Source organism: Lagopus leucura, unplaced genomic scaffold (genome assembly GCF_019238085.1).
Source record: "Lagopus leucura isolate 7727_CA_CO unplaced genomic scaffold, USGS_WTPT01 Super-Scaffold_73, whole genome shotgun sequence".
Classification (NCBI taxonomy): Eukaryota; Metazoa; Chordata; class Aves; order Galliformes; family Phasianidae; genus Lagopus; species Lagopus leucura.
The window spans coordinates 95,500,575-95,554,188 of record NW_024962252.1 but is presented as its reverse complement, the minus strand read 5'-3'; the positions used below and the strand labels follow the sequence as shown (position 1 = coordinate 95,554,188).

Below are 53,614 nucleotides of genomic sequence, written 5' to 3'. Positions count from 1 at the left end.
TCGTGATCTGGGAACCAGAGAAATGCAACCTATCTTAACCCTTTCAGTTACCAGGTTACAGTGCCTGAAAACCCTTTGCCAACTCTCTTCACCTTAACTTGTTGAGGAAGAGGGTTGTTCTTGTGGGTTTTGTTTCTTTTTTTCTTTTCCCAAAGGGATGATTTTTTCGTGCTATGCTCAACAAACCGTCCTCAAGCTGATGTAACAAGGCCCCAGACTGTCTGCATGGCCCGGCCACTTCTGTTTACATGTACAAAACCTGCAACAAATTTGGATTCCAGATTAGCCTGTCCCAATTCCCCCCGTGCCTCCCAGCTGCAGAAAGGTGGCTGCAAACTGCAGCCGTTTGCTCCTAGCAGCACTGGCATTGTCAATGCACACACCTTCCCCATCGAAACAAAACCACAACCGTTTGAACTGGTCCCATTTTTATGTTATTTTTTTATTTCTTTTGAAGCAGGTAGTATCTGTCTTACCATTTGTATTAGCTGACCCTGGTATAAGTCCCCCAGTGCCTCTGCCTTGCGGAGGTGAGTCCCTTAGCCTCAGCTGCAATGCAATCCAGCACAGCTGGGCCTGCTGGGCAGCACTTGGGGTCAGGGCAGCCACAGCTGCACTGAGTTTGGTGCTCTCTGGGGCAGCTGTGGGGTGCTTGTGCTGCTAGCACATGAAATACATTGGGAGAACAGGTCCCTTTGGCACCATTTCCTTGCTGGTTGAAGTGGTGAGTGACAAACTGGAGCCTTGATATTCTATTTACTGTGTTCTGGTTATCTATATCTTCCTTTATTTTTGTTTTTTATGGGGAAGAAGGGAAGTAAAATCCCCAGGAAAGTGAAATCCAAGAGTAATCAAGCCTTAAACACTTCACGCTTTGTATGTTTAAAATGACTGCTACGTTGCTTTAGAACAAACTTATGTGCATAGAAATAAACTGCTGATGTTTTAGAGTGGGGTTGATAGGCTTTTTAAGGTTTAATATTAGCTGGAACTCAAATAGATCCCTTCAGCATTTCCTTTTGTATTTCTCATTTCTATTTTTCACCCAGTCTTGCCCATCTCTGCTTTCCTGAGGCTCTTTTTTGTTTATCCTACACGATTTCCTTCCTTCCTTCAAGTCCAGACCCCTTTGCTCCCCTGGGGCTTCCTATGATAGCTAGGCACTAATCATGTACTTCTGCCCCAGAAGCGCAGATAGAGGCTTCCTCCCCCTGCTTCCAGTCAAAGGAGGATGTAAGGCATAATGGTAATCTTAAACAACACTGCTATTCATTGTTTGGGAGATCTGGGAAATATCCTTGAATTCAGCTTGCTAAATTAGCTGCTTCTTGAGTAACCCACAGCTGCTGCGTATCTGTCCCATTACATTTTACAAAAATGCAGCAGTTCTCATTACATACAATATTCTCTCGACATATGGACCTTCCATTAGTTTATGTCTCTGTGTCGCTCCGTTGCCATGAATGTATACACAGAAACATTTTCTTTTGTACTTAAGGAAAAAAAAAAAAAAAAAATCAAACCCAACAATTCTTGAGAACAGATTAAAGACAGGCACTCGCAATTATTCAGATGGAGGAAAGATGTTGCAGTGCCTTAGAATACAGCCTCTGTCGGGAGCCAATACTTAGATTAAAATGTTGCTTCTGGCAGTAAAAGTGCAACTACTCGCAGTTTCCAGGCTTCGTCCTGCACATGGATATATCTCCCTTGAAGTTGGCAGGCGTCTTCTTGTGCATGCAGATCCTGGAAGGCAGATGGACCAGCAGCGTAAGGTGATGCACAACCATCTATCTGAGGTGCCTGAGGAGGCAGCAGTGTGATTTTTGGATTTGGTCTGGTGCCTTTTCTCTTTCCTAGTGGTTCACAGAGGAACCTTGGTTTGGAGAAAAATGGATTTCTGGCATTAGTGGATTTACACTCCTTACCCTTTAACAACTTCTCCAGCATAAGAACTTGAACAAACCTTGGGGATAAAGGCTTTCCTCTCTGCTCCCTCTTGTGCCCTTTCCTCAGCTTTGTTTCTCCAAGTGAAGCTATGTCCTTGAGGAAAACCCAGACCTCCATCTGTGCTCTGCTCCCCTTCAAACTGCTGCTTCCAGGGCGGTGTAAGCCACGATGCATCCATTACTTTTAACAAAATTGCAATGCTGGGACAAGCAAAATAAAGTTTTCCTTAGCTCCCTGGAGCACTGTTGGACACCTTCCCCTGCCTAGGGCTTATTTCATTTCCTTCCAGCATCTGGCCAGGGGCGAGCAATGGCTGTGCTCTACCAATGGTAAAAAAGTGGCTGCGGGCTGATTGCTGCCACATCTCACGGACCAGAGGAGGGCAGCCCACAGCCTCTGAAGAGCACCTGAGCACCTGCTCTGCAGCGAGGCCGGCAGATATGCTTGTAGTGCTCTTGACTCTGTGATCGTGATCGGTAGGCCAGAACCATGTGGCTCAACACTGTTCTTCCACCTACCACAAGCTCTCTGTTTTCCATCGCTCCTTCTGTCTGACTTATTTTTCTTTTCCTGAATTGCATTGATCATACTCTGTTGTCTCTTGCCGTGAGCTGCAGACTTGCTGCTTTAAGTTTGAGGCTCTAGATTTGTCTCATTCTCCAGGATGTTGCTGGGTTTGATCTTGCCTGCTTCAGGAATGTGATTTCACGGCTCCCAAGTAACATTCCAAATGAAAAATGAATAATGAACTCTGCTCTGATGCTGGCTCCTCTTTTGTCCCTTTAGAACTGAACTACAAACATGCTTTCTCAAACCTTGGAAAAGGTATCCACCTGTCTGCAGATTTGGCCTGCGTTACTCCTGCATCTGAGCCTCCTGCAAGGTAAGCTCATGGCCAACATGTGCTCAGGGCCCTGTGCTGCTGGAGGGGAGGGTGACCCCACAGGAGCTGCAGAGCAGCTGGGAGCCTGTATCTGTGTAGTGATATGCACTGGGGAACTGCTTGTGCTGGGGGGCTGCTTTCTACTGATTCATGTGGGACAGGGTGCAGGATGTCCCCAAGAACTGCCCAGCTGTGTGCAAACCAGTCAGATGGGAGAGGCTGAGGGTGCTGCTGTGACCTCTGGTAGTCCCAGAGGTGCTTAATCCTTGTGATAAGGGGGTATCTCCTTCCCTTAAGATGAGAGATCCTTCTCACAGAGCAGAGGGTTTGGGTTTCCGTTCAGTGGCCTCTAAATTCTTTGTCCAGAGCCCAGCAGCGTCTCTTCTTGGAGTCACTTAGGCCCATTCCTTTAGAAGTCATCCATGATTGTGTTAGTATTTGTGCATAAATGAATATTAATGGTGAATGTGGTCTGACTACTGGGCCCATTTCCTCCTGCAGCTGTTTTTGTGCGAGACCCGATCCCCAAACATCTTGCGCACACATCTTGCAGCCTGGCTCTGCAGGCGAGCTCAATGGGGAGCGCGTTGCCTTGCTGGTGAGGCCTGTTGTGGTTTCGGCACGGACGGAGCACATAGCTGCCGAGTGCTGTCAGGGTCTCAGCAACCCCACATTTGCCTTACAGCAGACATTTAGGTACCCAGAGAACTTGTGGTTCAACTGGAAAATAGCTCATCTGCCCAAGGCCTCTCAACATGAGTGAGGCTGCAGCTAAACTGGAGTTTGGGGGGGGGCTGGATGTTGGGTTTTGCCGCTTCAGCTGGCAGTGAAGGCCCACCTGCAGCTCAGGGGGAAGTTACAGCTTCAGCTCTCAAACTGAGCACCAAATCAACTATTGAAACCACCTGTGTGATGGCACTTCTATTTGGGCTCTGTGCATGTCTGCATTTCTCCTTTTGTGGATTTGTCCCAGAGAGATTCTTGAGACTGACCGTGGGACTGCTGTAGGAAGATGGTCTTTGGGACAGCAGGTTCTGAGACACAAACCCACATTCCCAACAAACTGTTCTTAATCATTAAGTGAGCATCACCTTACAGATTGTGGATAATAGATTTATTTAAGTAGGGAAATCACAGTGCGACTCACGTGTCCAAACAAACTACCACTCCTCTTTTTTGATGTGCGATCCTCACGACCTGCAAGCAGCCTGCAGCGGATGTGTGCTCTCAGAAACCCTGAAGCAAAAAGCTCTGGCCTTCAGAATGCTGTTTGCATGGGGGAAGCCTAACGCAGGATGCGCTGCAGGCAGCAGAAAGGTTCCCACTGTCTGAAATTAATCCCAAATCATTTGCCTGGATCTTGGTTTAAATCACACAATCCAATTACAACTTAATCCCATCAATATGAAATAAATGTTCCCACCTTTGGTAATTTTCTCCGTGCGGAAAGCTGCTCTGCAGCACACAGCCTCACGCCTGTCAGTGTGTATGTTGTGTTCCTGCTGCACAACGGGAAGGGGGGCAGAGGAGGATGGCTGGTGAAACACACAGCTTGAAAATCCTTCTTTTGGCCCAACGTGGGAACGCTCTACAGAGATACTGTCATGGATCCAAGCAGGCTGGGGTTAAACGGTTTCCTCAGCTTTTCTCCCTAAATCAATTTGAATATTCTTGGCAAGCTCTGTTACTATGCATGGTGGGCAGCTGTGATTCAAGCTGGGATTTTTTTTTCCCCTTTCTACTGTCCCAGTCTTCCTGTCTTGTGCAGATGTGATCCTTTCTCTCTGTCTGCCTAACAGCTAATTATTTTACCAGACCAGCCAATAGTCTGAAGAAAACAGACCACGCATATTCTTGAAAGCAACAACTGTGTTACAATGTTGGGGGGATGGGGAAGAAAAAAAAAAAAGTCACTTCCTTCTGACCCACTCCTTAAGCAAACCTCCATAAATAGCATGCACGCTGACTAATAAGGGACCCATCCATCTCCTAAGTTAGTTACCCACCTTTCACAACAGAAATGTACCCTGTGTATTTGGGGAAAGTTGGAGAAAGCCAGCTTGAGTGTACAAGTCATCTTGCTAAGAGCTCTGATCACCAGCGACCCAGAAATGTACGTGCCCATGTTGGTGTGAGAATGTGGATGGCACGTCAACTGCTCCCCAGAAACTGCCAGGGGTCACTGTGCTCACTGAAATTTCATTCCCAGTCTCTTACAGGCAATTATGCCCTTCTTTAAAATATTAGAATAAATAATTACTAAAATTAAAATAATTAGCCACTGAGTTTGGACAGTACTTCTGCAAAGCTGACTGCTCTGTAATAGTCTGTCCCATCCCAGGTGTGAGCTGTTGAGCTATCAGGTGCACCACAATCACAGCGTTGTGTTTTATGGCCCACAGCCTGCTTTGAGAATGCCTACTGGTTTTGCTGGCACAAGAGGAGGAATAGTTCATTCCCAGACCCCACAACAGCCATCACTTGCTGCTGCAACACAGAGGAGAGGTGTGCTGCCTTGCTGACCTTAGCCCCAGGATGAAACCTGTCTGCACCCTGCAACAGCAAAGAACAGCAGGTTAGTGGGGCTCACTCTGCTCTCAAGAGGCTGGTCTGTTCCTTGTGCCTGGGGATGTTGGTTTAAGCTGTGAGTGGTTGTCGATTTCACAAGTAAAGCAATAGTGTACGCATCCTGAGAGGAAGGAATGAAGGCTCTGAAAGAAAGCATGCACTTCAGCGTGAGGTGGAAGCTGGTCACTACTGTTTGGAAAGTGAAATTAGAGTCTAAGGTGCTAAATGCTGCTGCATTCAGGTTGAGGTCTTTACAGAGATCCTTTGTACCTCGGGTACAAAAGCTGCAGGACCTGAAACAATGCAGAAAATTCCACTGCTTTTTTGACAGGCAGCTTTTTTCCTTGGTAACAACTGCAAGCCCCAGTGCAGGGTAAAAACCGAAGCCTTCTCCCACCACATTCCATCCACTCCAAAGGATCCAGTACTCTAGACATACTCTGTTTAAAATTCTGCACGAGCAAATCCTTAGTTGTAAATGATCATCCTTATTGCACTGAAGGTAAGCAATGTTCAGCATCAGCTGCTTTCATGGATAAGCTGGGACAGTGAATCAGTGAATCCTCCTTACTGCAGAGTTGCAACTCCAAAGCTAAGTTGTTTTTGAGTATGCAGTCCACTCCTAGAAGAAAGTTCCTTGCCTCTACAACCTCCTGCAGCATTAACAGAATCAGTACACAGAGCACTACATCCCCACCACACTGCCTCATTCACTTCTCAAGAAACATGAGCAGCGGAGCAGGAACCAAAAAAACACAAATATTCCTCACTTCTTTGCTATCTTTTAAAAAGTGGTAACAATTTAATTAGTTTTTCATCCTCCAGGGCTGTAAGTTCTTGTATAATTAGATAATGGGTAATGATCATACAACATTTTGTTCTCATATGGTACACGGGTTCCATCACTGAGAATGTTTCATAGGTTATTCCAGTTACAGCTCCAGGCTATCACCCAGCAATGCTATAGGAAGCCCTAGCCCCTCCCTGCCCTTTTACAAGACTTTCTTACAGAGAACTATTTACCAGCATTACAGGTGCTTGCATAAATCCCCTCAGCTTTTACAAGATTTGCCACAGGGTAGTTTGAAGTAGCACTGACATACACTGCAATGGGAAAAGACAAAAATGGAATATTCCAAGGAAGCTGAGTGGCTGGGCATTTCCCAAAATATTGCTTCTCATGTCTTTAATGCCACCCTTGTACTTCATGCTTTGGCAGGAAAGCAATATCAAGTTTACACTGGGTGATTCAGAATGGGAATTTATTGGACAACAGTAAAGTTTAGATTTGGAACAGCCCCCAAAAGGGCTGCTCTGCTCAGAAAAATGCCTGATGCAAGTCAGGACTTACAGGATGTACTTGTGTTGAGGTCAGCAACTGTCAATTAATTAATTCATTAAAATACTTGGAGAGATTTAAAATGGGCACACAGTGAAAACATGCATGCAAGAGGATCCTGAAACCACTTAAGCTTTAGGGCAAACAAAAAGCAGATGGGAGATGGGTGTGGTGATGAAAAGGTGTAGGCAAGAGGCCCGTATCTGTCATTATTCCTGCAGCTACAATTTAATTACTGTTCCTCAGCTTCGTGGAAAGATTTTTTTAAGTTACAGGAAGGAGCACAAGTTGTGCAGTTGGAAGATGCCCCTCAGCATCATCCTAAATCTGTTAGAGATGCGTAATATGCTTTATTTGTCACCTAGAATAGAAAATGTTTCCCTCAACTTCAAAATGAAGGAACTGCTTTCAAAACAACCTTAAAATGCAGAAGCGAAGTCCTACACTTCCTCTCCTCCCTGAGCTTCTCCTTGCACCAGCAACACCAAAGCAGAACCCTGCACGTGGCACAAGGAAGGCAAGGAGCCCTGCTCCAGCTGTTGGGGATATGCAGATGTGCACTGCAACCTTGGTTTGTACACTTAGCTGGGACAACTGGATGCAACAACAGGTTACAGAAAGGTAAGCTGCCTGCTTGAGGGATGTTATTTAAAGCTTATTTAATACTGTGATGCAGCAGATGTAAGAGGCTACAGTAGCACCTACTCAAAAAAGTAGCTTTTCTTTTCCCTTGAGTTCTATGATGGCAAAGTGACAGTGACTTATCTCAACAGGACAGCATACAAATTTATTGAAAAACAAACCAAAACAACTATTTCTGCCTGTGGCAGAAATAAAGCAAGTTTTCAGTTCAGATTTGAATACTTGCTGAAAAGTTTAACTATTTTTTTCTTAACAATTCTCCTGGTTGCTAAGAACAAAGGAAGAGAGATATTTGGATTAAAATAAAAAGAAAACCAACCTGCGTTTTTCACCATAATGAAACAGCAAACGAGGCTCGTTTGTGGCAAATGCATGAAGTATCTGTAGGAAGGAAGTCAACACTGAAAAAGTTGACAAGCAAACACTGGCTGAACAAAAGCCAGGTCAGGCAAACCAAGCCAGGGCAGGGAGAGTGGGGAACATGTATTATCGTTGCTGCACAGAGGCAAAGCCTGCCTTCCCTCCACCTACAAATATAGTGATGAAATTAAGACTATAGGGGGATCTTTTTACCCCATCTATTGAAATCCAATCTACAACCCGTATCTAAGATGGCACATAGTTGGCCTAGTCCTTCAGACAGATTCATCCAGAGCCAAACTACACTTTGGGTTACTGTAAGAAAACCAAAGTCGTCGTCTGCTGGAGACATAATGCCTGGGAATATCCATACAGATCAGCACGTGTAATGTGCTAGGATGAAGAAGCTGAATGAGCTTGCTACAAAGCCAGATAAATGAGTTTTTTCCACAACAGAATGCTATTATGTGGCTACCACGCATAGCCAGGTCACTGAAATCAATCAAGCACAGAGCTTGAACTAGGTAAGATTCCTCTCCAATGCTACATATTAAGTTAATATAAATATATATATATATACATACACACACACACACATATATATATACATATTAATTTAAACAAACTAGGGTGGAAGGAAGGAAATCTTGGCTAGAGAATGGAGATGAGGTGCCTTTTTCACTCTGTGACAGCAATCAATAGGGAACGTGCTATTCTGCCACATCAGATTTCCTCAGCATAAGCAGCTTGTGATAGTTTCATGATGAAAGTTATATTAGAAAAAAAACCTGACAAAACTGTGATTTCCCAAAGGAAACAAAGCAAACGTCATCTACTTTGAAAAAAATCTGATTTTATTTTTATATTGAAAAGACCTGTCCATTTAAATAGATGTTTATTTCCATTCATGGTCTCAACCAGTGCTGCGTGTTAACATGCTGTTCAGAGCTGTATAAAAAAGCCATTTGTGTTACATAGGTTAACATCCTAGAACACTGGGGGAGGGGTTTGAAGCAGCTTAACGTTAAAAGTGGGGTAGTTCCAAAAAACTTACAGCTGATGCAGCATCTTCTAGTCTAATTTTATAGGAGCTGAAGCATGTTGCAAATAGAACCAAAGTTATTTGGTCTTTAAAAATAAAAAAACCAACAACATGAAAACCAGATTACTTTCATATAGTGCTTCAGTAGTGAAGCTGTCAGCTGAGAGAACAAGAGAACAAACACACACTCGTGTGTGCTAACACATTGAGAACCACACTGAGCACAACTGGAACCCCATTCAGTCTGTGGATGTCGTATTCATTCTTCTGGATTCAGGATAGCTGTAATGCAATATGCTTTGTCTTTCTTTCTTTTCTTCCCCCCCCCAATAAATACATTGTTTCCATGAAATCCTAAGATACTGCATAATCAACTGACATTTATTTCTAATGGTGCTGTGAAGTTCTCTTGTGAAAGGGCCAAATTCCAAAACCTTTATTGAAGATAGGCACATACCTAACCGAAGCCAATGAAGAGGGGAGAATGTGGCTTAGAAAAGGGGTTCAGGTCAAGGTCTGGATTTGTACAATTGATCACGTGGCAGATTGTCATTCAAAAAAAGGTTGTTAAGTCATTCTTTGGTTTATTTACACGATTCTCAAAGCTGTCCAGAAAGCCCAGAGACAGTCACGTGAGAAACCATAGCTGTAAAGCAAGTGCACAGCATTTTTAAATCTTTGTGTATTAAATGTTCAGAAGACTAGAGGAATTCAGAATACCCCTTACATTCACGTCCCCAAAAATCTAGTAACTGCATAAGTGCATGCACTGAGGCATGACCGGCATGCCTGTAAATTCATATTGTTCAAGTTAAGAGTAAATATAGCTGCAAAAAACCCCACCCACCTATAATTAAATGGTCATTACTAGCAATACTATAGCATCTGTCCTGTTGCTTAAGAAATGCAGACATGGTCTCTGCCTGTTTGGCTCTCTTGGCCAAAAGGAAGCTGTCTGCTTGATTTAGAAAGAAAGCAACTTTTAAGAATCCAAGGGAGTTTAATATTTCCCCGTTCCCGGGGTCGATCATTAATGTAAAGATGTAGACAAATGGCAAGTATATGAAAGCACATCTCGTACATTCCAAGGTTTGGAAGTCAAAAGCAGATCTTAACCTCCTCACGTTTACATGTTGTGGTAGGCTTGGAAAACTAAGTAAGAAGTGAGATAACATTTCCATGACAAGCAAAGTAGAACTACATCTAACTGGCATCCGTATGCGAGCAGTTTTTGCTATGCTTTGTGTAAGGCAGATTTGATTGTGCTGATAGTTACCAGTCTGCTACGGGAAAGAAAATACAGGCAACTCTACTGGGAGAAGATGGCTGATAATTACTAGTGACAACTTCTAGTTTTCAGTACAACTCAGCTTTAATGTACTTTCTGCAAACAGCATTTTTGTCATTGTTTTTCACTTCCTTCCCCATCCCACCTAAAGTATCCAAAAAATCAAAATGAGTTGCAGATATTTACCAACCAACATCTCCTCTTCCAGTGCTATTTTCAACTAGAACAAACACAGGTCATTCTTTGTAACCTACTGCCAGTGGTTGTTTATAAACATCTGCTTGCTGCGATGAACACTGGGCATTGAAATATTCATTTGCAATAACTACTTGGCACTAGGTTAATATACTTGTAAAGTTTAATACAAGTGCTTCTGATGTACATACAAGCACTTAAAACATTTTAAACTTAGTTTGGGGAGTTTTAATATCTTTAATTACAGTTTTCACAAGCATTTCTGAAAGTATTTAATCTCTTTAGAAGTTCAGAGGCTCCTCTCTCAGCACATCTAAGTAAGTTTCTCAACAGTTACAGAACAGCTAACGTAACATTCTTGCTCCCTATGCTGAGATAACACGGTACCAAAACGTAGCTACAAAAAGAGGCATTTTTGGTCAGACTGACCTCCAGCTGTCCCTTAACAGAAAAGCAACACAGCTCAAACCTGTCTCCTCCCTCCTAAATAAAAGAAAAAAAAAGACATCTAAGGCCACAGATTTACTTTTGCCAGAATATCCGGTGTTCCCTGGTTTGTGGCAACTGTGTACATGCCCACTTAGAGAAATACAGCATGGAAGCCCCACCTCCTCTAAGGATTCTGATAAACGGCCTCAGAAACCAGTTTGAGGCAGCAGGGCATACAGAACCACATTACATCGACACAGTGTGTAAAGCCATTCCAGCTAGTTAAACTAGTTTCTAACTATGCTTAATCAAAATTCCTTATTGCAGGAAAGAAAAAGAAGTCTTAATGTAGAGAGAGGCAAAAAGATGCAAAGATAACCACCACAATGATCCAATAGCAAAAGCTCCCGTTTAAAGGTTTTCTTATGCTAAAAAAGGCACACAACCCCTTGTGAACTAGAGACAAAAGCTAGCAGTACTACAGCAATAAACCCAGAAGAAAAAGCCTACCAGAATTACCCAATTGCCTACTGGGAAGGAACAATGAAGTAGACAGGCTGCTCTTGCTCTGTTTTGTTTGCGGGGAAGTGGTCAAATTTAATAGTCAAATTTAGCCACATTAAGAAACATTTAACAAAAGCTACCCCAAGAAACCAGAACAAAACCTGACCTTTGGGTCAAAGGCCACAGACAGGCCTTTCCATAGCATGTAGCTGAGTGAGTTCAGAGATTGGCAATGAAAGAAAAAAAGCTTTAGACGTGATGGGAACAAGCTTTGGGATTTATCGAACAGTCACACCAAGCTTCTCCAGCACACGCACCCCCTTTTCTTGGTATTCTTGTCGGGTCATCCAGAAGTTGTCTTTGTCTTTCATGATGTCTGCTAGAACTGCGCCGCCCAAAAACACCATGTGCTTTCGGCGAGGTGGGTCTTCAATTCGGATCTTAAATTTCTAAGGAAAAAAAAAACCAACAAAACTGCTGTTAGGATTCTCAAAACAAAGCCTACTCAAACAGAACTGTGCTTTCTACGAGAACAGTGAAAGAACAAAAGCTGCTTAGTGTGAGAAACGCAACCAAAATGCAATGCTAGCACGGGGCACTTTGTGTGAGCTTCCAGCTCACACAACCAAAGTCAAATAACTACTTTGCACTGGAAATTAGAGAGGGCTATTGACACGTCCCCAAAATTATACCTTCCACGTATCCACAAAAAGCCCAGAAGTCAGAACAGAAAACTAAAGATCGTATTTTTGCATTTTATGAACACGGAAGAAGAGTTAAATACTCGCTAAGCTTTGATGGCTAAAATTATCAGGAGTTTACCAGATCACAAAATGTTTTAGAATTATACCAAATTTGAGGAGGGCAGATGGAACAGATTCTAAATTTATACAACTTAAGCCAGCTTATCTAATGAATATTCTTAATTATTTGATGCCCAAGCTCCAACTGCAAGAGCAAAATGAGCACAGTCAAAGCTACATGTGATTTTGTGATTCTATTCTGTGCAACTGAGTCATTCTAAATGACTGTAAGAGATCTTCAGAGAATACTGTATTCAAAGCTGAGGAAGTTCAATTCAGTTCAACGTTAGAAACTTCACTCTGAGAAATTTCTTCCATAAATATCTCCTTTTTGAAAAGCACATGACATTGTTACTAGATAGAAGGCAATGCTACCTCCATCATCTGTTTGGCTTTTGTCTGCAGGTGAGCAAGGAAAATGATTCCACTTGACGACGTGTGAACTCTAGCCTTAAACTTTTGAGCATTTCATCTACAATGCATAGCATGAGCCCAAGCTTTCAAAGACAGAAATAATTTTTGCTCAGTGATGACCTTCTATAGCACAAAAACTCACTAGCATCCCTCATTCTACATGAGAGTTGTACGCTAGCATTTAACTGCACATTTTATGCTCAAACTAACCCAAGACTTCAGGAACGACTTTCTATTAGCATGACCAGAAGGCAGCTTTACTGCATATATATGCAAAAGCCAGCACAAGACTGTGAAGAACCGGGATGCACCAAGCTTTTCAAGCTGTGTGGAGGGTGACCCACAGCTTGTCATTTCTGACTACTTAGTTCCCTCTAGTGGGGATTCAGGATAAACCTGCGCCCACACAAATACAGCAGTGACTCAGAACTTACCGAGAGTTTTTCCACATCTCCTTTCAGAACTCGTTCCAGGTAGAGCTGTTTAAGTTCTCTCTCCAGTCGTGAAGGCAGCCCAGGGTACATAGTGGACCCTCCAGACAACACAATGTGCTTATAGAATTCAGACCTAACCAAGAGAACAATCTTTTTAGTGTGCTACAGAGTTTCTGATAGGACAAGTAGGTAGCTGTACATACAGAGAAGTAAATACAGATCTACAAAACTGACACCACACGAACACAAAAACAACCTTTGCCCAAGTTTGGCACACTTGCTCACACTTCTCCAGATGTCCCAGAAAGCAGCAATTAAAAAAGAAGGAACACAAAAGAAACCCCACAATTCCAAGATTTAATCCTTGCTTATTCATACAAAATAGTAATGTTTTCAGATAATGCATTAAGCTTCAAAAAGTCATCTAAGACCGACCCCCAGTTCCAACATATATCTTCACACAGCTGGTGGTGACTAAAGCAAAAAGATGTTATTTTCTTGGAAAGCAATCCCTGTGTCACAGTTCACTGTCAGAGTGCAGGAGTAAGTGTGCTCTTACCTGGTATCAATGTCAGCAGCCTGGATGGTGTTGAACAGCAGTTCAGCCACACCAACCCCCTCCACATTGATTAAGTGAGGCTGGAAAAGTGCCTCTGGTGCCTCAAACCGTTCTCCACCGACTTTGATAATCCTGCCATCTGGGAGCTAGTGAAGAGAAAGCCATTCAGCAGGCTGCTTTTAGCCACTTAGATACAGAAAACAGGAGGAAATGACTTACGTTGTTACTAGGTGTTTTAAAGCAGGAAATTGTTGCTTATTGTCACCACTGCAAGAAGTCAGTGCTACTGAAAGAAGATTCTTCAATTGCTATGTGATTTACTTACAGAGATCAAGGACCAGATATACTGATACTGAAGTACCAAATGCTGCCTTGCAATACAGCTCTTAATTTTGATTTTAAAGATGAACTTGAGGCAAGAAATATGCTATTCTGAAACTCCTTTCCTTTCATGTGCTATTACAGCACGTCTCCTAAGAGTAAGTTTACCCCCCTTCTTACCAGTTTCCAGTCTCAGATGTATCACAGCTAGAGGGACGAAGCTGAAACAATCTGACATGCTAGCCTAAGTCCACTTTCTCTACAAGTTTTTGTGCTGTAATATTCAAATTTCAAGCATCTACAGTTACAAAAGTCAATACAAAGCTTTAAAGATATCCCCCAAATCAGCTTTTCTAGCTTTCCCAGAACCAAGTAATGTGATTCTACAGACTTCTATGTCTGGGAAGTGAGCTACTGCCAAGACAAACTTACAAGGAATCAAAGCTAAATGCTACCTGATTTTAGACCTCATACATTTAGGTCAAGAAAATGTGCCTCAAAACACTCACCGTGTACGACTCAACTAGTACTGTGGTCTCTAATGCCAATTTCTGCTCCTGTTCAATGTTGTATCCCACATAGCACAGCTTCTCCTTGATCATGCGAACAGTCTCGAAATCAGCAGAGTGGTTGAAAGCATAGCCTCGCAGTAAGAGGAGCTGCAGTGAACAGATTAGATTAGCTATAAAGGTGAGAAACAGCACAGATCTCCTTGCCTCCAGTGTGCACAGTCAAAAACTTGTCAAGTTTCCCTGGCTTTTCTAACTGCAAATTCAGTATTAAGTCAAATCTGTAACTGTATCCATTATTATCAGAACAAGGAAGAAAAACAACCAGATACAATATCACTGTAAGTAGGAAATCTTCCCAAGAACTTCCAGTGCAATTGTTACAGAAGTGAAAGATACTAAAATAATCCTCGCATTTAGGACTTTGCTTCAGAACAGCACAATATTGCAGTTAAGCAATATTCTGGATTAAAAAATCCTAAGGTTTACATACTTTTTAAAAGCAAATAATAAAACAGTCTCATTTAATAATCAGATAAGAATCATTACATTATTTTCTACACTAAAAAAGATGTTAGAATACAGTCTTGTTTTTATTTTACATCTCAAGAAAGCCAAATGTGAGATTTCTCTTCCCAAACACAGAAGGAAGTCCCTTCCCTTCTTAGACTATAACTAGGAAAGTGAGTGAAGTCTGAATAACATCAGTGCTATAGATGAGGAAATGTAACACAGAGAGGCTGAAGCAATACAAAGAATACTGGTTCTCTTTATGTAAAGAACACACAAACAATAAAGTTTCTTTCTACCAAGGGATTTTAACTTGAACCCGTGTGCCACTGCCATCAGCCTCAGCCTTAAAGACTCTTTCCAGCTCACCTTAATGAGGTACCTGGTGATATCCCTCCCAGCAATATCTAACCGTCTGGTGAGATGAGGGAGAGAGAAACCTTCATAAACTGGGCAGATATGAGTGACACCATCTCCAGAGTCCACAACAACACCAGTCAGCAGACCTAGAAGAATGAAACAGGGGAGGAAGTACAACTGTTAGTAGCACCTCCATAAATAGAGCAGGACAGTTTTATCATTGTAATCATGACCTCGTTGGTATCCTAAAAGAACACTGTAATGGTCATCACCCTTTTGGGAAAAGGAAGCAAAACCTAAAATTCAGTTATTTCCACTCACCTAGATTTTAAACATAAGATTTTCACAGTGAAAATGCCTGTATATACACGTTAAAAATGGATTATCCTTCCTCTTGCCTAGGTGCTTCAACTCTACCATTTGCCATTTTTTCCACTGTTTTCACATCTTAAATTGCATCTTAAATTAAAGAGAATAGCTAAGGTCATTAAATGTTTGTTGGGTTATAAATTCCTGAGCAGATCCAGCTATGTATGTGCAACATGATATTAATTGCTCCAATATAAAGAAATGTAGAGGTATTCATGCCACAAGTTTCTCTTGTTAGAATTACTGTTAGGATTTGTTCATGATGCTTTCTTCTCAAGTACCAATTAATGCTTTCATAGGGCAGAAAATATCTGTTCTTCAACAGCAGACTGCTCCAAGTTGTTTTATGTTTTGTTGTTCAGAGTAACTGAGCACTATGCAGTATTCTGCTGTAATTGTAAATGGGAGACTGTGTATTTTTCAGACAGATAGACTTGTAATGAACCAAACAAAAAACAGTGATAAAGGAAAAAAAAGAAAGAGTGATCAGCAAATAAAACTGAAAACCAGGCCTGCAAGAGGGGTTTGGGTTCAGTTGCTTTTAGTGACTTGCACAGCAGTCCCTCCCTTGAACTTCTGCTCTTGGGCACAGACGCTATGATGACATGTCAACAAGGAAGGACATTTTGATTTCCTGCCACACAGTGGTTAAGTACACCAAGCCACCAGTAAACAGATGTAAGAAGTCATGTTATTAGAACCCACGTCTTGAATATCCTAGATCATTGATGAACGGCAGCCAATGGCAGAATTTCTATTGAATTCAGTGAATCTGTAATTTTCTTTTTAAGCTGGCAGTTATTTATTCTTGTTTATATATAGCAGAAGAACCAACATGTTCCTGAACTGAGAACAGTGCAAAGTCACCTAATCAGCTGCTTGACATTCATTTGTGGTGATAAATCTTTCAGAAAACCAAGAGCATGTCATTCAGGCTTGGAAAGATGCTGAAGGCTAAAATGAACTGCACCTTGAAACAGTGAGTTTTGATAAACTGGATTTTACAAGTAGGTCTGCTAAACGTGCACACAAAGATAACTATCCATAATTCCCAAAAATGAAAAGCAAACCTTTAAAACAGAACTGAGCTTGCTTACAGCAGTACCCAAGCCTCATTAATACTATATTAGAGCTCTGCCTTAGCAACACATAAATTAAACATATTTTAAGTTATCTTTGCCTACCTTGAGCATACAAAGTAAGGACAGCCTGAATGGCTACGTACACTCCAGAAAACTGGTATGTCTCAAACATAACCTGCAAGATGAAGGCAAAAATTAGTGTCCAAGGCCCATCCTTGAATGAAGTGTCACAAATGTTTGAAAACAGTCCTCATGTAATTCTGTGTTTTCACCGATCAAAAACACTTTCCAAGAAATTTCATCACAAATACTGTGTGCAAACATTAAAAACCCACTTGCTTTATGGCAGTGATTAGCACTGTCAGTTTTATACCTTACCTGTCCATTCATGTGAGACGAATCATCTCAAGGACTTCAAACATTTCACATCCACTCAGGAACAAGAAGTGAATGCTTTCAAGAAACCTATGTGCCAAATCCTGCCATTTTACCAAGCCATTTTCTAAAGTGTGTATTGAGTGGGAGGCACGTACTTGCAGGCCAGCCAGCTACTTCATTATTTAAATGTGATTTGGGAACTAAACATTTGTTATAGCTATATGTTCTACTTCTAACGAGGTTCAGGTTTTTTCTTCTTCATATCAGGGTCACCATCTTTACACAAGTGGAGATTGTCAAAGACAGAGCAAACAAACCTACTCATACTGGTCTAGAATCAGCGCAGTGTCACAGACTGTCCTCTGGGCCTTCTTCCTTTCTTTGAAGTGCAACAGGTGACAAACTTCTAGAATCAGCTTCAGTGCAAACCTCGCTACAATGGAAGGAGTACATCTAGAACGACTCAGCTGCTACTTACAGAACAGTCATAGAGTACAGAATCATAGAATGGCCTGGGTTGGAAAAGACTGCAATGATCATCTAGTTTCAACCCCCTCCTGTTATGTGCAGGTCGCCAACCAGCAGACCAGGCTGCCCAGAGCCACATCCAGCCTGGCCTTGAATGCTCCAGGTATGGGGCATCCACAGCCTCCTTGGGCAGCCTGTTCCAGTGCATCATCACCCTTTTTTTAAAAAAAACAATGCAGGTTTGCAGAGCAGCTCTTATTAAAACATGAAAGGAATTGCCCGTCTCATAAACTAGGCTCTCCTAAGCACTGAAACTAGTTGCAGTGAAGAAATAGTTTAAAATTAAAGGATGTCCAGTTTATCGGATCTTGTCCTCTCTATAAACACAAAGAAGGCAAAGTAAACAAGTAATGCACAGCAGCTTCCTCCTCCAAATGCTTTACCATGAAAAAATGATGAACTCTGATCATTCCGGCACAAAGGTCTGTTTTTGCTCTTCTACAGCCTCCCAAGCACTTCTGCCACTTCCAGGATTAGAAACTGATTAAATCCTAAGCACTCCCACAGTTCAAGTAAAAGATACCTTAAGGATCTTAAATATCTTAAAGATCTTAAATATCTTAAAGGAAAAAAAAAATGCTGATGCCTGACAATTTCAAAATTCTGAACTATTTAAAGACCCTCCTCTGTTAGAAGAGCACAGTTTTAAAATGGCTGTTCCATATCAAAATCCTGATCCTTGCAAAGTCAAGTTAATTATTTCATAGCTATATTGAGCACATAGCAAAATCCCTGGGAAGACAGATGCTCCCTTTCTAGGAACATCTGCAGTGAGCATAGAGCATGACAGAAGTTAGAGGAATGTAGAGGGAGTGGCTGCAAAGCACCTTGCCATGAAAATGGCTTGCTTTGGGTTTTTACAACCCCTCCTCTGACCTGCAAAAATCTGCTGAAGCTCATATACAGAGATCTGGGGTTTGCTGTTCTTTCTTTGAATGTTCTTTCTTTCAAGCCATCTAGGTCTGCTCTCTTTGACTACAAAAACACCTCGTCACAGGATGAACATATTAAAAAACCTAAGATGTAAACAGAGCAGAATTTCCTTCTAGTGACAGCTGCTTTTGGATTAGCTGGTGATGTTCTAAGCGGGTCTAGGGAGGAAGAACAAAGAATTGGGATAAAGAGACAAAGAAAACTAGACTGAAACTAGGAGAAGTGACTGTGTTAGAGTGTATCTCTAACACTACATGACATGCAACGAAATTCAAGCTGCTCCTAGGGGTATTTCAGAATGATAACGGAGCAACAACTGGAGACAAGCAGCAAACATTACCTTAAATTGAATAGCAATCTGTGCCTTGTGCATGCTACAAAAGAAACAGCACTTTAAAAGTATCTATGTTACAATGTACGTATCATGTGAACTGCTATTTCTGTGTAGCTGTGTTTGATGGAGAAATGCAGTGAGGAAGGAGAACCAATGGAAGTAGAATGAAGTACAGCACAAGTAATTATCTACCACCTTGATATGGTCCAAGTGACTAAGCTTCTTCTTTGAAATACTATTACTGCAATGCATCACAAAACACAGAGACATCTACTACAGGCTTTAGGAAAATGTTAACTCGATTTCCTACTTCATTCTGGTGTAGCCTCCCTGAAAAGGAAGAGTATGCTTCAAAAGTGGAGGACAGACAAGTGTAAATAGGTTGCAGTTAAAAATTAAATATTCCTATTCCTCCTAATGCTATGATCCATTAAAAATATTAATAGGAACAGGGAACTCCTGTTCAGCTCAAGTTTGAGTTTATGAAAATGGATTCTGGTTCTCCTTAATCCTCTGAATCGTGGTTAAGTATCTACAGTCTCTGGAGTGGCTTTAGAAAGCACATGGGGCAACACAAATGTTTCCTCAGACTTCTGAAGCTATAGGAGGCTTCTCGATTTATGGGATAAAATTACTCAGTACCAGAATAACTAAAACCCAGCCTGTTGCACTTAGCAGGAAAACAGAAACAAGTACACCATTGTAGGCAGCCGAAAAGCAAAGCAGCCTCAACAGGAAATTCAGCCGTTCCTACTGCATGGAGGCAACCCAGAACAGGTCACTACATCCATCACACCACAGCTGACTGCTGCACAACAGATAACGCTGCTAATGTTGAGTTACACAACACTTATATAATGGGCCACTAATGTCTGTAAGTGCTAGAAAATTTTCAACTTAAAAACACAAAAAATTGCACAGTTTGATTAATCCTTTTCCACATTGGGTTTATTTAGCAAGACACCAAAAGAAAAGATTGCTGTAAAAACACCCAATGGTCACACTGCAGAAAGCATTGCTATAGCTGTGACAACTAATGGTTTTAAAGGAAAGTTAGTAGGTCATGATAAAAGTAAGTTCTTATTCCTGTAACCAACCAAATTCAGAGGTAGCTTAGGTTGTCCAGGGCAGCATGGGATCCAAGAACCCAGCTTTCTTTCTAAAAAGGCTTCCATTGACAATCCCTAGTGTTAATCAAAGATCAATGTTGTCATCACACCTTTGTCTCAGCTACTTCCAACAATACTGCTCCATCTGGTAAGCATCATCTTGTTCAAGCCTCAGTCTCTTCAGAAACATTACGGGCTTACAGAAGTTCAAGTCATTTAAATTACTTAACATTCATCCAATACCTGGTAATCAACATATCTCAGATACCTGACGAAAAGCATGCATTGCTGACTGTTTTGTAGGTGATGTGGCTTGAGACACCCAGTCTGCTTATAACTTTTGGATAGAGGGACTGTTTGAATTTGACCACAGCAGCCTTTATAACCATGGCTGATGACACATTTTGCTCAGAAGGTAGGAGAACTGCCTCGCCTCAGGCAGCTTCTGTGTATTCCGAGAAAATGCAGGTTTTTTATCCATGCTTCAACAACAGCACATCCTAGTTCCTATCAGAGAGACATACCTCCACGATCTTCTCTCTGTTTTTAGTTGGGTTCATAGGAGGCTCTGTAAGCAGTATTTTACAATTTTTTGTGTCAATATTAAGTTTCTCTGGTCCAAATGTGTAATCCCAGAGGTGCTTCATATCATCCCAGTTCCGAACGATGCCATTCTCCATTGGATAATTAACTTCCAGCATTGAACGCAATTCACTTGCTTCATCTCCAACCATGAGATCCTGTAAAACGTTAACATTGAAGTATGTCAGTTGTTGCAAAGTCTCCTAAAGAACAAAATCCTCAAACAGTGACAGCAAGCTGTGCCAGCCCACATTTACGTGTTATTAAACAAAGCCCACATTTCAGGATTGCTCTCAGGAACTTAGGAGACAAGTAGAATATATTCCATCTAGTATTTAAATTGGGCTGTTATCCATTCCAAACCTTCTCCAAAATGAACTTTAATTCCATTTTCCAGTTAACCCCACACACACCAACAAGCCCCACTAATGCTAGATACTGCCAAGACTTCTGTACGTGTAGATGTTTCTCCACTGACACCTCCAAAGTTTTGTCATCAGATTTCAAAAGGCTGAGATGCAAAACAGCATGTAAGGATAGTAGACAGACTGCAGAATGTTTTCCCTGCACACTGCATGATGCCAGAAAAGGAATAGTGAGTGCTCTATGAGCAAGCAGAACAGCAGCAATAGCAAATCAGTGATTACAAGTTCCACTCTATACATTAAAAGAAACAGTGGTTTACACGTTGCCTATGCCAGTAGGATGTGAAGAGGAGAGACACCTAAATGTAAAACATACCCTGGTTTGTTCCATGCTGCAAGTCCCAGGTCAAAAACCACGGCAACGCATTCTTACACAAACACAACCAACAAATGCAGTTTGTACAATCATCTCCCACTAATTAAGCAATCTGTTTCTTAAAGGTAGTTATGCAGTTATGCAAACATTGCACATTCAAATTAGTAGCACTCTATCTTCTCCTTTCCCACGTACTTCCCAGAGGAAGTATGCACAATACAACATTGTGTTTGTTCCCTGCTGTCTCTCTCGTTTTCCTAAAGAAGCCTTAACTGATCAGCTCACACGTAGCCTCTAACAGCATGCTTCTAGAGCACTGCTTACAGCACTGCTTTCACTCTACATAGCCTTCATGTCACTGCAGAAAATTGTCTGCTCCACACAAAAACATGCCAGCAGTTACCACAGTGCAGAAAACTTTCACAGTGAAGGTTATTCAATTTACTACTCAATGCAAGAGGTAAAATAAGACACACAGAGAAATGCAGCATCAAGTCCATAAAAGCCCATTTCAGAAGCAACCTAAAGAGCTGCCAGCAAAAAAAGGAAGTTTATTGAGAACAGTTCAAAATAATCTGTTCCTCTCCCACCCCTTCTCCCTGACCAAGGGCTCCATTTGCTTTCCCTTGTGCAGTAGATCACACCTCCATTACCCAGACCGTACAGAAGACAGAAGTCAAAGCTCTACCTTTTTAAATCAAAGGTACTTCAGTGAAGCATACGATGGATGCTTCCCCACCCCACACCACATTATGCCATCAGAAACACCAGCAGTGAGAGGAATCAGCAGCGTTTCATTGTGTGCTGCTCTTGGAGGCTTTGTACTCCTGGACAGGACATGGCCCAGGAAAAGCCTGTATTCAAACACACAATCAAGTCACACCAAACTTCTGCGTCCTGTTAACAAAACAAAGCTGAAGGGCAGAACCATTCATTGTTCTCCAGGGCACACAAACAAACAGCATGCACACTGGGTGAAGGAGGGCAGTGCATACAGCGTCACTGCCGTGACATTCAATGTTTCCATCACTCTGGGACTCAGTAATATTTGTCTGATTGGAAATTGAAACTTTTTTCAAGCCCTTGGTCTGTAACTTTATGTAAAGTAATTTCCACTGTTGGAGATACTGAGCTCACGTTGGTCTTGAAGTGTTATTCTTGCACCTTGCAAAACCACAGGTTATCTCATAGTTAAACACAATAAATAAATTTTCTCATCAGTTAGTTGCTAGTAAACCCAAGCAATGAAAAACATCCAAAGTGAGTATGTATTCCAAGGCAAAATGTAAGGCAAGACAGAACAATGAGTAGCAAAAAACAGCAGAAGAGCTCCAGGTCCCACCAAGCATAAACACTAAACAAGCAGCATGAGGCACCCACTTACCATTTTTTTGTTATTCTACTTCAACCGGTCAAGAAAGGTGAAGAAAAGGTAGAAGCAAGAAAGTCAGAAAAAGCCTAAATGAAATTCTCCAATTATTTTAAGAACACAGTAGAAATAAGCCAAAAAAAGATGCACACACAGCTGGAAAATATTCAGGTTAGTATCGTTAGGGCCAAGCTAACATCCTTGGGATTTTAGCTTAAAAGTCTCCATTTAAAGCTACTGCAACAAGTCACTGGCACGTCGTGTTTGTGCACCTCATGTTGCAAACAAAATCTGTCCCTTTCTAGTAGGATTCTGTGCATAACTACTCTGTAACACTGGAATTTTCCCCTGAGCAACGTGCTCATCTGAACTAGATGAGACTCTGCAGAAAGGGTTCGACTACAGCTAGCTCTGGCTGCTGCTACGTTTAGATTGTTCTAAGTATTCTGCCTTAAATACACAGGAATTCAAAACAATAACATAAAAGTACTCATCTATAAGGAGGCTTAATTGTTCAGATATCATGGAACCAAAGTTCTTCACAATAGCAAGCTACGGATGTAGGAAAATAGAAGAATTAAGGAGCTGGGAAGCATCCTGAAGTGCAACATACAAATGCTGTCTGAAATTATACTAAGGTCGTTTTCATTACCAGTGAGATTCTTCCTCCTTCAAGTAAATCTACATGTAAATTAGCAAAAGCCATAAAGGTAACTATCAGCACTATGGAGGCAAATCTACCTACTGTGTGAATTGTGTCAGAGGGAAAGTGTTCACAATTTGTGGCAGCTGCCTTAGCACAAGGAGACTGGTCAAAGCTCAGCCTCCTTCCTCACTTCAGATGCAGAGGAAGTACAGCACCACACTGCCTTTGGCAGAAACTGAGCACAGCTGTAAGACATGGACTAATGGCTCCCCGAGTCTCAACTGCCCTAAAATCCTGTCTTAATTGGTCAAAGATGCACAGTGATCCAGCCTTCCTCAGGTTATTCACTCCCAGACTTGCTTCAGAGACCAGCGAATCGGTAAAGACTGCAAAGTGGCATCCACGCATCTGGTTTCCAACTTCTGAGGCTACAACTTGAAGCAAAATAATACCAGTGATACCTGAATTTTGTGTTTATGTCCTGAACTGGGGACTGCAGGTACAAGAAAATGATGCACCCCCAACTACTGAGGCTGTAGTTCCACAATCATTCCAGAGCCAGCAGCAGATGCATAAGGAGGGTGACCACACTCTTCTTGCTTTCTCGTGGCTGTTTCACTGTGTTTAAATGCTTTTATGGCAGTAAGCAAAAAAATGGGAATTAATTCACCTTACTGTGAAATGAGAGTCCAGAAAGAAAACGTGGACAAAGCAACTTCACACTGGTAACTCAGTAGATGGATGATAACCACTGTTCTGATCGACTTCAAGTTTCAGAACTGCACAGCAATGACAGCCTGTCTGAATATTTTTCAAAAATTAAACTGATAATCTTCTGGCTACTTCCCTTACCCAGTTTTAAGCTTACAACGTAAGAACCTGTAGTGAATGGATAGAATTCGATTTTGGCACAAAACTCAACTGCTGAAATACATTCCAGTTAAGAAATCTGCAAGCATCTCACAAAGGAAAATGGCACACGCACCTAACAAGTCAACCCACTGTGTTATCCCACGGGGATATTCAAAGCATCTGTGGCATAGATTTCTTGCTACAACGTTTTCTTAAAGTAGGAAGCTGTTACAGGCAGATGCTCTAAAACAGCTAGGAAGAAATCAGGACACAATTTACACTCTCTAAAATAGACACACATAATCCACACTTTGGCATAAGAAGGGCAATAAAAACAAAGTTATAATTTTGGGGGTCTTTTGCATCTCTCTCATAACAATTAATTGCTTGTACTTCCCATCCTTTTAGTTCAACACTGACATCTGGAAGGATATTAAACTAAGTTATTAGATAATCATGACACCAGAACTGGCAGGACAGGCTATATCAGATCAGTTGGAAAGAAAACACGACTTCAACAATATGATTTAATGCCAGAGAATTTTTTCTTGCCTTTTATGACTTGTTAACCACTTTATAACTTTCATAAAACTTTACTACTTTACCAGGACCTGCTTGAAGAAATTTTTACACTGAGTTAAAGCAGACACTCAAAGAAACGCCCCTGCCCAAGTCCTGCCAGAGAAAGATGCTTTCTCTTTACTTAAAAATAATAGTAAATCAACCAACACCCTCCTAGCTATTGGGAAGGGGAAAGGCCTTCATCTTTTCAAGCACATTGTCATGGCTGACACAAGGTAAGGAGCATTGCAATATGAAAAAAAAAAAAAAAGCAGCTTGGGAAGCTGTGATATCTTTCATCCTCTTGACTTCCTAGCACTGCCTCCTGCTGACAGTACTGACTTCTACAGGCAGCAGCAGAAGTCATAGGATCACAGAATAGCTTGGGTTGGAAGGGATTGTCAAGACCATCTAGTTCCAATTCCCTCTCATGGGCAGGGTTAGTCAGATAAATGAAGTTCTTCTTGTCACTCCTAGGAGTCTGAAAATAAGGAACAAGGCTGCAGAGATGTGCGTATTTTCCCCTTTTACTGTGCTACTACTTAGAAGCAACAGGGAAAGCAACATTGAAAGCCTGTACATGTGAGGTTCTGCTTGCCCTTCACTGGCTGAAATGAGGGTTTCTACAGTTCTGCATGCACTTCTGCTTCTCTCTCAAGTTCCTGTTTCTGCCTTGCCCTCAAAGCAGCTTTCACAATTCTGTTAAGAGGCAGCCAAAATTTACCTGACAAAGAAATTCCACTTTTTCAGCTGGATCTGCTCTCTAAAGTGGCTCAGCACACTACTGCAGCACATTAGGGCCAGCACAAGGTGAAAACGTGTGGCTAGAAGCAAGACGAGGCTGTGACCACAGCAGGGCCAAGACTTACTAGAGCCTCAAATGCAGAAGCAATTACTAACAACTGAAGCATTGCTCTGTAACTACAAAAGAAAGTGAGAAATGATAGCCCCTATAAGACTTCTGAAGAAGATCTGGGATCAGTGGTTCCCCTCAGCACCCCACACACACAATAACACGCCAAGAAGTAGCTCAGATACAGCCTCTCGCTCTCTAACTGACAGTCCAGTATCACACATCCATCCACAATAAAACAAAAACACCAACAGAAACAGTGAAACGCAAACACAACCGAGCTTAAACATCTCATGCAGTGTCACAGACGATCAACTGTGATCAGAAAGCAAAGAGTACAAAAAGACCTCGAATTTTCAGAAGCTCTTCGGCATTGTCTCATAATCTTAAAGTACAGCTCGGTGATAAATAGCAACCACTGCTATTCAATTTCTGCCTTCTGATGTTGACAGCACTTACATACTAGCATTTCAAGTCCCCTTTTGCCCACAACTACTTGAGCTCTATCCGTTGTCTCCTCAATTGTAGCACAAGGCCTCTGCGGAGCTTTAGACCACACTCTTGATTTCTTTGTAGTATGTGACAGGGTAAAATCCAGCGTGGAAGTTTATCAAGAGATACAGAAACGGCATAAAGAATACAGAAACAAGCATTTGCAAACACTGCGTATGTCGAAGGATGCCCTAAATACTATTTATCTGTTAGAGAAGAATAATGAAAAGAATTACCTTGATTTCAATGTTTCCCACTTTAGCTGTTGATCTTATAATAGGTCTTCCAACCAAAGCTGGAAATATGTGCTCCGGAAAATTGGAGCCTGCATAGCCACATTTCACAAACTGAAAAGAAGAAATGATTTGATTAGAGCACTTATTACTTTCTTTTACTAATAATCATCTGTTTGGGAGTAAAACGCCAGGTTTAAGAGCACGAGTCCTACAAGATTTATGCTTTCACATTCCTTTTACACATTTCAGATAGGTGGATATACAACACTGAATTCAAGTACCTTCCAGAATGTTTTCCACAACAGACTGTCAGATTGTGAAGAAGCAGTACGAAAATGACTAAGTGCACTGAGAGGTATAAAAGAGTGCAGTGTTCAAACCTGACTTCCCTGCCGCCCTGTAAGAAGTTCCCCAGCAAACAAACTTACCATTTTGCAATGGATCACCTCATAAGTACCCCAATTAATTTGCCTTTCCAATTAACGCAAGGATCAGCAAAGCAAATGATATGTCAGAAAACACAAAACCTTTGTGAATTTGGGTGTTACAGTGCTATGGAAAAGGGATTCTCTGTGATGCTCTGCACAGTTCAAAACAGATTTCTCAAGAGTTTAACATTTTTAGGGCGGATTTTAAGGAAAAAAAGCAATGAGCATGCAGCAAAATGTACAGGACACAAGTGAAGTCCCAGCTAGTGGTGGCTCACATCAAACAGGATGTTCTGAAAGTGTTTGTTCCTCAAATACATACAAAGGGAAGTTTTACAGTGCTAGCTCCGAAGATACAGCATATGTGCTAAGAAAGCATTAACTGAGCACAAAAAAAAACCTGCCTGTGATGATGTGCAACTCTAACATGAAAAGTTGCTTTCTGTTGCTCTACATTATTCATCTGTGAGGAATGCTTCAAGCTAATTATGGAAAGGTGCAAGAAACATTCCAGTTAAATTTGGGCTAATAGGAGTGGAGAGGGAATTCTTAGCTTTTTGTGCCCCTCAGTTCTTTCCCTGACTCAGAATTTGCTCTCTACAGCGGCAGAGCTGTTCTGAATACCAGCAGAATTACATTACATATAACATTCATTTCACTCATTCTGTTGCAATCTATGTTCTCTATAAAGGCAACTACTTACTGACATTAGGACAAAGAGTACAAGGGAGTTGCACAGATCTTATCTGTGTATCCAAGAATGCACTGCTGCTATGAAAAGCAAAGAGCCGCATTTTTGGATCCCGCTACCTGGACATGCCACAAGGCTTTCCAAATGTTTTACACCACAGGAAACATTCGAGACATTCTGAAGGTCTGGCAGAGTGTAAATAAAGGCTTATAGATTCTTTAAAAAAAACTTTGCCTTCTAACAAATGACTGCTTGCAGAGCACTACACAAGTTTACTGCTACAACATTCTGACATACAAGAAAACTGAACTAGAAAACATTGAGCTACAAAGATACTATTCTATACTATAAGTTTTACCCTCTCGTTTGTAATTGTAACTTTCAGTCTGTCCCTATGTTAAGCCCTAAGGCCTTGACACACCTTGCTGGGACATTGCACAACAGTAGGATACTGGCAATTCACAAACCTGATAGCTTAGCCATTCCCTGCCTCCTCCCTCAATCTCACTCATTTTATTTTGCACAGCCTAACTCCAGCTCTCTCTTTCAGGTCAGAACCAAGAATCTGTACGAGTGACATTTTTACAAACTCTGGTCAGCTCTACGTGGTTAAAGAAACAGAAGGGGCAGATTTTCATTCTGACTCTTTCTCCCCTTCAAATCCATCTTGTTTCCCCAGGCCACATGAATCATTACAGAATCACAGAATGGCCAGGGTTGGAAGGGACCGCAAGGATCATGAGTCTCCAACCCCCCCTGCCACATGCAGAGCTACCAACCTCCCCATTTAACACCAGCCCCGGCTGCCCAGGGCCCCATCCAACCTGGCCTTGAACACCTCCAGGGAAGGGGCATCCACAGCCTCTCTGGGCAGCTGTTCCAGCACCTCACCACTCTCTCTATAAAGAACTTCCCCCTGACATCCAAACTAAATCTTCCCTCCCTAATCACTAGTGAGTACTGAAAGCAGCTCTGTAGCCAGCATTCCCTGGTGGGAGATGCTGAGTGTTCTCAGGGTAGCATCCTCCCCACCACCACAGTGAGCACTAGCTGGTGGGTAGGGTGGAGACGATGTCATGTCAGGTACTAAGGCTGAAGAAGGACACTTAATCAAACTACCAAGAGATAGCTGATAACAGATAAATGCACCTCAGCAACAAACACGTATCCATGTAACAAATCCTGAACTGTCTTGGATTTTTTTGAAGAAGAAACATATGATGCTCATCCAATTCTTACAAAAGATCTTTCAAAACATTTGACTGAAGGTTATAAACTAGTTTGGAATATAATCATCTGGAGCCAAATATTAAATAGTCGTGGCGTTCTTTCCACCCTCATGTGAAGCCCTCTATTAAAACTGAAGTACAGTGTGCTTATTGCTCTGCCATCCCTTCTCTGTGCAGCCCTTGGAACAATTAGCCAATGATTTCAGTACAGCACTGTGTACACCATGGCTCAAACATTAAAATCAACACTCGATGTATTTATACACATCTTGGCAAGGAAGCCAAAGTTCACCATCAGTCATTTTTGCAAGTGTCTGCTATACATTCAAAATGCTTTAAGAGCAGCTACTTGCTTTGCCTGTCCGCATGACCATTTTACCATATATAGTTTCTTCTCCATTGCACTGTGGTTTGCACGGACTCTTTCACTTCCTACTGAGTCATCAAGCAGCAAGAACTTGAACATATAAGTGTTCTTTCAAAGCAAAGAATGAGGAAGCTCACAGACATCACGTGACAGGCTTTAAAATGAACACACTCATATTCTTATCGGGGGCTGTGTTTGATTCCTTCAGTTGATGCAATTCTCAAACAAAAACCCTAAATACTATTAGAGAAATACTACTGGCCACTCAGTTACTTTCTGCTTGTCCTATAACAGAACATCCACCTCTATCACTCTCGCTGTCAAGATGCCATTGCCTGCCTCTATTCTGCACTACATGTTGCAAGAACTTCCTCCTAGTCACCTCTTCCTCAAAGCAGTAAGCCACATTAAGGTTGTATTTCAGCACAACAAGAGCAGTAAATTCAAGTTTAAAGTTAAAGCTGCATCTGGGTTTTCTAGTCTCCATTTTTACACAATATTTCTGGCTCCTGACCAGAGACTTAATTTCACACATTAATTATGACATGTGATGCCATAAATGTCAGAAATCCTTTTGACATAAAGCAGGTCCTCTTGGTCACACATGAAAATAGTTACTGTGAAAAACACCTTTTTGACAAAGTAGGGCTAATTTGACATATTCAATTCCGAGCTGAGGTTTCAAGCATTTTCTGATGTCAAGAACAAAACTTTCTTCCAGTTTAATTATCCTAAATTAACCTAAATATTTCAAGCTGACTGATTTAACAGCCGTGTCCTGATACCTGTTCTTGCACAGAGCTGATCCTGCAGATATGCACTGTTCTGCTCGGAGGTAAATGCAACCTAAACCAACAGAAGCTGAAGTGATGCTGGCCCCTCCTCCAGGCCCCTAACAGCAGCATAAAGGCACCTCACCCTGTTATTTATACCCAGCAGTGCAGTGCTGGTGTCACCAACTCCAGCCAAGCGCCTTACAGCTCAGTGCTGCGCTGCCACCAGAAGGGCAGCACTGAAGGATGGAGAGGGTTCCTGAGATATGTGCCTCGTGGGCCAAGCCTGACGAGTAGAGCATTAAGCACTAAAAGGGGGAAAAAAAGAAAAAAAAAGGGAGGAAATGGGGAAATGCCGTCTTTTTCTAAACAGTACTGTGGGAAGTGCCAGCTGACCCTCAGCCCTATTCATTTTCCTTAAAAAGGGGAAAACAGGAGAATCACAGAACGGCCAGGGTTGGAAGGGACCGCAAGGATCATGAATCTCCATCCCCCCCGCCACATGCAGGGCCACCAATCTCCCCATTTAATACCAGCCCCAGCTGCCCAGGGCCCCATCCAATCTGGCCTTGAACACCTCCAGGGATGGGACATCCACAGCCTCTCTGGGCAGCCTGTTCCAGCACCTCATCACTCCCTCTGTAATGAACTTCCCCCTGACATCCAACCTAAATCTCCCCTCCCTCAATTTAAAACCATTTCCCCTTGTCCTGCTGTTATCTACCCTTTCAAAGAGTTGATTCCCCTCCTGTCTGTAGGCTCCCTTTAGGTACCGAAAGGCTGCAATGAGGTCACCCCGCAGCCTTCTTTCCTCCAGGAGAAGGCACCAGGACTGTCAGAACAGCGCTGTCAGATCCCCGCTCTCATCACTTGCAGTGCTGACAGCACGCTCTGCATTTCAGGAGGCCGAATCCCTAACAACGCCATCCTTTGTCTCAGCTATCCCATCCTTGGCTTTAAACATTTCCTTTTTTCTGTCTTCTAAACGCTTAAAAAAATAAATAAATACACACATATCTATCATTATTTTGGGGGGGGGGGGGGGGCACACGGGACACACCGCCACCCCTCCCGACGGTCCGCGATGCGATCTCTGCCACTTCCTGCCTCCACGCTACGAGCGGACGACCAACTCCCGCCGTGTGCGCTCACGGGCGGCGAGGCGGCAGCGAGCCCCGAGCTGGGAGCGCCCGGTGGTGGCGGCGCCGCCCCCGCTCCGCCCGCGGCCCATTCATTCCCCGCCGCCTCACCGCGGCGCAGGCCCCGCCGCTGGGCCGCGTAGGGCGCGGCGGGCAGACCGGGCGTGCCGGCAGGAAGCCGGCCCGGGGGAATCGCCCTTCTCCCTCCCGCCGCCGCCGCCTCGCGGGACTCACCCCGGTGCCGTTGTCGCACACCACCACCTTCCTGCCCAGCGTGTCCATCCTTGCGCCTCCCTCCGCCCGTCCGTCTGCCCGACCGCCGCACCGTCACCGCACGACGCCGCCGCCGGGCCGCGCGCCCGCCCTGCCGCCCGCCCTGCCGCGCGCGCACGCCGGAAGCCGTCAGCGCCCCGCCGCCAGCCAATCGGAGCGGGCGGGCGCCTATAAACCCCGCCCACCGCCGTTGCCATGGTCCCACCATCCCCCACATGGGAAATGGCAGGCGGCGTGCCGCAGGGGTTAACTTCTGAAAACGGTTCAAATTCGGCTATCGAGAACGAAAAGGTGGCGAGGCATCCAGCTTCCGAACGTGCCTGAGTTAAGCAGCACAGTGTAGGAGCAGTCAGCGTTGCAGAGAGAGGTAAATTGGTTTAAAAAAAAATCAATTTTCCACATAAATTCCACATGTATACATATATATCCTCATTTTTATAGGCATAACGCATCCTTTCAAGAGAAAGCAATTTCTTACCCAGATTACCTTTTGAACTGATGCCTCCCAGAGAGGAAAGAGCTACGAAAACAGATTTTGCAGATGCTTAAGAATTGGGAATATGCTTCCTTCTGACAAATAAGCATCATTCAGAATTTGTACACTAGCGGCCTCTGTACCTCTGTAACACCACGCTTGTTCTGTCAGTGTGCAGAAAATGGTGTACAGGAGAATGGAGAGAAGAGATGGAGCTGGGAAGGGTTTTTAGTAAATCATGTTCTAACTGCTAATAATATGGGCTGAAAGCCGTATTTTGTTAATTGCTTTGTATTTTGCATTCTTTGTTATTGTTTCAAAGTGCATCGTGTTCGCAGGAGCGTTTTGTGGACCTTCTGTAGTACTTTTTGCAATGCAAAACGTTTGCAAAATCCAGTGTTTTTTTTTCATTCCCCTGCTTGTTGTTTCAGTGACGAGGCCAACACAGTGAGAAAAGGTCACTTTCTCTAAACAACGATAACAATAATAATCAGAATTTGAATTCACTAAATGAATGACTACTCTTTAAGAAAAAAGCCTAATGCTGTCAGGAAGCTGAAATGTTTCGCTTTTGTTTTAATGACCTGATAAGACTTTAGATAATGTCTTTATTTCAAAATTGTGAGAAACATTGCAAATACCATGGAAAAGTTTGAAAGAGCCATTGAAAAGTGTCTATTTTTATTATCTTAGGTTATGCAGACAAGTTGTTCTGTCTATTCCTTCCCCATTGTGAACAGGCTGCCCAAGGAGGCTGTGGATGCCCCATCCCTGGAGGCATTCAAGGCCAGGCTGGATGTGGCTCTGGGCAGCCTGCTCTGGTGGTTGGTCACCCTGCACATAGCAGGGGATTGGAACTAAGTGATCATTGTGGTCCTTTTCAACCCAGGCCATTCTGTGATTCTATGACTTCCTGGTCATTCTGGAGCATCAGCAGCTGTACTTGGATATGAATTGCACTGTGATACAGGTAAGTTTTGCATTAATATTTTCAATTTTTCAATGTGTGACATTTTCATATTCGTACAAGCAAAGGGTTTACGTTGTGGCTTGATACATGTAACAGATACGTATAACAGTTGCCTTAAAAGGCAGTTCTTCACCCAGAAAAATTAGTTGATCCATTTATCTGAAGTCACTCATCTTGTTGAATCCATTGTAAAGGGCTCAGACTGAGGAAGTAGCCTCTGCCTCCTATTCTACTGTTAGACTTGCTATGTAATTCTGGACACATGGCTTAACCTTCCCAAATCTGAGTTTAATGAGCTGGATATGTACCATGCCATATGATGCTTATGGTCATGAATAAAGCACTTGAGCTCTCTGAATGAGAAGTGTTTCAGTTTGAGTTCTAATCCTCTGCTGATCAGTCAGACAGAATGCTTCCACTATGTTTCCTTACGTAGCGAGGCGTTCTCTGCTCTGAGATAAACTAGCCTTTATGTAGGAGACCTGAAGGAAAAAAAAAAAACCAAAGAAATGATGCATTTGCTAATTTTTCTGAGATTAAACATTCAGTAGAACTCAAAAAAAATGTTTATTAGTTTAATTGTATTACATTAATATACATCCCCGCAGCTTTTATTACATAAGCCTTTTTCTACCAGGGATTTAAGTTAAGGAAGCCCAAGGGATTAATCTGATAGCTGCAGTCAGAAATCATAGTGTAATTAAAGTCACCCAGGAAACAGTAATACTGAAGTCTGCCAATCCCTGCAAAACAAATGGTTAATTTGCTGCATCTAGCATAGCATATAAGGTGACACATTAAAGGGGCACAAGTTCTGCACCAGAAATAGGCCTGTTAAGGAGGAACTTGTGCTGCACAGCGTACTGCACAGTGTAGGCATGGCTGTTCTTGCTACCAACTGTTGCTGTGTTTTTGAATAGACTTAAAAGTTTTTGGTGTTTTATTAAAGGTCACATGCAGTGCAGGAGAGGAAATGTAACGTGGCTTGCACAAAAGTCTATTTTAAAAGTTTCTTTACTAATTTAGTTGGACTGAGATGTTACTTTGTGTTCAAAAGAAAATGGAAAATGCAGTGGCTGTAAAGGAGGAAGTCGCAGAGCACCAGAGCAGCCTTGTTAGTAGTAGGGAGAGCCGTTTTGTCATGTTCTGTACTTGTCAGTGTCTTTTGCTGCAAGCAGGGTAGTTGAGAGCATCCATTGGTACACAACTGGAGGAGAAGATCTGCTGTCTGCATGAATGGCATCAAGGAACAGCACAACATTCCCAGAAACTCTGCAGTGTCAGTATTTGTGTCGTGCTTGAGCCATTCTAATTGCATAAAATACGCAGGAGAGATTTAATTTAACTATATCCAAAATACACAGGGTTTGGTATTTCTTTTGTACATAGCTCTAATGATGTATATTCTAGTTAGTGCAACTTGCTTTCTAGGTTGTAAAGAAATAAACAACAAGAAGAAAATAACATGTATTTTTTTCTATTGTCAGAGTAGATTTGTGCATATACTTCACAGCTTTGTTTTCTTGCTGTAAATTGCAAAGTAACCTGCACATAAATTGTGTAAATGGAAAATATCTCTGCCAGAAAGCTAGAGCCCACTGTCTGTTGCTTGTGAAGCCACAGAGAGAACTACCCACTGTTTCCTAGGAGGAGATGGAGCAGTGACTTGCTGTGGCTTTAGCGAGAGGGCGAGGCTTTGTGATAGAAGATAAGCAAAGTATGATGACTAAGTGGAGTCCTGAAGCTTTTACTGCATCTGTCTTGTACTGAGTTGAACAGATTTTTAGGAACTTGCCAGTCAGGAGACCTGCCTTCATCCTATTGTGCAGGCATAGAGAAACTATGAACAGAAGCAGGAAGCACTCGGAACAGAAAGGGAAAATGAGCTACTGATGCACACAGAGCTCTGCTTGGTATGGCAGGCAAAGGAGGATCCAGGAGGAACAGAAGACATCTCTTCTTTGTCTGATCAGCCTGAGAAAAGTCCTTAACAAAACAAAGTGGCAGCTTGGAGAGTATAAAAGCACAGGAAATGATGCAATTCCAGTCCCACTTTCGCTTCTTTCTCAGCCTTTGCAGGGTGGGTGAGTAGGAGTTGCCTGTGCCAGCTCTGTGCAGGCTGGCAAAACTGGGGCCAGACCCTATGTTGTTGAGGCTGCTTCCAGTTTTGTTTGTCAGATCGAGAGAAGGACACCCTACAGAAGTGCTGGTATTAATTCTTTTCTCTTAGTTAATCTGTTTTCTTTCCTGCTGAGGCATTTTACCTTTGTCTCTAAATTACATCATTTGTCAAAATCAAAAGAAAATAGAGATTCAAAGAAAGCACACCTTAGAATAGACTAAACACCAAGTATAATTTGTTAGATATACATGAAACAGGGGAAACAGGAACTTATGTACTCAAATAGTTAATGTTTTAGGGGCAGATAAGCCAACACATCCAACGCACCCCCCCAGCATTGCATGGCTATATCACCAGCATTCAGGGATTCCAACCTTTGCTAGATCTTTAATATCTTCAATATCTTTGGTTATCAAACCCAAACTCAGTCATTTGCCAGAAGCGGTGTGGTAGTGGGAGCCCGTGCAGGGAATTTTCATGCTCAGAGAAGACAGCTCATGTGTCAAACTGTGTCAGGTAAGAGTGCTCAGCAGGCCTGAATTTCTGCTGAGAAAAAGGACAGGATTCTCCTCCCTGTTAGCACCACCCAGTCTGAGTCATGCAAGCTGGAAGCAGTAATGTAGTTGCCAAACTTCCTCACCTCGATTATGTTATCCGGTGTAGGCTGCACTGGGATTGCTGAGTGAGATGTTCAGATGTATTATTAAAGTATGTTAAGCACAGGATTGTGCTGTTGGGGATTTTTCCACAACATTTCTTCACCAGACAGAGAAAATCGCAGGGTAACAGTATAAACTTTTGTTTTTGTTGATTCATTTCCAGACAAATATGAGAGCACATAAAAGTCACATTTTGCTGGATTTACTTTTAGAATCATAGGATTGCAGAATGGCTTAAGTCAGAGGGAACCTTAAAGATCATCCAGCTCCAACTCCTCTGCCGTGGGCAGGGCTGCCCCCACCAGCTCAGGCTGCCCAGGGCCCATCCAACCTGGCCTTGACACCTCCAGAGATGGGGCACCCACAGCTCTGGGCAGCAGTGCCAGGGCCTCGCCATCCCTTCAGAGAAGAATTTCTTCCTAACGTCTAACCTAAATCTCCCCTCTAAAATTGAAATTTTAGTTTCAATTCCTTGTAGAATTCCAAGTGTGTTTGGCATCTACCATCCAAAATACAGACAAAGTTATATGATAGAATTCAGACATTGTAAATAGTAATTGATTTTGATCACAGGATATGATGCTACTTGGTCACAACAGCCCAGGTCCCTGTAGGACATATACTTCCATTGACTTCACTGGAATTTAGGGGCCACAGAGGCCTCTGTGGTAGAGGAAAATCTGTCTTTTCAGCTATGGCTCCTTATTTGAAGCACTTTCATTTCTGACAGCCTCAAGTCATGCACTGAAACGTGCAGGCAAGGTATCCTGAGCACTGATCACCTCATTCACAGTAAGCCCCTGTGTGCTCTGCACTCTACCCCCACTGCCCTAAAACACCTGTAGTTGTTTCAGGATGCGTAGCATGTGCAAAGTATTCATAAATTGGAGTTCTCCATTATGCCATCAGTAACATTTTATGGATGCTTTGCAGAGCACCTGGATAACAACCATTCAGGCTTTTGGGAATCTGATCTGCAAAGATTTTGAGTTCTTTTCATACCAGCTGAAGTCAGTGAAACCACCTTCTGAAAACTGAGTTCCAGATACTACAGTCTAGCAGACAAAGCTGGCTTATCCCAAATTAAATGTCACCTCTGAGAGTGGAATTTAAGTGATTATGGCATAGTGGAAGTCTAAGACAGAGCCGAGGCCAGAACGTAAATGATCTGATGCCCAGCCCTGTGCATGAACCACAGTGCTGATTTTTGATTACTGTGAGGTTGGATACCGACTCTATACAAAAGAAATGCAGTTTTCAAAACTTACCCACAGCAAATGCAGAACCCTTTCTGTATTTCTTATTTCAGTTTATATAGAATACTTTTACTTGAATGAATGGCTGAGGCAAGATGAGGTGTGAGCAGCAATTTCAGAGTGGAAAGTCCCATGGAAGCAGGATGTGAGGGCAGACAGGCAGGTGCTCAGTAAATAGGCCATGTGCACAGACAATGGGGAGATGAACTCCCAACTCCTGTGTTGCTTGGAAGCAGCATACAGGAGGTTAGGAGATGGAAGCACCTGTGTCTTGGTTTCCTAGTCAGTGGGATACAGGAGAGCCCACTGTGCTTCTGTTTAGGGATAAGAACTTGAGTGAAAGTATGCCACCCAACTCATGTTTCCTTGTGTTTCCTTATGAGGAAAATCTCAAGGTCTCAGACTGGATAATGATGTGGAAATGCCCACTGACAGTGACCCCAATAGCCAGGCTTACGGAAAGAAAGCCTCAGATGTGAATGAAGAATGTGAGGCTGCAGCCTCATTGATTAGAAGCAAAGAACTTTCAGACATCTGAAGTGTGCAAAGCATAAGGCTGTCCTCTAATTTCTCAGTTTTGGCAGTTTTGCTGCCTCTTGAAGGTAATGCCAGTATTAATCACTGGGGGGTAAATGCAACCTTTCTCTCTTTGATCTTTCCTCCTTTAATCAACAGTTTCTAAGTGCAATAAGACATTTCAGATGTCAGCAATGTATTTTTATCTGGCAGTGGTTCAGTGAGTATTCTAAAATGGAGAGGTGCATCTATTGAAACACAGCGTGGTGCTTCTGGAGGAGGAAACCATCTCCTTTTTGGATTTGTTCATTGGTCTGACAGCTTTGGATATCCATGGAAATAGGACTGTTCCTAAGATGAATCCCACACATTGCACAGTTGCTCTGCTTCCTGTAACTCATGTAAACGTTGGTGACTAATTATTCTCGAAGAAACATCCTTTCTGTGTGGAGTTAGCTTTGCAAGCAAAAGAACATTAGAAGCAGCACCCTGACCAGGTCACTTAGCCAGGAGAGAGCAGGGATTGCAGGCAGGAGGTGGCAGCCTCGAGTAGCAATGAGCTGCTATCTCTGCTCAGTTACGCTCAGACCTGAACACTAATAGGAGCAGGGCACGAATAGCTTGGGGTCTGGGTGCTTTAAGCACTGCAGCTTGAAGATGGAAACCTAACTTCGTCCCTCGTGCCCAGTAATTACAAATGTAGCTAAGCTGCTATATAGTTGCAGTGTTGGAGTTGTATGGGTTTTCTCAGAATTTTTAATATTTTGTTCAGTATCTTCAGAGGGGAAGAATGTAGCACTCTGTATTCAATTCGTCGCATTTTCATCTGGCTTTGTTTCTTCTTCTGTGGAAAATTATGTTGCAGACGAGAATAAGACCTCCCAAAATACTGTATTGTTTTGATTCTTTAATTCTCAAGCCCCATCTTGAAAAGTTGATGGTCCTCCACGGCCTGACTGTAGCCCACAAGGAGATCTATAAGGGAATTTTGCCTCCCTTGTGAGCTACAATGAAGTAATGGCAAATGAACCTGCTTTGATTAAAAATGTCACTGACTGAAATGTTCTAATCAACAAAACCTTGCAATTATCCTCTCTCAGCAGAGAGGGGAACTTGATGACATCATTGTTTTTTCCCTGTGAAAATGCTTAGTTGGAAAAGGACAAAAAAAGATTCAGTGAATCACATGCAACATCCCACTTGGAATCTTTGAACAGTCCCAAAGAGTGCCGTTCACTGCAACAGTCAGAGTGTAAGCCAAGAGAGTTCTGCAGCAGTGCTTTCTGCCCACTGGGTGGCTATGGTAGAAATTTTCCTTGTTCATTTTATTGTAAAATCTGTGTATCCCTTGATTGTTTTTTCCTGGAGTCCCACGTTTAAAAAAAAAAACACAAAACTTATTTTGGACCAATTTTCAGTTTTCTTTTTCCTTTTCCTTTTTTCCTTCTGATGCACATGAAAACTCCTTCTTTAGATGTTTCCATGTAGCAAATGTCCCATCTGACATCCTTCAGATGGAATCCTGCGATTAAACTGTGTGCACAAATCTGTTCCCCACAGAGACAGTGGTCTACCTGGGCAGATATGAATGCAAGACTGGGTTTTCTGTAGTAGTCCAATCCTGTTAGACACAGAAGACACTGTCGTGAATGGTTTATCTTTTCATTAAACAAACATTTTCCTAAGTTTGTATAAGCCGTCACCCAGCTGTGACTTCCACACAGCCTCAGTAACTGGGAGGGTGTGGTGATTAAATTTCCTCGGAGACTTTCCTTCCTCCTGACTACCAGAGTAATTCATTCCTCAGCTAACATCATTTGTTTGCTTTGTTTCTTTGGCCTACATCTGCAGGAGATACCTTGGTGAGGTTAACAGTGGTCTTTCTAATGCAAAAGAGAGATGATGTGTTGAGCCAGATTCTCTAAAGAAAAAAAGGCTTATGTGCATAGATTCTGTCTGGCCCAACACCCAGCATGAGAACATGGAATCCCATTGGCCAGTTCACTTCAGTATGAAAAAGAGAAGACTCCAGTTTTCTGCCGTTCGAGCAATTTTATGAAAAGAGATGGCTGGGAAAGAGAGAATGGCTCTTTTTTTTCCCTTCAGAATGCAATTTTTCACATATCGAAATGATTTATTTGTAGTGAAGATGAGCATCTGTCTTTGTGTGTTTGTGTTTATTTTTTAAGTAAGGCCACTGAAACTGTGCAAGGATGTGCACAACCTTGTTTCATGCAGCTGAGCAGTGCTATCAGGACTTTCAGCTGAAGGGCTGAGCCTAACAGCTGTCCTGTGTAAGTGTTTGGACTAAACTGTTTAGTTTTCACTCCTTCACAGCCGTATCACTGGAACAGAGGAATGTGCCAAAAGATGTTTTGCTCAATGAAAAAGTGCAATAAATTTGAGCCTTATCAAGTCCCAAGGAGAAACATGCTTTCCTTTTTTAAAGTGTTTGGAATCCTACAACTTCATTTCTGTTTCTTGGTTTTCTTAACATAACAGTAGCTGCAGCATTGGCTTGTGTAGAATGTCAACAGAAGTTTTGTTTCAGGTCCAGATGTGCAAAGGAAGAAGACTTTCCTTCCACAGCTCTGTGGGTCCTTCTAGCTGTCACATACTGACCTGTCACAGAGGGGTCCTGTGAGTTCTCCTTAAGTCATATTAAGCACAATTAGGTAGATTTTATTAAGCAGTTTAAAATCCTGTTCTGACATACGGCATCTGGTTCTGCATCACTTGAATTAGCACAAACTCTTCTCTTAGCACATCTGGAGTGTTAATCCTATTGACTGGTATGACCAGATGTAAAAGAAATCATCTGTATGTGACGTGAAGCCCTGTTGCCAATGCGCAGTCATACAGCATCGTGGTCGTGGCTACTGCCTGTACAAAAGAGTGGGTAATTCTATTTGGAGGGCTTGACTATCCAAGCTCTATGAACAGAAAGAAAAGGGCTGACTCATATACAAGCCAACATCAATGAGCAGAATCACATTTTAAATAAAGCTACTTAAGCAATTGTTTTCTTATACTGAGAAAAATTGCAGGTAGATCGAAATGGTGTATTTAAAGTACGACTTCGTGGTTGGGGGCACTAAGGAATCTATTCCAAGTGTGGAAAAAAGTCTTTACATATCCTCTAGAGGTTCTAAGAAGGGATAACTGGGGTGTCAGGGATAATCTTGAGCTGTGAATGGTATGAGCAGACATTTAGGGAACCCTGGCTCTCTGTGTGATAGGAAAGTCTAAGGGAAATGAGCCAGTACATCCGTGAGCAATGGAATCAGCAAAGCCTGGTTTCTGATGGGTTTGTGTCCCATTCTGGGCTCTTTCACATCTAATCTGGTGCAAGATCTGATCCAAATTTTCCCTTGGCCTGGATGGTCTTTGTGTTTGTCCTAGGACATCGTCTAGTGAACAGGGATTTGGTACATCCTTTCCCATGGCTGGAGGTGCTGTTTGGATCTCTTCATCCCAGTTGGCTGCCCATGTCTAATAAACCTGCAACAAATTTGTATCTTGAATTCTTTATTTTGGTTACAGATTTATTTGAAAAGTACACACTGGATTCAAGAGTTATTTAAAGGGGAAGTTAAAACAGCAGAATATGCCCTCATACACAAAATACAATGGCACAGGCCTTTTGCCTCAAGAAATCAAAACAGAGAAGGCACGTTCCCCAAATATGGTAACTTCCAGCACCGGTGGCATCATTTCAGATGAGGGAGAGATGGGGAAAAGAGAGGGTTTGGAATAGAAAGGATGAATGGAAGCATGATTAAAACCTGCTTTCACTTTGTGACCTTTGAAGTTGTTCCATACAGAGCTGGCATACAATTTTACAACACTGTACACTTGTGGTAGGTTCATTTGTTCATTTTGATCTATTTTTTTTTTTTTTTTATTTTGCAACTCAGTTATTTACTGGGTGAGAAAAATGTATAGTTAAAATCCCAGATTTAGTCTAAATGTATGTACAGATTATTTTTTTTTAATTGACTCTTTGTTATGCTGGCATTACTGGTATGATTTGTTTTGTTTAACCTGTTTGTCATTCCAAAGTAATATATATTTTCTTTTCTAAGAGGAAGTTGCACTGGTATGTATGGGAAAACTAAATCCAACACAAGTCTATGAAAGAATCTACCCAAGCATGTACCTAAATCCATCTTAATAGGCACATTTTGTAAACTGGAGAGACTTTCTGTAGTTCTTATCAACATTTTTATCAAATCTTCATGCCAGTAGGTCAGAACTCCATTGTTTTGCTGGTGCTGTGGCTGACTTGAAAAATAACCTTCCTTTTATTTGAGAACCTGTAGCTGAAATGTGCGGTCAAGCTAGTCTGCTCTTTTGTCCAAGGAAGAAAAGAAAGGCCCCAATGGAAATAGAAAGGGGAAACTATTGGAAGAGCTGTTTAAAACAAACAGCTGTATGTTTTTCCCCCTCTACCTTTGAGAAATTCAACTAGTTCCAAGCATGGATTTAATCTGATGAAGTTAATGTCTATTCATCTCTTGTATATAATTTCTTACATCATTCTGTGAAATAGATTTCCGTGTTCAGTTCATTATCCAATCATTACTTTTCTGATTCTGATAACCAGTCAGCCTGCAGGGTGCAAGCCCTTCTTTCAACAGTTGCAGTTGATAATACTGAACAATACTGAGTAGACAGACTGGGATTCCCCTCTTTAAGGAATTCAGGACATCATGAAAGCCCCAGAGTGACTCCTTCACAACACAGATGGCACGACTGGTGTGTTCAGCTGACTCTTGTCTGAGAGTGTTTGCAGAATTGTAAACTAGCAGTATCCTGCCTGTTTGGTCTGTGTTTGCACTGGCTTAGCCAACATCAGAACCTGTTCCAGGGATAACAAAGGTAGCAGAGGTGGGGCTCTTTTGGACTTGTTAGGCCATTTTCCTGCAGTGGATGTAATGTTTGTTGGCAGATTAGAACTGAACCTTGGGTATCATAAATGAGTTGGTCATGAGCCCGCAGTGTGCCCTTGTGGACAAGAAGGCCAGTGGTATCCTGGGGTGCATTAAAAAGAACATAGCCAGGCTCTTCTTGGTGGTGTGTAGCGATAGAACCAGGAGTAATGGCCTACAACTTGAACATAGGGAGTTCTGTACAAACTTTGTGGTAAGGGAACAGGTTGACCAGAGAGGTTGTGGAGTCTCTTTCTATGGAGATACTCAAGACCTGTCTGGATGCCAACCTTTGTGACCTATTGTACGGGACCTGCCTTAGCAGGGGGTTGCACTCAATGATCTTTTGAGGTCGGTTCCAACCCCTGCGCTTCTGTGAGTTTGTGGGGTATGTACAGTAAAGAAGAGCTGTCTTCCAGAGAACTCCAATTTAGTTACAAGTTCTCAAAGGCAAATCCTTACATTTAGATGAAAGGTATTCTCCTTCCTTTACAGCGTATGAAAAAGGCCTCACAGTTTATTTCTGAAGTGAGAGGAGGGAGTATCAGCCTGTTCTTCTGCCTTTTCCATAAGAAATGTTCAACTGATACCAGTGGGTAGATGCTGCACCACAGAGCTGCAAAATATAGAATGACTGAATTGTTAAAAGAAAAGTCCTTATTCCCAACTAGCAACTCCTTCATGAGGGTGCATATTTTTTAATTTAATAAATATAAAATATTATTTCTTATTCAAAATAAGAACCTGTCAGGTTACACTCTTGCAATTATAATTGCAGTATTCTCTCAGCAAGGACCAGGAGTTTTTCTACATAAAAACAAGCTTGGGAAGAAAAGAGAATATAATTTGAGGCCTCCTTTAAATATCATGAGGATTAAATGCCCCTTTTCTGTCTATAGTAACACTTTCTATAGTGTGTGAATTTGGGGGTATTTGTTCTTAGCACAGTGAGTGAACAAAATGGTCCTCTTGATTCTGTGAATGGAAGAAGTCTTTTTTTGTGTGTAACCTTGGCAGCAGACATAAGTACGCTCATGGATGAAGGAAAGACAAATGATTATGGAAGCTGGAGACTGGAAGAGGACTTAGAAGTTGTATCACAATGTGTTTATTCTACCCTTAACATTCTTCCCTTGATGCTAAGTATATTAGAAGCGTTGTCTGGATCATGGAAAACAAGATCTATTCACAAAAGAGCCACACTGTGATCCTGGTGCCCCAGAGCACAGCCCACATCCATATCAGTCACAGTTCTTCTTACCATGCTCAGTGTAAGTCCCAGCATCTCAAATCACCTTTTCTAGTAACACTTTTGCAATTCCTTGTGTCTCCCTGTAGATCAAGCCAAAAGTAAGCTTTACACCACTACAGCAAGCCAAGCACGGGACTGCCAGCTTAGCAGTGCCTTGAACATCACCACATGGGACTTGTAGTGGCAAAGTGGTACTTAACAACTCTATTTTCATAGTACTTTGCTGCATCTCTTTGGGTCATTCATATATAATGAAATATTCACACTGTTGGAGGTGGGATGCTGAGCTCAGCAGCCTTTCAGTGTGACCAACTATACTGTCCATATGTAGATGCAGCAGTTATTTTAGGTAAGTCTGTTCTGCAGTGTAGACATTGGTGAGTCCATTGTTATGAAGGAAACAGAATGATAAAACATTTAATTGATTAATTACACTGTATTCATAATGCAGGCAGATCAGGGTGGGAATGAAGTTAGTAAGGAAAAATGGTGTACCTTTCAAAAAGGAATATTGTCAGTTTAACATAAGTGCTGCTTGAGACTATTTCACAGATCTCACTGATGAATATCTAAGAAAATCTGGAAGTTACAGCATACACACACAGAACAATTTCTCATTCCATTTGCATTTCTTTCCTCCTCCCCATATTTTCTCTCCTTAAAGCTGGCCAAGCCACACCTTTAGGGATTTTTACTCTTTGCTCTCATGTCCTGAAATACAACCTCATCATTCCAGACCAGTATGTGACAGTCATTTAGCAATACTTCTGCAAAATATGAGGATGTTAGTAGAGTTAGCAAAAAGCATGTAGTGTAACGTCTAGAAGCCAGGCTAAAAATTTAGTGCCAATGCAGGGGACATCTGCTTTTTTTCTGTACAAAATGAATAGACTGAATTACTGAGACAATAAAGATGGAGTCTCATGGTGGTATTGTACACTGCTTTGCTTTTCATTTTGAAGGGAACTCATAAGTAATGGACAAAATCAAATGAATCACCCCTTATATTTCAGCCATCTTGTCTCAGCAAATGGTCAGTAGTCAGTAAGGAGAAGCAGGAACTTCAGACAATGATTTGTTCCATTTATTTTAGATGCTCATTTCAGGATAGAGGAACTCATCCTCAGAAGGAGGAAGGCACACCATCTCGTATGTGTCTTGCTTAGCTTCTAAATGAATACTACTCTAACTAGCATACCTAACCTGTTTTTGCTACTGGAATCAGATGGAAATACAGTCAGTATTTGCAAATGTAAAGCTCTATGGAAATAGAATTCATCGTTCTATATTTCACCCTGCTTCACAGAGAGGCAGAGAAGGCATTTTTTTCATCTACCCACTAAGAACAAAGTGCTGATTTGGCTCTATGGTTCTTGGAAACTGTCTTTGCTCTGCTATTTCCTGTTATTTTCTCAAGCTGTGTATTTTAGATGTGAATGAGGACCAACCCTGAATCTCTTTTTGCTGGTAGCAGTGTGACATGATGCCTCGGACAGATGTAGATGGGTGTTTCTTGCCAGTAAAAAAAAGGAATGGAAAATGAAAGCACAGCAGAAAGTGTTCTCGGTTTAGTTCTGAGGATTCACTCCTCACTGCCTATGGTAAACCACGGCAGCACCTTCAGTAGTGCTGACCTTACCTGACATGTTCTGACACCAATTCCCATCCCCTAGTAGGGCCTTTGGCACTTTGCATAATTGTTATTTGTTTCATCCTCAGACACACGTTGCACTGGCAGACCAAGGCAGCGAGTGCTTGCTTCGGTAGCATTGGCAGTGGCTCTGAGCATCTCCTTTCACAGCTCTTTGCTGCAACCTGACATTGTGAAGCTGCCTGCAGGCCAGGCAGTGCTGCAGGACAGGCAGACAGTTCCAAACAGCATTCCTGGCAGCACGAACAGACAATTAAATTTAAAGACGAGGCACTGCCATTCATTTAAATGACTGTGGTGCTTCAGCATATTGCTAGTGCTTGTTGACATATGTAATTTGCAGAATTTGGTTTGTGTGTGGTGGGAAGAGGAAATATATCACTGTGGTGATCTGACACCTCATCTGTGTCGGTGGCCTTATTTCATACCTTTTTGCATGCCAAATACAATGAAGTGCTTTCAGAATCTGTAGATGACCTGGCAGGAGCTGAATGAGTGTCCTTAAAACCATTTGTACCGGTGCACCTTTGTGCTTTCTGTTTTGTGACCTTGGCAGATCAGTGATTGGGAAAGTTGCTCACATGCCATCTGCACCTGCTACTTTTGCCGTGCAGCAGTAGGTCATTTCCTTCCCAAACATGACTGGCCTCTGATACCAGTGGGAAATTGGCAGCTCTTCTATGAAAGCAGTAGATTCCAGTTTCTTCTTTTGGCTTTTCACTGAGATAGGAAAGGAATTGTTATGGTTATATCCCCAGCGCTCCGTGTCAGAGCTTTGTTTCCTACATAACTGCTTTTTCAATCAAGTACAATCTGTATATGGAATCATATCTTGTATTGTATAATACTATAGTACCCTGAGATATTTTTTCTTCCAATATTGTGGTCTTAATTCTAAACAGAGCTGCACAACCTACAGTGAAAATGTTTCCCTTCTGTCTCATGGCCTTTCTTTCTCATTTCTATGAGAAGAAGAGAGTGCAGAATAAAGTTGCTACCTTGACTTCCATGGTCTGGCTAAAGAAACAACATAGCAGGACCTTTCTCCTTGTATTTCTGTAATATCGAAAATGAGGTGTAGGAGTGTTCATTACTCTTCTAATTCTTTTCTCCAAAGAGGATGGAAGCTGTTGCAATTCTTCCTTATGAGGTATCCTTAAAATCAACAGGTAAGGAATCACTGTGTTGAGCAGCACACAGGCAATCCCCCCATCTCCAGCCTCAAGGATCACCTCTGCAAAGAGCTGGAAAGGAGCTGTGCAGCTGGCAGGGAGGAGCAGGAGGTGGTGAATTTAGTTTCTACTCTTAACAGCATGAAACAGCTGCATTGGCTTTACGTGTGGTTCAAAGAGTTGCTCTTTCTGAAAGTTAGGGTACATTGTTTGTGGTATAAATGTGCCTTAAAACAAATGTGCAGTCTTTTTCTTCCTGTCAGCAACTGGAGATGGTGATAGGACCACGTGTTTTTGCCCATGATTTCATGTAGCCTTGTTAATGAAACAGGTAATCCTATTTATCTTAAAATCAAGGCAAACATCTCTCATGTTCTGTCCATCTGTTCCAGACATTAACAGCACACTCATCACCATGGTATTGGAACAGTCTGGTACACAAATAACAATCAGCAGCTATTAGCATAATATTATTACTAGATCCATAAAGCTAATATTGGCAGAGATAGGAGGTGTCGCACGTTATGAGCTAGTTTCTCAGCAGATGTACTGTGTTCTGCCAGAATGTGATAATATTCTGTATAAAAATCAGTAGATGGATGCAATTTTTAATTATTTCATGCAAGCAGCATAAATTATCCATATAATATAAGTCAATGATCTATTTTTACAATCAGTAATTAGCAATCCATTGCTGTCTTGTAGTAAAACAGCATTTTTTAGAAAGCTAAGTGTATAAATAGGAGGAGGAATGGCTGTTTGTGAGGGTGGGTAATGATAGGACGAGGGAGAATGGTTTTAAACCAAGAAGGGGAGGCTGAGGTTAGGTATTAGCAGGAAGTTTTTCACACAGAGGGTGGAGATGCACTGGAACAGGCTGCCCAAGGAGGCTGTGGATGCCCCATCCCTGCAGGCATTCAAGGCCAGGCTGGATGTGGCTCTGGGCAGCCTGGTCTGCTGGTTGGTGACCCTGCACATAGCAGGGGTTGAAACTGGATGAGCACTGTGGTCCTTCTCAAACCAGGCCATTCTGTGATTCCATGATATGATTCTAAGTCCTGTTTTTTTTCAACATTCATCACATCAAACAATGAAAGCTCCTTTTTTCCATCCTCCTAACCCTCAGTCATTGATGCAGACTGATAACGTGCAAATCTTTGCACGCAGGAGGTCACTCATCCCAAATGTCCAGCACGTGAGACAAGGTGTACTCAGTTGGAGCAGTGCAGTGTTGGAGAGGTGGAATGTCACTGCAGCTTGCCAGATAACTGTCGTGCTGTGTCTGCACACACTCCCAATGCTTTCTGAAAGGAGTGAAAGTAGCTTTCTGCTTTGCTGGCCCACAGAAGGAACACAGATCTTTCAGATCAACAATTTCAGACCTCAGACCTCAAACCTTTCAGATTACAAGGGAAGCAGATTGCAGATCCCTCCAAAAGGTCCTGACTGTCCTTAAACCCCTTCACAAATCTAATTTACACACATTCAGAAGTCCAACTTCAGGTGTTTCCTTTTCATTTGGTCGCTCTTCCTATAAGATTTGTTTTGGAGCTGAACAGCCACACTTGTTCAATCTCTGGTATACAAATAGATAGTTAAAAGAAGTGGATTCCTCTCAGGCGGCATAGTTTTGCAGATCTGGCTCAATGAATAGCTCATATATATATACATATATATATATACACACACATATATAAAGCTTTCCTTTCTTAGTCAGAATATATTCCTGGAAGACCTATTTTGCAAGCTGGTCTACTGAGACTTCTGTAGAGAAGAAAGCATACAGAGCCTTTTCAGATTGCAGCTTCACAGTTGCTGTGTTGAAAGCATGAAGCAAAAGTGAAACCGAGCTATTACAGTTCTTAGTTTTCATAAACAGCTTTTCCTTGCTTTGCTCTTCAGCAAATTCCTGCTGAGCTAACATTTCTGTTAGCATGACAGTGTCCATACATGCTCTGCTGTAATGAGAGTGAGCATCTTTGTCTGAGCTGGTTGTGATTGTGTTGAAAGAAACAGATCGTCATTGTCTCTTCCACTGAACATGAAACTTCCTTGGTCGTGCTGTTGGTTCAGTCTCCAGTCTCCATTTTCATATCAATAGCAGCTTTTTGTTTTCTTTTTATCTCACAGAATTCTGCATGTATAATAAACTAACGAGAAACGTAAATGGCTCACTAATAATAGTGCTGCCAAACAGCTGTGTGTGCGTGGGGCTCAGCTGAAATGGACAGGGAGACAAGTAGGAACTGTGTTACAAAAACAGAGGATCACTCCTTGCAGTTCAGCTCTGCCTTCCACACAGCTTTTGGCTCAGCTGTGGGAAAGAGTCCAAAGTACTGGGTGACATTCATACATGCTAGATACAGAGGAGGCCACAGGGCAGTATTTTTATCCTGTTATTCACTTTTATCAATCTCAGATATTAAGCAAGAGGTGCAAATTAGCATTAACCTTGACTTAAACATCTAAAAGCTATTTCCCATTAGGCTAAATATGTATATCCCACTGTGTTTCTTGCAGGGTTTGTGTCTCATGGGTACATGCCATACTGCCCCTTTGGGGCACTGACAGTGCACTGAGTAGGAAAAGAAAATGTGTTTGAACTTGGCATAACTGCAACAAACATAACATTACAGCTGGAACTTTCTTGGATTGCTCTTTTCTCTCTTGCTGTCATAGGCCAATATCTTGGCTCTCTGCTGTCAATTGCTTAGAAGCAATGTTATTGAGGAGTCACTTCTGCCTCAGTTTTGTGCATTTAATGAGACTAAAAAAACTACAGCTGGACTAAGTGCTGTAACCACAGCTCACTTGATGTACCTCTTCTTGCCATGGACATGACTGCCCACCGGTCTTGTTGTTTCCATGAACAGAAAGCAGTAACAAAGGTCTGTGCTTTATTTTCTCCTCTGACTGCAGCATGTGTTGCAATATGACATACTGCCACTGCAGTTCTCCCTTGCTTTCTTAGTTTTAGATAGGCTGCATCCTTCTCAGCAGTCTTTTATGTTTATGATATGAAGCTTAACAGACGTAGCCATGAAATGTTATTATTTTACATCACTTTGCACAATTCTGAATGACACCTTGAGACAGGACTTGGGGGAGAACCATGGCCTCGTAGATGTGTAGAAGTGTGTGCCTCCCCACACGGAGTCAGGGGTCACTACATCTGGCAAGTGCCACATTAGTGCAGGGGCTTGCACTAGAAAAGAGCTGGCGGCACGTTTTCCATTAATGAAGGATGCTGGGGTCTCCAATAATGTTAATTACGTGTTGATGGAGAGAGCAGTAGTCCACTGCTCCTTCCAAACTCTACTCTTAGAACTAACAGCAACTAAAAATCAGCTCAGTGGAAGCTGTTGCCCTTTTCCCCATGTGCTGTATCTCTTCCATGTGGATCTCAGCTGGATAGCCAATAGCAAATCAAGTGTGGCTGTTCTGATTTTCGGTTCAAATGCTATCTCAGATAATAAACCCCAGTGACTTTCCAACCCACTCAGCTTTGTGATGCTCCTTATTTAGTGATGATCTTACCACATCTTCTGAACCATGAGCAAGTTTTGTATTTGGACACTGAACACTAGCCATGGAATGAATATTAAATGGAACAGTATTGTGCTAGATAGCAGCTGAATCTGAATAAGCTCATGCGTTCAAAATGTGACCTGTTTTCTCCACAGTACAGAAAGAATCTCATTAGTTAATGAACATAGGCAGTGTGTGCAGGAACTGATTGTGTTTAATTGTTTATTACTTCATCTTTAAATAGCTATAAATAATTTTAGTTCCTGATTTTGGACAACATTCTTTCTAATTATTTTTCACCATTGTTACCAGTGGAATGTAAATATTTTCTTTTTTTTTTTTTCTCTTTAATCCTTAGTGGCTAATTTACAGCTCCTGAAATTATATATCTGTTCTGTCTCCTTTGGTTCGCTTTTAGGGAGAAACTGGAGCTGCCTCATCAGTGCCATTTCCGTGTTGTCTGATCTCAGGAGAAGGACAGCATGGATGAATTTGTGCAACAACCCTTCCAGCCATAGAAGATTATATCTTACAAGAAAATCCACTGGTGACCTGTAAGCTTCACTGGCCATTCCTCACCCACAGTGGTAAGCAGTCTTTTGAGATCAGCAAGAATCTTTTTGGTATACCTGGAAACTAGTCTAATTATCTAAGTTTCTAAAGACAGAATTTAGAACCCACCCTCTGTGGACTAAAGAATCTGTTTAGTGCTTGTTTCTTGTCTTGGCTGTTCCATGATAGTGAGCTTTACCACTTGAATTCACTGATTGAAGTTATAAGCTGAATTTATTTCTTTTTCCAAAATCTGTTACCAAAATTCAGAGTATTTTGCAGTTCAAAAACTGTTCTTTGCTTCATCAAAGATTTTATTAAACTGGTCTATACCATCCTCCTCACAGGACTGTGGTGGTGCGTATCCTTGTGTGATACAGATAACAGGAATTACGAGATTGGCTCTGAAATAATAGGGATGATACTTTATCCTCATCTGCCATCTGAAGGAATTGGAGTAAAGGCTGTCAATTACAGATCTAATTGACTAGCCTTACAGATGTGCTGTGTTAGGATGAAGGCATTTGGTTCTTAACAGACACAGAGCCCAAGCTTTCTCACTGCGTTTCTGTTACATGTAAGGATTAATGCTGAATAACAGTGATAACAGATGAATCCCATCTGGTTTTCTGTTATTTGTTAGTTCAATTCAGTGTATAACTACTCACAGTTTAGACTGCCAGCCAAGGAAGGTATGCAATTATCAACAATACTGATAGGACAAACCTGTTATGTAAGCATACTTTCAGATCTCTCTAAATTCCATAATAAAACTCTTGAGGTGAAATGCACCAGCTTACAGAATGATTCAGCAGCAAGGAGAGGTGTGCTTCAGAGCTCTGGGTAGACTAAATGTCCTTGCTGACTGATCCTGTGCCTTCCTGTTGATCTCTTTCCTATTGCCTCTTTCAGGCATGAAATATAGCAGGATACTTATAAGAAGTAGAAACAAGAAAAACACAGAGTTGTAAGGAAGATTTGTGTTCAGAAGACTGTGGGGGCCCAAGCACGGCATGCACTGTATTTGGGGGTGGGGAGGGTCTCGTTAGTGTGACACCTTTGAGCTGCAACTTGTTTCTCCAACTGCGTATCCAATCATTGGCATGGCAGGAGTCCAAAATAATCCTCTTTGGAGAAAGTGCCTGTGGAGCTGGGCTGAAGTTGAAGATAGGCGTAGTGTGGGAGGTGGTTCCTCCTTCCTCCCTGCATCTTTAGCCCATGTGAAAACTGATAATTCCACGAGACGGTCAACTATGCAACTGCAGATCCACAGAGCATCACAGAAGTCTGAGATGCTCTCTCCCGACACACAACTAAGCAGTACACAGACATGCAAGCAGCTTCACAAACTTGCTAACAGATGCCCCATACCAAGTTAAGTTAGTGATGGGTGAGTTGGGAGAATGATGGCCCAAAAAGCTGATATTGAAGAAAAAGGATGAGGCAGTGGAAGATGAAAAGAAGTACAGACGCTGATTTGATTTGCCATTGTTTGCTAGAAATGTATCCTTTTGCCCACTTCTAGATGCCATACAGATGTATAAGAAAACTGCAGCCTGTCAGTCTAACCAGGTGAAGCTCTCCTCCAGTGCCCTGGCATCAAAACTCAATAAAACAACCTTTGGTATTAAATCCATGTCAGTGTTAAATAACATCTGTGCCAAGCAGGGAGGTGCCAGCCATGTTGGATGAATACATGCCAGAGCATTTAGATGATAACTGGTGTGATGAATTAAACTCTTACACAAATAGATACCTAGGCAAAGAGCACAGCGACCAAATTCCATCGTGCGCTACCCTGTTATCTCCACCGGGTTGCAAAATGCTTGAGTCAGAGGCAGGAGATGGCCTTTGGCATTATCTGTGAAGAGTATTATGATCCCCACTAAGCAAACCAGTGTGGTTTTACTTCCTGTTGTTCCTGGGCCTTTTTCAAGCGAGCTTTCTAGCAGTACTCTGCCCCAATGTTTATGTGGCAATCAGCTGAAGTCTGCATTAGCAAGAAAGGGTTTATTTCCAGGAAAGGAACCAGGGCTGAGGCATCAGGTGGCTCAGGGTCCGGCCTCCTGTCACACAGCTGCGGTCCTCAGGCTTAGCTGCCATGACAAAGAACAAGATACAGAACCCATCCTTGGATGGCACAGAGCCACAGACACCAAGCACATCGGTTTGAGCTCTTTCTTCTTTATCTTTTGTGGCGCTGAAGATTATGATTGAAAAGATGGCCAGGATGTAACTTATTAATTAAAATGTACTGGGTTCACCAGCAATCTTAACTGAAAGCCTGAGCTGCTTAATTTATCACTGGAATCGTTTTACCACTGAGCTTTTTTAGATTTCTTGTGGGCGCTGTAAGGGAGCACTGGAATTGCCACTTCTGGAAGCTTTTAAGAAAACAGTTATTTGGATTGAAATAGATACAATTTAGGCAGAGGATACAACTCAGTTGTCTCTTGGTGTCTCTTCCAACCTTATTTTTCCTACAATTTCAGTAGGTGTATTCAATTCCTGCCCTGAGCTGGCTGTGTTCAGCTGCTTCCAGTAGGTCTGTGCAGCCAAAGCTCCAACGGCTTCCTCCGAGGCAGCTCATGCAATACAAAATGTGGTCTTGTCAGTTTTGCAGAAGGTTGGGAAATCGAGATCTGAACTATGCCAACAATGCAAACTCAAGAACAATGTAAAGAAAAGTATAAAAGTTAACAGGTATTCCATTTAATATAATCTTCTATTTCAAATCTGAGTGGCAATTACACCCAAAACTCCCACGTGCTCACCACAGTACTGAAACAAAATGAGGCTTGGATTCTGAAGAAAGGAGCCAGAATAAGATGCTAGAACTCTTTCCAGAAGTTCCCCAACAGAGATGGATGTCTGCTCTCCTGGGAGCATATCCCTCACATCCCACTAAATGCTCCTGACACTTGATTGTACAATCAATGAATATACAGATGAAATAGTACATTGGAGATCTTGGCTCCTTCCCTCTCAGTGCTACCCATGGGCCCATCAGCTACATGCTTCTCCTTTGACCTTTATTTCCTAAATTAAGAATTCACAAGGAGGAGAAGAATATGCCAATACCACTTTCGATGTGCTGCCAGCACACCTGAAATGGACTGGTTGTACTGTTAGAAAAACATCGGCATCTGAACAGCACTGCAAAGAGATTAAATACATGGGAGGATTGTGAGCAGTACAGGAGAGACGGGCTGCTATTGATATCAGTGTTTGTTTGTTCCCCAGGACTCCCAGTATCAAAACTGCCATTTGTAGAATCTCAGCTTGCTGTTGTGTGTTCCTGGTACCTGACCTTCTCGGTCTGGTTGTGCATTTGTTAGCCTGTGACCTTCCCACAGCATGTACCAGACACTGAGCAGGGGAGGGAGAAGGAAGAGCAGAGGAAGACAGGTGGAGAAACAGTTTTATTTTTTATTTTCATTTTACACAAGGTCTAG

The 53,614-nt window shown here is 42.2% G+C and overlaps 1 protein-coding gene and 1 long non-coding RNA gene across 3 annotated transcripts; one reads left to right on the top strand and one right to left on the bottom strand.

Annotated features, from left to right (window-relative positions):
* Positions 1-10,137: 10,137 nt before the first annotated feature.
* On the bottom strand, positions 10,138-31,144 carry ACTR2 (actin related protein 2). Of its 2 annotated transcripts, XM_042881271.1 has the most exons (10): positions 31,037-31,144; positions 26,176-26,286; positions 22,551-22,565; positions 20,368-20,583; positions 16,664-16,736; positions 15,120-15,256; positions 14,241-14,390; positions 13,411-13,556; positions 12,852-12,984; positions 10,138-11,649 (listed from the first exon to the last, which is right to left on the bottom strand). In XM_042881271.1, the coding sequence occupies exons 1-10, from the start codon at positions 31,082-31,084 to the stop codon at positions 11,479-11,481; spliced, it is 1,200 nt and encodes a 399-aa protein (XP_042737205.1). In that variant the 5' UTR covers positions 31,085-31,144; the 3' UTR covers positions 10,138-11,478. The 2 variants fall into 2 exon arrangements, with proteins under 2 accessions (XP_042737205.1, XP_042737214.1); XM_042881280.1 differs by lacking the exon at positions 22,551-22,565.
* A 139-nt stretch (positions 31,145-31,283) lies between these two features.
* LOC122191302 lies at positions 31,284-52,519 on the top strand. The gene is made up of 4 exons (XR_006182350.1): positions 31,284-31,442; positions 32,440-32,520; positions 50,026-50,194; positions 51,685-52,519. It is a non-coding gene; the product is annotated as an uncharacterized LOC122191302 (long non-coding RNA).
* Positions 52,520-53,614: the final 1,095 nt, after the last annotated feature.

What these genes read in the sequence shown, in the direction of transcription:
- ACTR2 (XM_042881271.1), bottom strand. Translation starts at nt 31,084, where the DNA reads ATGGACACGCTGGGCAGGAAGGTGGTGGTGTGCGACAACGGCACCGGG. An exon ending in CCTTACTTTGTATGCTCAAG is followed by an intron (nt 15,257 to 16,663) that starts GTAGGCAAAGAT and finishes TCATTCTTCTAG; the next exon opens with GTCTGCTGACTGGTGTTGTT. An exon ending in GAGATGTGGAAAAACTCTCG is followed by an intron (nt 11,650 to 12,851) that starts GTAAGTTCTGAG and finishes TTTTTTCCTTAG; the next exon opens with AAATTTAAGATCCGAATTGA.